The sequence below is a fragment of the Pseudoliparis swirei genome, chromosome 20 (assembly GCF_029220125.1).
Source record: "Pseudoliparis swirei isolate HS2019 ecotype Mariana Trench chromosome 20, NWPU_hadal_v1, whole genome shotgun sequence".
Lineage (NCBI taxonomy): Eukaryota > Metazoa > Chordata > Actinopteri > Perciformes > Liparidae > Pseudoliparis > Pseudoliparis swirei.
Genome location: NC_079407.1, coordinates 2,786,289 through 2,857,259, shown reverse-complemented (window position 1 = coordinate 2,857,259; position 70,971 = coordinate 2,786,289). Strand labels below are relative to the sequence as shown.

General features: G+C 45.9%; 4 protein-coding genes and 1 long non-coding RNA gene across 13 annotated transcripts in view; 3 read left to right on the top strand and 2 right to left on the bottom strand.

Moving 5' to 3' along the window:
- sgpp2 (sphingosine-1-phosphate phosphatase 2) overlaps window positions 1–4,131 on the top strand; it is a 13,228-nt gene extending 9,097 nt beyond the window's left edge. For 2 of the 3 annotated variants that reach the window (XM_056441094.1, XM_056441093.1), the window contains exons 4-5: window positions 374–463; window positions 2,214–2,866. In XM_056441094.1, coding sequence (XP_056297069.1) covers window positions 374–463; window positions 2,214–2,777 — 654 coding nt within the window. In that variant the 3' untranslated portion in view covers window positions 2,778–2,866. Of the gene's footprint in view, window positions 1–373; window positions 464–2,213 lie in introns of all 3 variants that reach the window. The other variant, XM_056441091.1, reaches the window with a different exon arrangement.
- Window positions 4,132–4,406: 275 nt separating this feature from the next.
- On the bottom strand, window positions 4,407–17,543 carry farsb (phenylalanyl-tRNA synthetase subunit beta). Of its 2 annotated transcripts, XM_056441089.1 has the most exons (19): window positions 17,455–17,543; window positions 16,979–17,034; window positions 16,186–16,340; window positions 14,965–15,037; window positions 14,748–14,863; window positions 14,464–14,614; window positions 14,273–14,381; window positions 13,890–13,960; window positions 13,736–13,797; window positions 11,123–11,174; window positions 10,473–10,534; window positions 10,061–10,268; window positions 9,869–9,949; window positions 9,585–9,677; window positions 8,857–8,974; window positions 7,993–8,148; window positions 5,137–5,284; window positions 4,880–4,955; window positions 4,407–4,801 (listed from the first exon to the last, which is right to left on the bottom strand). In XM_056441089.1, the coding sequence occupies exons 1-19, from the start codon at window positions 17,510–17,512 to the stop codon at window positions 4,532–4,534; spliced, it is 2,115 nt and encodes a 704-aa protein (XP_056297064.1). In that variant the 5' UTR covers window positions 17,513–17,543; the 3' UTR covers window positions 4,407–4,531. The 2 variants fall into 2 exon arrangements, with proteins under 2 accessions (XP_056297064.1, XP_056297065.1); XM_056441090.1 differs by lacking the exon at window positions 4,407–4,801 and having other exon boundaries at window positions 4,869–4,955; window positions 5,059–5,284.
- A 4,492-nt stretch (window positions 17,544–22,035) lies between these two features.
- acsl3a (acyl-CoA synthetase long chain family member 3a) lies at window positions 22,036–60,688 on the top strand. Of its 6 annotated transcripts, none has more exons than XM_056440553.1 (16): window positions 22,064–22,124; window positions 23,791–23,916; window positions 25,819–26,311; window positions 27,174–27,351; window positions 29,132–29,241; window positions 30,099–30,237; window positions 32,827–32,977; window positions 44,815–44,938; window positions 45,177–45,248; window positions 50,481–50,620; window positions 50,745–50,917; window positions 53,224–53,298; window positions 53,642–53,929; window positions 54,395–54,509; window positions 54,980–55,137; window positions 59,359–60,688. In XM_056440553.1, exons 3-16 carry the CDS (start codon window positions 25,937–25,939, stop codon window positions 59,514–59,516), a joined length of 2,256 nt encoding a protein of 751 aa, XP_056296528.1. In that variant the 5' UTR covers window positions 22,064–22,124; window positions 23,791–23,916; window positions 25,819–25,936; the 3' UTR covers window positions 59,517–60,688. The 6 variants fall into 6 exon arrangements, with proteins under 6 accessions (XP_056296530.1, XP_056296532.1, XP_056296528.1 ...); XM_056440556.1 differs by having other exon boundaries at window positions 22,108–22,124; window positions 23,835–23,916; XM_056440555.1 differs by lacking the exon at window positions 23,791–23,916 and having other exon boundaries at window positions 22,036–22,124.
- LOC130210370 (uncharacterized) lies at window positions 38,848–39,492 on the bottom strand. Its single transcript, XR_008834795.1, has 2 exons — window positions 39,131–39,492; window positions 38,848–39,037 (listed from the first exon to the last, which is right to left on the bottom strand). It is a non-coding gene; the product is annotated as an uncharacterized LOC130210370 (long non-coding RNA).
- A 1,491-nt stretch (window positions 60,689–62,179) lies between the features above and the next one.
- On the top strand, window positions 62,180–64,487 carry kcne4 (potassium voltage-gated channel, Isk-related family, member 4). The gene is made up of 2 exons (XM_056441336.1): window positions 62,180–62,407; window positions 62,997–64,487. Exon 2 carries the CDS (start codon window positions 63,033–63,035, stop codon window positions 63,570–63,572), a length of 540 nt encoding a protein of 179 aa, XP_056297311.1. The 5' UTR covers window positions 62,180–62,407; window positions 62,997–63,032; the 3' UTR covers window positions 63,573–64,487.
- Window positions 64,488–70,971: the final 6,484 nt, after the last annotated feature.

Below are 70,971 nucleotides of genomic sequence, written 5' to 3'. Positions count from 1 at the left end.
CTCCTGTCCACGGCGTCCTTTGTGGCCATTCAACGGGGGGGGGGAGAAGAAAAATAAAAACCCTCTTCATGAACTACCAGTGAATAGGCCTCAGGCTGCAGGAGACAGGGAGAGACAAAAAAGAAGAGGGAGGAGGGGGGGGCGTGAGGGGAGGTGGATGAATACACAAGGCCTCTCTTCTCTCTGTTATTGAAATGTGGAAGGGGAAGGAGGGGGGGGGGGGGGGGGCGACATAACCTGTTGCTGTAGGTAACAGGGAGGGCAGAGAGGATGGAGAGACGGAGGGCTGGATCAATTAATGACCAGGTTATAAATGTGTTTATCCTTTGCTTAGTGATCTGTGTGTGTGTCTGTGTGTGTCTGTGTGTGTCAGTTCCAGTTCGAGGTGGGTCTGCTGATCGCTCTGACGCTGTCGTCTCTGGTGTGTCTGAGCCGCCTCTACACCGGCATGCACTCAGTTCTGGTAAGCTGCCCCCCCCCCCCCCCCCACACACACACACACATTTATTTATATATATAAATATTAGTGCTGTGAAAAATAACGCGTTAACTCAGTTAATTCAATTACAGGTTTAACTAGTTTTTTTTTTAACGCATTTAACGCATGCGCAGAATGAGCTTCCAATCCGTCTGTTGTTGGTTGTCGGGACGAAAAAAAAGTCACTTGCAAAATGAGCTTCCAATCCACCACTTCAATCTGAACTCTGTCCGCTCTCATGCAGACGGTCTGTTCATCGGTAATGATCCTTCCGCAGGTTCACCTCCGGAAACCTTGTTACGACTTTTACTTCCTGTAGATCAGGGTCTCAACACGTCGATCGCGACCTGCCAGTCGATCGCGCGTAGTGTCGGTAGATCGCATGACATTAAAGAGATTGGCCCGCCCCCTGACATGTTCTCTAGAGCACGTCTTTGTTCTTTTATTAAACTAAACGTCTGTTGTTGATCGTATCTCCACAGCAGCATGTCATTTCTGTCTCTTCGCGTTGCGTTAACACTTATCGATCTCCGTCTCGCGCGCCACAGAGCTCCGTGCGCGCGCATCGGGACCGAAGTCACTTGTCATCTGTCCACCTGTCCGGGCCGGTGAGGTTTCAGCTTTGCAGCGGTGTCCCCGCCGTCCCTTTCATCACGGCCCAGTTCATGAAGAAAACCCACACAGTCAGTTTGCCTCAGCAGCTGCTAGAGGAAGACTAGAGGCCTTTAGATTGTGTCATGGTGGAGTTAATGGTTGACAAACAAGAGAAAAATGCTCTGTTTAACCCTCCTGTTACCTTTACATTTACTAACATATTTTACCCTCGGGGTCAATTTGACCCCAGCAAGGCATTTCTTTTACCTTGAGTTAATTTATTGTCAGCTATTACATTCTGATTTTTTTTCTTTTTATGGGTTGCTTTAACTATGTTTTAATCGGTTTTATTTGTTTTTACTATATGTGTGGCACTCTGAGATTCTTTGAAGGAAGAGTGCGATAAAAATGAAATGCATTATTATTATTATTATTAATTAAAACCTCCAGAAAATTATTAGAATTAATATTGCTTCCCAAGTTTAAGTGTGAGGTACTTTATGTTTGTTTGTTGACTACCTAAATAGCCCTTTAAATAAATAAAAAAGTTGATATTTCTTATATGTTTGACACAGTGAAAAACAGCCTGGGGTCAAATTGACCCCAAAGAACACCGACATTAAACATTGAATGGGGTCAAATTGACCCGAAAGGTAACAGGAGGGTTAAACATTCTGTTTAGGATGAAGATGTATTAATGTTCCATATGGAAGAAAACTGCTAAATAACTGCTGAGTTGCAGCACCATTGTATAGAAGAATGTATAAATGTATATATCCGTCTTTTGTCATAAATCTCTCTGTTCTCACAAAATATACCGAGAATATCGGTAATATGTGATTAATCATGATTAATCCACAAATACCTGTGATTAACCCGATTAAAAATTGTAATCGTTTCACAGCCCTAATAAATATATATTTAGATTTATGTATAGATATTTATATGTATTTTTATTTATTTATATAAATATATTTGTGTATCTACATATTTAATTATAGATATTTATATAAATATATGTGTATATATATAGGCTATATATATTTATCTAATATAATTTATAAATATAATTCATCAGCGTCTATTAATTAACTCGTGTCCAGCCTTCAGCCTCCAGGTGAACTCCTCCCTCTTCCTCCAGGACGTGGTGTGCGGCGCCCTGATCTCCGCCGCCATCCTCTTCCTCACCTTCCCGTACTGGGAGGCCTTCGACCGGCTGCAGCTCACCAGCGCCGCCTCCCCGCTCGCCGCCGTCTCGCTGACCCTCCTCCTCAGCTACACCTACCCGGCGCCGCCGCACCGCCGCAGCACCACCCGGGGCGACACCACCACCATCCTGGGGGCGGGGGCCGGCTCCTCCGTGGGCTACTGGGCAAACCAGCAGCTGGGCCGGACCTTCGAGCCCCGGGGCCCGCTGCCCGCGGCGCTGCCCGCGCTGACGGCGGGCGCGTTGGCGCTGGGCGGCGCCCGCTTCCTGGTGGGCGTCGCCGCGCTGCTGGGGACGCGCCAGGTGGCGAAGACGCTGAGCCTGCGGGCGCTGTACCGCTGGTACGGCGTGCCGAGGGCCGACGCCGGCGCCCGGAGGCGGCGGGAGATCGAGGTGCCGTACAAGTTCGCCACGTACGCGGCGGTCGGACTCGTCAACTCGATGCTGGTCAACCGCCTCTTCCTGCTGCTCGGAATACTGGGAACAGTCAATGTTTAGACAGCGGAGGACACGGCACGGCCAGGAAGACGGGCTCATGCGGACCACGACTTAGACACCACGATTACACAAGGATTACACCACTATTCCACAAGTATTCTACGACTATTCCACGACTATTCCACAACTATTCTACGACTATTCCATAACTATTCTACGACTATTCCACGACTATTCCATAACTATTCTACGACTATTCCACGACTATTCCATAACTATTCCACGACTATTCCATAACTATTCTTCGACTATTCCACGACTATTCCATAACTATTCTACGACTATTCCATAACTATTCCACGACTATTCCACGACTATTCCATAACTATTCTACGACTACTCCATAACTATTCTTCGACTATTCCACGACTATTCCATAACTATTCTACGACTATTCCACAACTATTCCACGACTATTCCATAACTATTCTACGACTATTCCACAACTATTCCACGACTATTCCACGACTATTCTATAACTATTCCACGACTATTCCATAACTATTCTTCGACTATTCCACGACTATTCCATAACTATTCTACGACTATTCCACAACTATTCCACGACTATTCCATAACTATTCAACGACTATTCCACAACTATTCCACGACTATTCCATAACTATTCCACGACTATTCCATAACTATTCTTCGACTATTCCACGACTATTCCATAACTATTCTACGACTATTCCATAACTATTCTTCGACTATTCCACGACTATTCCATAACTATTCCACGACTATTCCATAACTATTCTTCGACTATTCCACGACTATTCCATAACTATTCTACGACTATTCCACGACTATTCCATAACTATTCTACGACTATTCCACAACTATTCCACGACTATTCCATAACTATTCTACGACTATTCCACAACTATTCCACGTCTATTCCACGACTATTCCATAACTATTCTACGACTATTCCACGACTATTCCATAACTATTCCACGACTATTCTTCGACTATTCCACGACTATTCCATAACTATTCTACGACTATTCCATAACTATTCTACGACTATTCCATAACTATTCTTCGACTATTCCATAACTATTCCACGACTATTCCATAACTATTCTTCGACTATTCCACGACTATTCCATAACTATTCCACGACTATTAACCACATTTCCATGACCAGACATTTTGCGATATCTCCGTGTCTCCACGAGTAAAAACCTTAAAAATGACCCAAATGAGACAATAGTTTGATTAAAAGAATAAACATTTATATGAATGTTTATTCTTTTAATCGAACTGGAAATGAACATGACTGTAAAACAATGTCCATGACTTCATTCATTACTTTTCCAGGTCTTGAAATAAACCATCTTGAATTCCATGACTGTAAATAATGAAAAGTTAAACGACGGGATCCCTGAACACGCTCAGCCCAAACCAGTCGAAACCAGTTCTACTGTAAGCCCCGCCTCCCCCGTCGCCGTGGGGACCAGCGCGTTGCCCTCCATTGAGCTCCGGTGGCGTCTGAAGGAACGCCGCGGCGCCTGTCGGCCCACATCAACCACGCGGCGTGTCGTCCGTGGAGGACGCCGGGCGCCGCGGACGTCCCCCTCGTGGTCGACGTGCACGCCGTTAATAAAAACACGGACTCCGAGCAGGAAGTCAGGCGTCCGGGCGGCTTTATTTGATGCGTTTCGTGCGTTGACGTAAACAACGAGGAGCCGAGAGTCCGCCGGCTGGTCCCAGATCAGATCTTACTGAAGGCGTCGGTGTCCGGCGGGTCAGTCGTCGTCCTCGAGGACGAAGCGGCCCCTCGCCGCCGGGAGGCGGGCCCTCTCCCCCTGGAAGGACTTGATGTGGTTGTACCAGCGGGCGAGGTGGCGGAGGGCGGCGGGCGCGGCGGCGGCGGGGATGGCGTCGAACACCGCCGTGTCGGCCCGGGACGCCGCGAAGCCCTCCAGGTAGCTTCTGTCCGCCAGGAAGCGGTCGAGCGCCTCGAGGCCGGCCGGCGAGCTCACGTCCCCGAAGACGGTGCGCGTGGGCGGCGCCGGGGCGGGTGGCGCTGGGCGGCGCGGGTGGCGCGGGCGGGCGGGCGGCGCGGGCGGCGCCGGGGCGGGTGGCGCCGGGGCCGGGGCGGGCGGCCTGTGCTTGGCCACTTCCTGCATGGGGACGTCGTGTGCAAGGGCGGTTTCGGCGGTGCGGCCGCTGGAAGAACCAAGACAACAGGTGATGAGTCACTGGGCGCCGTCACCGTGCACATCCACGCCCACACAGAGATGCACACACACACACACACACACACACACACGTTGTTTTTTAATCCTCGTGAACACATCACAGCTTCACTTCCTGTCGCTACACATTGAGGCGGCGTGCTGTGAGTTACAGGAAGGGCTCCAGCTCCATCTCCAGGGCCGAGCACGGCATCGTCAGCTCGAAGCGGCCGATGACGTCCGGGTGCAGGACCCCGAGGCGTCCCACGCTCTGCCCGCGCACAAAGATCTCCGCGCAGCGACCGGGGAAAAAGGTGGAATCTATGAAAGAGAGAGAGAGAGGATGGGAAAATAAATAAAAGAATAACTTCAAAGTGAATATCCTAAAAGGAACTAGAACATTTGAACATCCGGTGTGTGTGTGTCGGTCGCTCCGGTCCAGATGGAATACTTTTATTTTATATTTGTATACATGAACCCAGAACAGTTCTCTCAGGCAAGAAGATCCTTTAGTTCAAGAAACACAAACAGAGAGAAAGAAAAACCGACTTCAGAGAGTTCAGGAGGGGGTTGCCAAGACAACGGTCCCCACACACACACAGAAAGGGACGTGGCATTCTCCCATGATGCACTGCTTCTTCCCACGCTGCCTTGCTAATGGGTTCCACAGCCCACTGCATGAAGGCTTACACATCACGTGTGTGTGAGTGTGTGTGTCTGTGTGTGTGTGTGCATCTCTATGTGTTTATCTGTGTGTGTATCTGTGTGTGTATCTGTGTGTGTGTGTGTATCCGTGTGTATCTATGTGTGTGTGTATCTGTGTGTGTGTGTATCTGTGTGTGTGCATCTCTATGTGTTTATCTGTGTGTATCTATGTGTGTGTGTCTCTGCATGCGTGCGCGTCGGTTCTCCCGTCGCCCGCGCCGCCAGCCGATCGCCGTGGCAACGACGCGCATATAAATAGCTCCGCCGCGTCTTCAGTGACCAATCGGTCGATGAGGATCCTAAACTCGAGCCGGACGACTTCCAGCGACGCTCTCGGAGGAAATCGGGAGGCGGACGTTCGGATCGGATGACGAGAGACAAACCGCCGACGGAGTCGACGCCGCGCGAGACGCGCCGGGCCGAAGGGGCGCCGGTCAGAGGAACTCGGTTGCAGGTTTTGAGGCGAGTTTGCGGTCCTGAAACGTGTCGATGGCCGACGCCCCTGTTTCTGTCCGTCATCTCTGCCTCAAACTGGAGGACTTTGGGGGACTACTTCCTGCGGCGGATTGATACACATCTGTGGCTCTTGTAACTATTTACAGCAGCCGTGATGATGAAGAGAGTTTAATGCATCTCAATAGAGAGAGATCCTCCCTCCTTCCTTGTGTCCTCCTCTAGCTCACTCCTCCTCTTTTCTCTCTTTATTTGCCTTTTTTAAAATCAAATTAAAGCCGTTCTTTATATTTTTGTTAATATCTTTGTAAATAACAGTGAAGTGGAGATTTTTAAAACCTATATTTAGGAAGCAGCTGTAGTTGAGAGACTTACTGCACGTGTAAAATAAGAAGTTTTGCCATATCAACTTTGGCCGATGTTGCGCGTGCATCGCCGGCGACCTTCAAAATACGTCAATTACGGAAGAAGAAAAGTATAAAGTCATGTGACGCGTCGGCCTCCTTCCTGACGAGGGGAGACTTTACACACATGTTCAGTGAAACAAGGGCGTCTCTTGAGTGGTTTCTTCCTCCACTTTTCAATCCCCCTCTCCTCCTCTTCCTCTCCTCCCTCTGCGTCAGGTGAGCTCTCAGCCCGGGGTCACGACCTCGTAATGGGGTTAAGGACACGCTGACGTGTGTGTTTGTAGGGGAGGGGGGGCGGAGCTAATGGGGCCTACAGAGTGGAGCGATATGTAAAGTGTGTTCCTGCACTGCATTAGTGCGCTCTCCCTTTTTAAGTGTGTGTGTGTGTGTGTGTGTGTGGAGCACCCGTGGGTGGCTGCTGTGTGTGCCAGGCTCGGGCACTGCAGTGGGTGACGTGACTCCTGTGCACTCCACACACACTGCAGACTTTACTCTCTCTCTACCTCTCTCTCTCTCTCTCTACCTCTCTACCTCTACCCTCTCATCCCCCCCACTCCTCCTCCTCCTCTGATACTTGAGCCCATTGATTTGCAGTCTGAGAGGGACAGGAGACATCCTGCAGCGTGACCTTGGACTGTCCCACGGGGGGAGGGGCAGAGAGAGGGGCAGATAGGATGGAGAGAGAGGAAGGAGAGAGAGAGAGAGAGAGAGAGAGGAATACTAAACTCTAAATGATGCGTTAGAGTCTCTCTGGGAAAACCGGAGCCAGAGATAAAGACGCTCATTTATCAGACGCCATGAAGCGGCGCGGAGATGTGACAACTTATATTTTTAGAACTGCGGTTCGGAGGTGATGAAGAGCAGGTACACACACACACACACACACCCCGGTTCTCTGCTGTCGGGGATAAAACCTCTTAAGGGGACGATCAACAACCGTCATGGCCGCTTTGGAACCAAGATGTCCTAAAGTTCATCTTAATGTGTAAAAATAACTGAAATAATGTGCGTTTATGGAAAATAAACCACTATAGACGACGTTAAAGTAAATTAATGAGCTAAATAAGAAACATTCGGACTAATAATTGTATTAAAGAAGAAGAAAAGGTGACATTTCCCCTGATGACGATCGCAGTATTAAAATTTTATATCATGACATCACTTTATGCAAATAACCTCTAGAGACGACTTTAAAGTAAATAGTTGATGAAACTGCTTTAATTCATGAGCTAAATAAGAAATGTCTGTTTTTTTAAAGAAAACTGGACATTTTGGGATGTTAAAACGTGACATCATGACATCACAGTGGAAGCTGTTCTCACTCAATAAAACACGACATTCAATCCTCTGACCCTCGCGTGACCCGGATTCATTAGATCCCCTAACTTGGGGTATTTTCTCCTCCCTCGTAATCCAGGCTCAAGATCTCTGCCGCCAACCCTCTGAAGCCCCCCCCCCCCTCACCGTCCGAGGCCTGGATGTGGTACCCGGCGTCCCCGCGGCCCGGCTTCACCGCCAGCAGCTGCATGGTGCGGTCCAGCAGGCCGTGGATCACCTCGAAGCCCGGGCTCTTGTTGTAGTAGGCGGCGCAGAAACGCCGGCTGTTTCTCGCCCCGACGTCTGGAGGGGGGGAGAGAGAGACAGTGAGAACAGAGGGACGAGCACTCATCTGGTACAACGGAGAGGAAAAAATATGTTCTTTTATTTATAGAGAAATATTTTAAGATTGGGCGTCTACGATAAGCTCGTTAACTATAATTAGACACAGGGTTCACATGGTGACCGATGGGGTTCCAGGAATTTAAACGAAAATGTACATGACCAAACTTTTTTGTGAAATCTCGTTGTAAACGTGGAAAAGTGAGAACATGTCGTAATTTAAACTAACAATGAGAATAACAAAGCACAGTAAATAACCTTCAATGACTCAATGCATGAGACAATAGTTTAGATTAAAAGAATAAAACATTTATCGAAAAATGTAGACAAGACTGAGGTGCGTTCACTTGCAGCGCGGAAAAAACAACACTGCGAGTGTGAAAGAGCATCTTTTTTTAAAAAAAGCATATTAATTATTTAAAACTCCACGTAAATTAACATATGAACATAACATTTCCAGGACTTTTCCAAAACTTTTGTTATTATTATTATTATTTTTTTAAAGGACTTTTCCAGGCCTGGAATGAACCATTTTTTAATTCCCGGACTTTTCCCGGTTTTCCAACAAAGTACATCCTGGTACCTGAATGACGTTTCAACAACAACAACACCACCAACAACAACGGGTACTAGTCGTGCAACATATGTTCAGGGTGCTGAGCCGCCCACCTTTGGTCTCGTCCTTCAGCACCACGTCGGAGATCTCGAACAGTTTGAGGGGGAGGGGCATCTTCCGGTTGGCAGCGATGGTCTTCAGCAGGCCGGGCAGCAAGGTGGTGCGCGCCACCTAGCGGTGACAAGCAGAGGGAGTGAAGCTGGAGACAGGATTTCAGAGGGCAAGAGCGCCCCCTTCTGGAGAAACAACAACAACAGATGCTTCGTTTTTTGGTTTTGACTTTTCATCTTCTTCTCTTTTTAAATGTATGCTTTCCCTCATTTATAAAAACACCCTGCAGTGTTTTGATGACTTTTGTTTTTTACTGAGTCTAATGTACTTCAGTATCAAAAAGCATCGTACGCTTCTTTAAATGTGTTGAAGGAAAAGGGAAAAAAAAGAATATTGAAACCTAAAAATGATGCACAGAATGTCCTTAAAACTCTCCAGCTAAGTGCACCGAATATAATAAACATTTGGTCGAACTTTACCAAAAGAAAACCTGTCACTCGAAAGATAAACATCTTTTATGAAGACTGATAATAATTCATTGTTTTTTGTTGTTGTTTTTTTTAAACTAGGGCGTGGACAAAGTAGTCTTGAAGAGGGCTCTAAAAATGTCTACATGTATCTTATGTTCCTCCTCGTCAGCAGTAGCAGAGCCAGCTTCACATGCAACACTTTGTAGAGTTGTATTTACATTATAGAGATATTATATATATATATATATATTCTTCTCTACCTGGAACTCAGCTGTCTTGGGGTTTGCGATGTGAACCGCTCCGGTCTCTGAGATCTTCTTTCCCAGCTTGTCACTGATATCTTCTTTAGAACACTACAGGAAGAGAGAGGGGGAGGGGAGGAGGAGGAGGGGGAGGGGGGGGGGACATGTTCATTGGCTGAGTTTTTCTGCTTAGGAATTCAGATTCTTCATTGATAATAAAATGAGAAAGCCCGTTCCCCCCCCCCCCCTCCCCTCCTCCCGACAACACGCGAGTCCCCATGTCCTCCTCCTCTTCCTCTCACCAGGGCGAAGGTGAGGGCCTCCGTGAAGCCAGCGGCTGCCAGGTCTTGTCTCAGCAGCTCCGTCAGTTTATTGATCGGGAACTGAGAACACGAGAGGAGATATAAGAACACACACGAGCACACACACACAGACACACACACACACACACAGGCATTGAGGACCGGCATTGGTATTTGGTCTCACACACACACCTGGTTGGCGATGGTGTAGGTGCCCGGCGTGGTGTAGGGGATGTTGTTGAACCCGTAGGCCATGGCGGCGTCCTCCACGATGTCGCAGGCGTGGATGACGTCGGAGCGCGTGGGCGGGATCTCCACCTCGATCTCGTCGCCGACCCCCGTGACCTCGGAGCGGAGGCACATCCTGGTGAGCAGCCGGGCGATGGTGTCGGTCGACTCGCTGTCGAGAACACACACACACACACACACACACACACACACACACACACACACACACACACACACACACACACACACACACACACACACACACACACACACACACACACACACACACACACACACACACACACACACACACACACACACACACGTTGAGGTGTTAGAGTCGGTTGAGTCTCACTCAGGAAGTCTCAGGACTCACTTGATGCCGACTTTCCGGTTGATGAACCCACTGGACACTTTCTCCTTCCTGTACGCCAGCTCCTGAAGACAAGAGACAACCGGGGAAACCACCGCAGAGAATTAGGGGAAGGAGACTCTCTCTCTCTCTCTCTCTCTCTCTCTCTCTCTCTCTCCCTCTCCCTCTCTCTCTCTCTCTCTCTCTCTCTCTCTCTCCCTCCCTCTCTCTCCTCCTCCCCTGTCTCTTTCCTCCACTCTCGCTTTCCTCTCTAGCTCCCTGTCTCTCTATCTAAGCCCCTCTTGCTCTCGCTCCCTCGCCCCTCCTCCCCCGTCTCGCTCTCTCTTCTTTCCCTTTCCTCTCTAGCTCTCGCCCCCTCTCTCTCTAACCCCCTCTCGCTCTCTCCCCTCCTCCCTCTTCTTTCCCTTTCCTCTCTCTCGCTCCCTCTCTGTCTCTTTCCTCTCCTCTCGCTTTCCTCTCTAGCTCTCGCCCCCTCTCTCTCTAACCCCCTGTTGCTCTCGCATTCCCTCGCTCCCTCTCATGTCAACCATTGTATTTATCCACTTCCTGTTTCGCGTCATTATAATAACATCCATAACATCAACATTTACTTCATGATGTGAAGTTGAAGCTACAACACAGAACCAGAGGATTGAGGTAAATAAACACTTTACTGGGTATTTGCAGATCTTTCCGTCTGGGTAGACGACCTCGGCCTCCTCCACCCTGGAAGAGAAGAACTCATCAGCCTCACTGTGACACTCCTACACTCCAGCCTGTTACAAAGGGTCTTTATGGGAGATCTGGGATGGATCGTTTCCTAATTATTGATAATTAGAGTTGGTTAATGCTGAGTTGTTGAAGATGAAAAGCTCTAAACGTCTCAGTGGACCTCTAAATGTTTCTGTGACCCTCTAAATGTTTCTGTGACCCTCTAAATACCTCAGTGACCCTCTAAATGCCTCAGTGACCCTCTAAATGTCTCAGTGACCCTCTAAATGTTTCTGTGACCCTCTAAATGCCTCAGTGACCCTCTAAATGTCTCTGTGACCCTCTAAATGTCTCTGTGACCCTCTAAATGTTTCTGTGACCCTCTAAATGCCTCAGTGACCCTCTAAATGCCTCAGTGACCCTCTAAATGTTTCTGTGACCCTCTAAATGCCTCAGTGACCCTCTAAATGTCTCTGTGACCCTCTAAATGCCTCAGTGACCCTCTAAATGTCTCAGTGACCCTCTAAATGTCTCTGTGACCCTCTAAATGACTCAGTGACCCTCTAAATGCCTCTGTGACCCTCTAAATGTCTCAGTGACCCTCTAAATGCCTCAGTGGCCCTCTAAATGTCTCTGTGACCCTCTAAATGTCTCAGTGGCCCTCTAAATGTCTCAGTGACTCTCTAAATGTCTCTGTGACCCTCTAAATGTCTCAGTGGCCCTCTAAATGTCTCCGTGACTCTCTAAATGGCTCAGTGACCCTCTAAATGTCTCTGTGACCCTCTAAATGTCTCAGTGGCCCTCTAAATGTCTCAGTGACCCTCTAAATGTCTCAGTGACCCTCTAAATGTCTCAGTGGCCCTCTAAATGTCTCAGTGACTCTCTAAATGTCTCTGTGACCCTCTAAATGTCTCAGTGGCCCTCTAAATGTCTCCGTGACTCTTTAAATGTCTCAGTGGCCCTCTAAATGTCTCAGTGACCCTCTAAATGTTTCTGTGACCCTCTAAATGCCTCAGTGACCCTCTAAATGTCTCTGTGACCCTCTAAATGTCTCTGTGACCCTCTAAATGTTTCTGTGACCCTCTAAATGCCTCAGTGACCCTCTAAATGCCTCAGTGACCCTCTAAATGTTTCTGTGACCCTCTAAATGCCTCAGTGACCCTCTAAATGTCTCTGTGACCCTCTAAATGTCTCTGTGACCCTCTAAATGACTCAGTGACCCTCTAAATGCCTCTGTGACCCTCTAAATGTCTCAGTGACCCTCTAAATGCCTCAGTGGCCCTCTAAATGTCTCTGTGACCCTCTAAATGTCTCAGTGGCCCTCTAAATGTCTCAGTGACTCTCTAAATGTCTCTGTGACCCTCTAAATGTCTCAGTGGCCCTCTAAATGTCTCCGTGACTCTCTAAATGGCTCAGTGACCCTCTAAATGTCTCTGTGACCCTCTAAATGTCTCAGTGGCCCTCTAAATGTCTCAGTGACCCTCTAAATGTCTCAGTGACCCTCTAAATGTCTCAGTGGCCCTCTAAATGTCTCAGTGACTCTCTAAATGTCTCTGTGACCCTCTAAATGTCTCAGTGGCCCTCTAAATGTCTCCGTGACTCTCTAAATGTCTCAGTGGCCCTCTAAATGTCTCAGTGGCCCTCTAAATGTCTCCGTGACCCTCTAAATGTCTCAGTGGCCCTCTAAATGTCTCCGTGACTCTCTAAATGTCTCTGTGACCCTCTAAATGTCTCATTGACCCTCTAAATGTCTCTGACTCTCTAAATGTCTCTGTGACCCTCTAAATGTCTCAGTGACCCTCTAAATGCCTCAGTGACCCTCTAAATGCCTCAGTGACCCTCTAAATGTCTCTGTGACCCTCTAAATGTCTCCATGACCCTCTAAATGTCTCAGTGACCCTCTAAATGTCTCAGTGGCCCTCTAAATGTCTCCGTGGCCCTCTAAATGCCTCAGTGACCCTCTAAATGTCTCAGTGACCCTCTAAATGTCTCCATGACCCTCTAAATGTCTCAGTGACCCTCTAAATGTCTCAGTGGCCCTCTAAATGTCTCCGTGACCCTCTAAATGTCTCAGTGGCCCTCTAAATGTCTCCGTGGCCCTCTAAATGCCTCAGTGACCCTCTAAATGTCTCTGTGACCCTCTAAATGTCTCTGTGACCCTCTAAATGTCTCCATGACCCTCTAAATGTCTCAGTGGCCCTCTAAATGCCTCAGTGACCCTCTAAATGTCTCTGTGACCCTCTAAATGTCTCTGTGACCCTCTAAATGTCTCCGTGACCCTCTAAATGTCTCAGTGACCCTCTAAATGCCTCAGTGACCCTCTAAATGTCTCAGTGACCCTCTAAATGTCTCTGTGACCATCTAAATGTCTCCGTGACTCTCTAAATGCCTCAGTGACCCTCTAAATGTCTCAGTGACCCTCTAAATGTCTCTGTGACCATCTAAATGTCTCCGTGACTCTCTAAATGCCTCAGTGACCCTCTAAATGTCTCTGTGACCTTCTAAATGTCTCCGTGACTCTCTAAATGTCTCATTGACCCTCTAAATGCCTCCGTGGAGCTCGACGCGGGACTTACGTGAACGGCTCCGCGCAGTACTCGCTGAACATGGTCACTATCACGTCCAGCACGATCTTGGCCTGCAGGGAACGAGCGAAGAAGAAGAGGAAGAGGAAGAAGAGTTAGAGTGGAGGGTGCTGGCCGACGGGCTCCCGGCGGGCTCCTCCGGTACCTTGGTGAGGTCGGTGGCCGTGCACTCCACAAAGACGTTCTTCGTATTCATGGAGATCTTTGAATGGTCACCTGGAAAAACAAGCAAACAAATATATATTATATAACACGTGAATCATATATTATGAGTTTTATCTTCTTTTTCATCTAAATGCATCTTAGTGCTTTAAATTAATTTTTTTATTATCAATATTAATTATTATTTAAATTAATTACTTTATTTGTATTATTTGTGTTTCGAAAAAGAGAGAGGGAGCGAGAGTGAGCAAAAGAGCGAGAGGAGAGAGCGAGAGGGAGGGAGGGAGCGAGAGAGAGAAGAGAGGACAGAGAGAGAGGAGAGGACAGAGAGAGGTACTGCTCCTCTCTCTCCGTGGCGGTCCTCACCGTTGATGATGGGCGGCATGGACAGCACCACGCCGCGGCTGTCGTAGATGACGGGGTACGCGGGCGCGTCCTCGATGATGTGCAGGAAGTGCTTCAGGTGGCTGTCGGCCTGCGAGGACAGAGGACAGTTAGCCAGCGGAGGACAGAGGGCGGTTAGCGGCGCTCCGACACACGTCTCCCCCGGCCGTCACCTTGTAGAGGCTCATGAGCTGCACGGCGCTGTACTCCTGGGCCTGGTTGAGGGGCTTGAAGCGGATGTCGGCCGGCGGTTTGGCCGTGTACGTGAACGGACCGCAGACGGTGTCCAGGTCGTGAGTGCCGATGGCCACCAGGCTCCTCTTCCTGAAGATATGAATATAACAACATTTCAAAGACTTTTCCAGGCCTGGAAAGAACCATTAAAAAAAGTCCATGACTTTCCCAGGTTTTCCATGACCGTTTGAACCCTGGTGAAACTAAGCTGGACTCTTCTGACCTGCAGACGTTCTGGTGCAGTTTATCCTGCAGCTCGATGAAGCTGTCGTAGCGCTCCTGTGTGAAGGTGATGTTCCTCAACACCGCTGCCACGGCGTGGGGTCGCACTGCCGCCGTCTGCACACATCAAATCATTTATACGGTTCATGAAACTAACGAACGCCTCGGGCCGCGTGCTGCTCGTTTTGGCGTTGGTGATTGAGAATGCCTCCGCTCACCTCCGTGGTGATGATCAGCCTCTGGGGCTCCCCGCTGACTGGGCCGACGCGTCTGTAGCGCGGCGCCTCCAACCTGCAACGCAAGCACAATCTCTAAGTATGCACTTCACCCATAATGCAACAGCAGCTTGGAGTAAAAGTCATATTTATTGTCACTTCTTCCATTTGTGCAAACATACAGAAGATCTGAAAGTACGTTTCTCTCTTGTCCAAAGTGACTGTAGTAATAATAATAATAATAATAAAGTGCAAAACAGCTTAAAACAACAACAAAGAACATTTGGACAACTTATACATTATAAAAATGATAAATACATTTCAAGAATCAAGAGTTACTGGAAGGAACTTCCATGTTGTGGTGTTTATGGCGCCCCCTGGCAGACATAAGCGGTAGTGTTTCTGAGGACATGCGTCCCTTTAGAATAACTTTCATTTTACCACAGCAGGGTCCACAGTCTGCTACCTACAGTCCTGGTTCTGGTTGTCCCCCTTCCCTCCTGTCTGTCGGAGGCCCCGCTGAAGGAGTTTCTGCATGATTTCATCCTGTTCTGCGTGGCATCCGACCCCCCAGCGGCACCAACAACAAACTTAGAACTAGAACGGGCACTCGTTAGAGCGCATACCTTCGCACATCACAAGATTGGGCATTGAATTATGAACATTTTGGCATTCGTTGCATGCCAATTGGATACAAATTGACCGCGCTATGGTAAAAAGAAGATTTTGACCTTTTCATGACCTTGACCTTTGACCCGATCGATCCCAAAATCTAATCAAATGGTCCGCGGGTAATAACCAATCATCCCCCCTAAATTTCATGCGATTCGGTTTAATACTCTTTGAGTTATGCGAGTAACACGCAAATAAATAAATACACGGCGATCAAAACATTACCTTCAGCATTTTCAATGCGAAGGTAACAACTAAATAGAAACAGCCAATCACGCTTACTGATGTATGTCATGATAGACAACGTCACTATTAAATCGAGACTGCTTCACAACAAGTTAAAAGCTCCTCACAGTAACTTTAAGCGAGCTTCACACAACCTCAAACACAGTCGACCACAAGACGGTTTTAAAACCCCATCAGCCGGTTACATATCCATCCTTTTAACTCTGGGATGAATGAATCTGGTCCACCGCTGAAAGCACTTAGCGGTCATCCTTCGCTTCAGGTTTTCTGGCGAGCCGGTTTCGAGCGTCACGGGGCGGCGCTCACTTGTTCTTGAAGACCTGCAGTCCTCGGACCAGCCCCTCCAGACACAGCAGGTCGTAGCGGTTCGCCGGGACATCGATCTTGTAGAGGATGATGTCGGACGCCCCCGACGCCTTGCAGTCGCCCTGCTCCCGGCTGATTATCTCCTTCTCCGAGGTCTGCAGGCAGAACACGGCTCACCGGTTACACGCGATGGATCAGTGGATGGTTTAAACATGTTTTCAGGGTTCTTACACATTTTGACCGATGGATTTCCAAGACTTTTCCATGACTTTAAACCAAATTTCCATGACCAAAATGAAATCTCGGTATAAACATGAAAACTGTAGAAAATGTTGCGTATTGAGAGCGTACACCCGGTTATATTTTGAGCGTCTTTCTTTAAAAAACATATTAATTATTTCAAACTCGGTGTAAATGAACGTCTGATTACAACAAATTTCCATGACTTTTCCAAAACTTTTATGATTTAAGTTTTTTCCATGACTTTTCCAGACCTGGAAATGACCATTTTAATACTCCATGACTTTTCCAGGTTTTCCATGACTGTACGAACCCTGTGTTTTAAACATTGGGCAATGTGCAGGTGTGTGTGTGTGTGTGTGTGTGTGCAGTTGAATTACATTTTTATTATCTATATATATATATTTGTGTTGCTTTTCCTTAAATGACACGCTGTGGTTTGGTTCAAGGTTTTTATTTGCCATTTGCCACAGTTTAGGAAATAAAAACACAATATAGTAAGTAATGAATATATCAATATTAAATATCTAAAAAAACGGTATAGTTTACTTACAATTTCATCCAACTCCAGCCCAAATTCAAAGCACAGCTCGTCAAACTCCACGTCGGCTAAAAGAAGAAACGCACATGTATTACTACTAAAAACAACAACAACAACAACAATGGCTTCCTACATAAGCTGACAGGGAGAATGATGCAATCACGTTGACGTCAAACACAGAGACGTCAGACGGCTAACGAACACACCTTTCTCATTGGTACAATAACCAGCAAGAATATGTTAGAAATATGTCACATTTGGTTATAATGCTCTAAAAAACAAAGTTTAATTCAAGCCAAATAACTTTAACTTCACTAAAAACACTAAAACCAGGCGCTCGCGCGCAGCCGCTGGCTCTTTGCTAACCATCCGGCTCGTGATTTCCAGACAGTATTCTGACTTTCTCGCTCTTTTAGCGCCACGTTTACGTTTTTAAACCCGGGCAGAAGTGAAGTTCACTCGTTGAATATGTTGTAAACACGACTCACTGTATGTTCTGCCCAAAGCTTTGAAGAGAAGATCCCTTTTCACTCCGACTGTCGGCATGTTGGCTGCTAATCCTCCTCAGAAGCAGCGCGAAAGGACCCCAACAGCCGGCTGCGGCTGCCCTGGCGATGCCTGAGCGAAATGCAGTTAAACTAGAGACTAATCATTTGTGGATGTACAACGTTTACATTTGTGATAGTTGTAATTAATTGCATCCAAAATGAGGTATATTGTCTTCCATGATTTATTAGGAGGTGTAGGCTACATAATTGTATAAAGGAGTTCTGAATGCAGACATTATTAAGAATAATTAAATTGAACTAATGTAATCTTTATTTATCTATTTATTTGTTGTTGCATTGTTATCTAAATATATATACTTAATATTGATAACTTGAATGCAAACTCAAATAGAATAAATAATATCCTTTTAGTTAAAATAATAATTATAAAGATAATAATAATATACTACTACTACTACTAATAATAATAATAATAATAATAATAATAATAATAATAATAATAATAATAATAATAATAACAATAATAATAATAACAATAATAATAATAATTAAATAATTAAATAATACAGACAAAATTATGCATTCCCATTAAATCGTCCCGAAACAGTCCCGAACTGTAAGGAATGTTTCACTGCATGGTGAAAAATGTAATTGTTTGTTTGAAAAAAGTTGCCTGAGGAATATATATATATATATATATATATATATATTAGTGCTGTGAAAAATAACGCGTTAACTCAGTTAATTAAATTACAGGATTAACTAGTTATTTATTTTTAACGCATTTAACGCATGCGCAGAATGAGCTTCCAATCCGTCTGTTGTTGGTCGTCTCTAAAGCAGCATGTCATTCTGTCTCTAGTGTCGCGTTAACACGACTCCGATCTCCGTCTCGCGCGCCGCAGAGCTCGGATGCCGGCGTGTGCGCGCACATCGGGACGAAAAAAAGTCACTTGCACTATATGTAATTAATCATGATTAATCCACAGAAACCTGTGATTAACCTGATAAAAAATTGTAATCGTTTCACAGCCCTAATATATATATATATATATTGTACTTTTTGCCTGGTGGCCGCTTTAGTTATACGTTACTCCAGATATGTACATTATTTATGTTTGTGATGAACTGAAGGATGAAGTGTTCCTCCTCCTTTAACCCTCTTTGATTAGCACCATCACAAGGCAGAAAAAGGCATACAAAAACATCATGATCTTATCGAATATGATGCATAGCTGTAGATTAAACTGTCCCACAGCACATTTACAACATAAACAGCTGTGAAATGCCATATTGACATTAATGCATCAGAATCAAGGTGCATTTAAATACTATGTGAGTCGGATGAGAGAAATGTTAAGGTTAATAAGGACGGGGTGGAAATTAAAAACTATATTATCATTTACATTTAAATATATATATTGTGAATATTTTGTGCGTCACATTTGGAAGAGTGATGAGAAAAGAAGCCACGAATGAAAACAGGGGGTGTTCGAATTATGAATTTGAAAGAATTTGCAAGATTTTTTTCTGGTTTTTCATCATGAAATTCAATTCAATTCAATTCAGTTTATTTGTATAGCCCAATTTCACAAATTACAAATTTGTCTCGGAGTGCTTTACAATCTGTACACATAGACATCCCTGCCCCAAAACCTCACATCGGACCAGGAAAAACTCCCAAATAACCCTTCAGGGGGAAAAAAAGGGAAGAAACCTGGAGGAGAGCAGAGGAGGATCCCTCTCCTAGGATGGACAGATGCAATAGATGTAATGTGTACAGAAGGACAGATTTAGAGTTAAAATACATTCAATGAATATGACAGAGTGTATGAATAGTTCATAGTAGGCATATTCCACGATGGAGACCTCCACGATCCATCAGGCAGATGGCGGTGGGAGGAGGAGTGGCGGAGTCTCAACAGGACAGTGGCGTAGTCATGAGCAGGAATTCCACGACCCAGACGATCCATCAGGCAGATGGGATCTATGCCGTCTCATAGGGTCCGATGACCCCATGAGGCGTAAAGTCAAAAGGACTTCGGGAGAAAGCAGAGTTAGTAACGTGTGATTGAGAGATGAAAATTCATCCTTAAGGAGAGAAAAAGAGGAGATAGGTACTCAGTGCATCCTAAAACGTCCCCGGCAGCTATAAGCCTATAGCAGCATATCAAGGGCTGGACCAGGGCAAACCTGATTCAGCCCTAACTATAAACTCTGTCAAAGAGGAAGGTCTTAAGTCTACTCTTAACGAGGTGACTGTGTCTGCCTCCCGGACTGAAATTGGAAGCTGGTTCCATAAAGAGGAGCTTGATAACTAAAGGCTCTGGCTCCCATTCTACTTTTAAGACTCTAGGAACTACAAGTAGTCCCGCATTTAGTGAGCGAGCTCTAGTGGGGCAATATGGTACGACAAGCTCCCTAAGATATGATGGAGCATCACCAATCAAGGCTTTGTAGGTTAAGAGAAGAATTTTAAAAGTGATTCTTGATTTTACTGGGAGCCAGTGCAGAGCAGCTAGTGCAGGAGTGATGTGATCTCTTTTCTTAGTTTTAGTGAGAACACGAGCTGCAGCATTCTGGATCAACTGGAGGGACCTAAGAGATTTATTAGAGCAGCCTGATAATAAGGAGTTGCAGTAATCCAGTCTCAAGTAACGAACGTGAACCAATTTTTCTGCATCTTTTTGAGACAAGATGTGCCTGATTTTTGAAATATTACGTAGATGAAAGAATGCAGTCCTTGAGATTTGCCTTACGTGGGAGTTAAAGGACAAGTCCCGATCAAAGATAACGCCAAGATTCTTTACAGTGGTGTTGGATGCCAGGGCAATGCCGTCTACAGAATCCACATCACCAGATAATTGGTCTCTGAGGTGCTCAGGGCCGATTAAAATTACTTCGGTTTTGTCTGAGTTTAACATCAAGAAGTTGCAGGTCATCCATGTTTTTATGTCTTTAAGACATGCTTGAATTTTACAGAGTTGGTTGCTCTCCTCTGGTTTTATCGATAAATATAGTTGAGTGTCATCTGCATAACAATGAAAGTTTATGGAGTGTTTCCTGATAATATTGCCCAAAGGAAGCATGTATAAGGTAAATAAAATTGGTCCAAGCACAGAACCTTGTGGAACTCCGTGATTAACGTTGGTGGTTATCGAGGCGTCATCGTTTACAAATACAAACTGAGATCGATCTGATAAATAGGATTTAAACCAAATTAGTGCCGTGCCTGAAATGCCAATCGACTGCTCCAGTCTCTGTAACAGGATGTCATGGTCAATGGTGTCGAATGCAGCACTAAGGTCTAACAAGACCAGGACAGAGAGGAGTCCTTTATCTGCTGCCATTAAGAGGTCATTTGTAATTTTCACCAGTGCCGTCTCAAGTATATCCTCAGACGATGAAGTGGTGGGAACGAAGGATCGTTACGACAACGCCGATGACAAGGTGGAGGCAGCGGGCTCAAAGCCACATTTCGCAACACATCACACTGCCTCCGCATGACCCTGCACAGTGAGTCACAGCTACATTATGTTCTTAGATTTATAACAATAGATGAAAAAGATATATATCTTTCACAATGCATGACAATGAAGATTAGATATACTGCATTCCCTCCACTTTAGGTCACCATTATCATCAGCATTGTGTGCCGAGGGCTCCACTCACAGCCCTAAATAAACATACATGTGGAGGAGGCCTCTTGGTAACTTCATGCATGTGTGTGCTTTGGGCTCGGTGGGGGCTTTTATGGATTATTACACCATCTGTGTCAGAGGAGAAAATTCTCAGTAGGACTGTGTGTAGTTCTGCATGACCGGGGCAATGGCGCTGATGTATTCTGTGAGATTTTAAAGGGTCACGATGAACCTGCAGCCCCTCCCTCCTATACTGGTTTAAATTTAGACCGTGTGTCACACCACTGTGCTATAACCATGACTTAACTAAAAAAGGTAAATGCTGAAGTTAATATCCAGAATGGAAGACATTAAAATATATATAATAATAATAATAATAATAAAAATAACATAATAATAATATAATTTATATAATAAAATAATTATAATTGTATAATATATTTAATATTAATATAATATATATAATAATAATAATATTATATATATAAAATAATAATATAATATGTACAATGTATAATAATGATACTTATAATATACTATATAATGTAATGTAATAATATAATATAATTAAATAATATTGATAATATAATATATATAATATGATAATAATAATAATAATATATATAATATAATAATAATATAATATGTATAATAATAATATATAAATTGACTTTCACATTAGCTGTAAATGCTGAAGAGCAACATAATCACCTAGGCATGCTTCAACATCAATTATTTCCTGAGTGTGTGCGCGTGCGACTGTACGTGCGCGTGGCCTCTCCAGCTCCCCACGTGTAACGCAGTCACCCCGAGCCCTCCTTTTGCACTCTGGTCTCCGCCTCATTGCACGCGCCACCTCCACTCGTCCAATCAGCGCTCCCCTCCCTCCCAACCGAACGCTCAGCCGCACGACGTGCGTGTCACTTCCGGTCTGGTTTTGATGCGAGCCGGTGGATGTTGGGAGTCGTCTTTCTCCGCCGATGCCGCCCAGATCAACTGACAGCCGCGGTGAGTATATTTTTTTAATGGTCGTTTCTTTTTATTTCCTGATATTAAAAAAAGAAATATAGAAGATTACACTTCCTGTGTGCTACTAATGTGTCATTTAAAGATGCATTTATGTTGCTGTTGCATCGCCTTCTTTAGACACGATATACAGCGTATGAACAATATTTTATATATTTATACTAAATGCGGTAATCACCTCGTGCGGCCAACGCCTAAACATCGTTTTTGTCACATAAATGAAAATGAAAGTAATCATTCACAGCATCGTTAAAAAAAAAAACATTTGTTTTGAAATTCTAAACCGGAAGTGGATTTGGATGCTGCAGCCTGAACATCTGCGGCTCATTGTTGACAGCGCCGTTATAACGACATCTAAATCCACCATATGTTTCTATTGTTATCTTCTTATTTAGGAATGATTCATAATGTGTAGTTAGCATTTCAGGAGCTCATTATACGTGTTATTTAATTTCATAGATACGCCTTTTGGTAGACATATTTATACAATTATAATTATGAAATGCAAAGACAAAGACAAAAAAGGACACTTTTTATTTAACATTTTTTTATTAAAAAGGCCAGAACTTAAAATCCGTGTCACCTCACTGCAGGACTTCGTGCACTCACGTGTACGACCTCGACGTGCATGCGTTTACCTTCCTGGATCACATCTGCGATGCGCATGCGTAGAGAGTGAGCCGACCTGTCTGGCCACATGTGCGCACAGTATACCGAAAGGTGCAGGTCCGGTGGAGAGCTCCGGTGAACGACGCGGACAGAGGCGCTATTGTGTCTCGCAAGGAATGGTCCGATGCGATTAGAAACACACACACACACACACACACACACACACACACACACACACACACACACACATTATCTCAGACGTGCAGCATTATTGATGTTCTAAAACTTTAAAAAAGACACCTTTTAATACTTTTTTAATGTATTTTTAAAAATGTATCTGTTGTATCACAGTATTTAAGGAGTGTGTTGTCATGGCTGCCGGTATAGTTTATGTTTACACATAGAAAAGCTGAGAAAAGCTGCAGTCTGATCCTCATAATCCAAACAGATTGTGTTAAATCTTAAACTCAGTTGCCCTTTTTGCAACCATTCGATTACAGCCTGCATTAGAGGTAACGTGTGCAAAGCTGTACTGCACCTCTCACACACACACAGACACACACACACACACACACACACACACACACACACACACACACACAAACACACTCGAGACCCGAGTCGTGCGTCGCCGCAGTCGTTGCGCCACAATGGCCACGCTGAACTCGTTTTGGGATGCTGCTATAGGCCGAGTGGGCCGGAAGATACGATGACGTCAGCGCACAAAAGAGCCCATTCACACAATCTCACACACACACACACACACGCACACGCACACATACATCCGCTCACCCCACCACCACGCCAGACCGTGTCACACTATTACCCAATTAATCCAGCCTTTCAAAGCGCCTTCCTGTTGCGCAAAACCACTTTAAAGGTATAAAAGAGATTAGAGTCGAGCTGTGTGGCGCAAAGATTATAATCTGCGGGTAAACCGCAAGTCATCAAATACAGGTGCGCTGTGGTTGTCGCTTAGGTGCATCTCTTATCTTCATTGGTGCATTCAGGCTCTCTCTCACGCTCCAACACGTTGCAGCTTCCTGTGTGACGTTATCTGACAAGTGGGACCTGTCGCCCGAGGCGCTGACGTCAGGCGGTGCTAAAACGATTAGTGGATCGATGAGCAGAGGATTAATCAAAATTCACTGGCAGCTTCGCGGATGTGAGTTCAATTCATTTTAATACTCTTCCGGCTTGAGTCAAGAAGTGCACGTTGCAAATGTTCTGACATTTTATTATTGGGGATCGACATTATTAGAATGGTTTAATTCAAGTTCATTGTCGTTGTACTTGCATTCAACCAAATACAATCCAGACTTCCAACGCTCACTCAAAAAAAACCCTGATCTGTTGAAATATTAATACCCCAACATGCATCAAACTGCATTATCTCTCCTGACCACCAGGGGGCAACTCCTCTGGTTGTATAGAAGTATATGCTTCATGTGTTATAGCTGCATTCTCTCTAATGACCACCAGGGGGCGACTCCTCTGGTTGTATAGAAGTATATGCTTCATTTGTTAAAGCTGCATTCTCTCTCCTGACCACCAGGGGGCGACTCCTCTGGTTGTATAGAAGTCTATGCTTCATTTGTTAAAGCTGCATTCTCTCTCCTGACCACCAGGGGGCGACTCCTCTGGTTGTATAGAAGTCTATGCTTCATGTGTTAAAGCTGCATTCTCTCTCCTGACCACCAGGGGGCTCCTCTGGTTGTATAGAAGTCTATGCTTCATGTGTTAAAGCTGCATTCTCCCTCCTGACCATCAGGGGGCAGCTCATCTGGTTGTATAGAAGTCTATGCTTCATGTGTTAAAGCTGCATTCTCTCTCCTGACCACCAGGGGGCTCCTCTGGTTGTATAGAAGTATATGATTCATGTGTTAAAGCTGCATTCTCTCGACTGACCACCAGGGGGCGACTCCTCTGGTTGTATAGAAGTCTATGCTTCAGACCTCATTTTTAAAACAGCAGAAGAAGAAGTGGAGCACCTGTTGGCGTCCGGGCCGGGTCACTAGACCCCGAGCAGAACAACAGCGCCGCAGAGTCCACGTCCCACAGGGACCAGATGGCCGTCCATGGAGAAGCCCGCTGAGGAAAAACAAAAACAAACCTTTATTTATTTATGAGTCTCAAAGGGACACTTGAGGGAGACGAGTAGTGAACAGACAGTTTAGTGAAGGAAGGAAGCGGCAAGATGAGCCTCTCCATATGAATAATGTATTACTGCTGCCTTCAGTGTGTGTGTGTGTGTGTGTTCTCACACCATGTTGACATAGTTCTTCTTTTTCACGAGGCATTACGGTTATTTCTCTCACGGGTTCTCACTCATGCCCCTTTTTCACAACATCGCTCCAAAACCTGAGCATTTATTATTAGCTTTAATATCATTATTATTTTTATTGTAATTATTATTAGAATTAATATCATTATTCATTACTGTTGTTATTAATATTATTATTATTATAGATATTACTATCATAGCGTTTAGTGCTACACGGGGAGGAGATAACCTGCGTTCAGAACTCTGGACAGCTCCATCACCTCCCTATACCATATTATATATATATATATATATATATATATATATATATATATTATATATTATATATATATATTATTTATTATATATTATATATTATGTATATATATGTGTATATATTATATAATATATATATATATATATAATATATATATGTATATATGTATATATATATTATAGTATATATATGTATATATATTATATAATATATATATATGTTTTCTCTCTTTCTTACTTTCATTCTTTCTTCCTTTCTTTCTTTCTTCCTTCCTTTTTTACTTCCTTCTTTCCTTTGTTTGTTTTTTTGTTTCTTCCTTCCATTCTGCCTTTCTTTCTTTTACATGTTTTCTTTCATTCTTTCTTACCTTTCTTCCTTTCTTATGTTCTTTTTCTTTCTTCCTTTCTTCCTTCCTTTCTGCCTTTCTTTCTACCTTTGACGTGTGTTCTCTTTCTTCCTTTCCTTGTTCTTTCGGGGATGAGCACATGTAGGTCAGGCTCATCAGGTTAATGTCGTGTGTTTTCCAGCAGCGGGCGTTTCATCAATAAAGCAAAAGGAAGGACGAGGAGACAAGGACACGAGGAGACAGAAGGATACGAGGACAGAGGGACCCACAGTAGGACCCTTGTCTCCTCAGCACTAGCCATGAAGCAGAAGGAGACCCTGAACCCGGCGCTGCTGCTCCTCTTCCGCCTGGTGGTGTGGCTCTACACCTCCGTCACCTTCCTCCCCTCCTACGTCCTCAGCCGGATCTGCGGGCCCGGCGGCGCCCGCCGCGGCTCCGAAGAGGAGCGGGCGGCGAGGCCGAAGGCCCGCTCGGCGCCGGGGAGGCCCGAGGGCCCCTACCGGGCGGTGAGCGCCGCCAACGGGCTGGCGACGGCGCTGCACCCCGGGGTGGACACGCTGGACAAGGTGTTCGAGTACGCGGCCACGAGGTTCCCTCACCGGGACTGCCTGGGCACCAGGGAGCTGGTCAGTGAGGAAGACGAGCACCAGGGCAACGGGAAGGTCTTCAAGAAGGTAGAGACACCGGGACCCCCCCCCCCCCCCCCCAATACATAACCGCCATGTCCCATATGGGACAGGTCATGGGTTCCTAAAACAGCTGGTCCATGTAGTTCCTAAAGGAGGTTCATCAGATCACAGGAAAAGACAACATTAAAAAAAGTTGGGACTATTTTATGTGTTTTTAACAGCTTTAAAATACACTGCAGTGTCTGCGCAAACATATATGTAAATATAAATATATATACATAATATATTAATTTATATTAATTTATATATATATAAAAATATAAATACATATCAATAAATATATCAATTATATATCAATAAATATATAAATTATATATAAATACATATATATATATAATATATATATATATTTATATGAAATATATACATATATTTATATATTTATATGTATACAAATATATACATATATATATATAAATATGTATATTTATATATATAAATATATATATAAATATATTTACATAAAACATATACATATAAATGAATATATTTATATATATACTTATATATTTGTTTTGGAGTTTGCTCATCAACGTGCGCCTCCACCTTTGACCACACGTCTGGATTACTCACTAATCCCAACAGCCTGATCCTTCTAACCCAGTTAAACTCTGTTGAAACATGTAATCTTAGTGTTTGGCTTCCAGCTATTGTTCCTCGTTACAAGTGGAGATAAATGTATAGTCATCGTTACAGTGTGTGTGTGTGTGTGTGTGTGTGTGTGTGTGCACTGACATGGATTAACCCCTAGGAGCCAATCTAACCTCACTGGTTTTGTGGCCTCTTGCTGCCACCAATGGAGATGGAGAGTAGCTCCAGAACCACTGAGTGTGTTCATCTCCCTCAGGTGGTTCTGGGTGAGTACCGCTGGCTCTCCTACCAGGAAGTCCTGGCGGCGGCGTCCCGGCTGGGCAGCGGTCTGGCGGCGCTGGGTCAGCGGCCCAAACACAACGTGGCCATCTTCTGTGAGACGAGGGCCGAGTGGATCGTCGCTGCCCAGGCCTGCTTCATGCACAACTTCCCCTGTAAGACACACACACACACACACACACACAGACACACTCAGTCTGTCATAGGCCCAGCTGAGACAGAAGGTCACATTCTGTTATATAAGTGTCCCACTTCCTTTCCTCCTTTTCTTTTTTCTCCATATGTTTTTATTTTCTTGTGACAGAAACATTCTCGAATGCTGAAAACGGGCAATTTGCTATTTTATTTTATTACAAAAACATTCCCGTCAGCTCGTCGTTGTTGTTTTTTGTTGTTGTTTTTTTAAATAGTTTTTTATTGAAATGGTTTTCATCCTCAAATATGTGTTTACTTCTCCAGCTTAACCATTTAACATCAGCACAATAACAATGGATACAGGGGATATTATAAGCACTATATATATATATTTTACAAATAAAATGCATTATTATTATTACTATTATTATTATTATGATTACTATTATTATTATTATTACTATTATTATTATTATTACTATTATTATTATATGAACCTCTAATGTGAAGAAGTAAAGTCCTTTAAAATCAACAGCTTTTTAAAAAATGTAACAAAATAAAAGTCTGTGAAAGAAGAAACTATTATAAGTGATAAAGCTCACGCACGTGGCTTCTGTTCCACCTTTGACCCACAGAGGGCGCTGCAGCTTTGAGCGCATTAAATGTTCCGATTGACCTCGAACGACCTTTATTTCTTTACCTTTATGCTCCGTTGAGCGGACTTGCCCTTAAAAAATAAACACTGCACATGAAGCGTCTTTCTCTCCCGCAGACACTGGGGGGGGGGGGTCAGAAGAGGGGTGAGAGAGTCTACGTGAGCATCTGATGTTGACAGAGGCATCAAGGAGTCAGCCAAAGGCCCCGGGTGAACTTCAACACTCGCTGTGTGTGTGTCTGTGTTTGTGTGTGTAGGTGCGTGTGTGTGTGTGTGTGTGTAAAAATGAGGATTAACTTTTAAGATATTGTGTGTGTGTGTGTGTGGCTGTTTGTGTGTGTGTGTGTGTGTGTGTGGGGGGTCTGTGTGTTTGTGTGTGTGTGTCTGTGTATATGTGCGTGCATGCATGTCAAGCCCGACCTAGTGTTTAGATCTCACGGCTAGACGCGTCACGGCCCTCATCTCCACACTCACTCACACACACACACACACACACACACACACACACACACAGCAGCAGCAGAGCAGGAAGTGTCGGTGCTCCGTGACGCAGGAATGTGATGTCACTGGAGCTCCGGTCCCATAAACCCATGCGCCTGTGTCAGTGTCGGGAGGCGGGGCTTCAGGAGGCGGGGCTTCAGACGTCTGTCACGCCCACTTCAACGACCAATACAATCTGTGTGATGAATTATCTGCTTTTCATGTGTTTTTCATCTCTAACCTTTCATCCTAAATGTGTTATGAGTAAATGTTAAAGTAAAAATGTTGTATTCCACTGGTGACCCCCGTGTTTAATGTCACATTGCTATGAATTGTGGGTAATTCCACAGTGGGACAGAAGTATGTGGGTCTGTGTGTGTGTGTGTGAGTAAGTGTGTGTGTGGGGGGGGGCATTCGGCCTTCGTATCCCCAAAAGAGAGCTGGCCAGGAAGCCAGAGCTTGCGTCCCATTGGCTCCGGGGCTGTGCTGAGGCCAGATGATGTCATCGATGTGGGAGGGGCCAAATCAGAAGGCTGTTCAAAGACATTAATATGATGTCATACATTCACAAAGGCAGATTTAGTCCTCTTTCTTTCCGGTGTGTTTCATCTGTGTGTTCAGTAATTAGGGATAAGAGTTTTAGTTTTTTCCCGTGTGTGTTCTAGTGGTCACCCTCTACTCCACGCTGGGCGGCCCGGCCATCGCTCACGGGCTGAACGAGACGCAGGTCACCCACATCTTCACCAGCAGAGAGCTCCTGGAGACCAGACTCAAGGTCGGCACACACACACACACACACACACACACACAGAGCATCACTAGCATTAGTTTTAGGATCTTGCCTTAAAGGGGGAGGAGCCACACTGGGTCATCTACAGACTCATCATGAGAAATAGTGCATTGTTTAGTCATGGCTCAGATAAGCAGAGATGTATGGAGATCTTATCTCTTGTCTCTGCAGCCCAGAACCACATATATAATCGAGCTGCATAGGCCAATAACAACAACAACAACAACAACAGGTTCTAGTACAAATGAGTCTTGACCCAAGAAGATTAGGACATAATGGATATAGGCGACCTTTGTGGATACAAGATTAAGAAATCACTTCCTTTTGTAGCCCTTATTTTATGTGAATTTGCAAAGTCAAGAAATATCATTTTTAAAAAGTTCAAAACTGGCACAAGAAGTCAAACATAATTCAAAACACAGCTGCAAACACAAATATTATATTTTGAGATGCATTTCCCTTCATCTTAGTCTTCAAACTCTGCTGCTGATGATTAAAAAAAAGCAATATAAGGGTCCAGAGTCCGTCGGTGGTTCTTTTGGCACCTCGTGTCTCTGGTTTGTGTAACTGGAACAATAATAATAATAATATCGAGGCAGCTGTCTGGAGAAGTGCCCGCGCTGGATGTTAAGGACCCTTTCTAGACAGGTACAATTCCCAAAGACGAATGCATCTCCCCCTTTTATCGAGGCGGCATAAACACAGATCCTCACATCACCCTCTGAGCCCAAATATTGATGAAGAGGATGTGGACACGATTGTCATATTTATGTGTGTGTGTGTGTGTGTGTGTGTGTGTGTGTGTGTGTGTGTGTGTGTGTGTGTGTGTGTGTGTGAGTCAGGCTATCCTGTATGAAGTTCCGAGGCTGCAGCACATCATCGTAGTGGACGACACGCCGACCTCGTGGCCCGGTTATCCTCGTGGCATCAGCGTCCACAACATGGCGGCGGTTCAGAAGCTGGGAGCCCGGCCTGAGAATGGTAAGCTTCAAATTAAGGAATATACTGAAGCACTTTCAAGAATTTTAAATGTTTGAATATACCGAATAAAATATAATCATAATCAATCGCTTTGATTCAGCTAAAGAAAAAACTGCCTTTGTTTCTGTAGTAGAAACTCTCAGTTTTATTTGTAACGCACTCAATATGACGTTTTAAAAGTATTTCTAAGGTGTGAGTCACATTGTTATTTACAGATTACAAAGCAGATCGCTAATCATGAGGCAGAACTCTACATAATGGTGCCATTCACATCCAAATGTAATTTATTTGAATAACATTGCAACAAAGATTCTGGATATCGATTGTAAATGAAAGAGGACCCAATATGGACCCCTGTGGGACCCCGTTTTGCATATTTGAGAAGCTTAAAGATATAAAACGAACCTGAAAATTGCATGAATGAAAGAAATGTCATTATCACACGTTATCTGAGGCTAGAGGGCGAAGATAGAAAGGCAGTTCTGGTAATATAGCTGTCTATGGTTGTATAAAGGAAATAAAACAACAAAAAACCGCAATCGTTTGTGCATAAAAAAACTAATCGGAGACAAACTGTAACTCAGCGTGAGGATAAACTTTCCTGGATATATAAAATATAATCATAATCGATCGCTGACACAGGAGCCGCTTTAATTCAGCGAAATAAATAAACAGAAACCTAATTTCACTATCAGTTTTATTTGTAAGGAGTTTTAAAAAGTTTTTATACAGTTTGACTCACATTATTATCTACAGATTACTCTGAAAAACATAAAAAGCAGATCTCTAGGCATGAGGCAGAACTCTACATAATGGTGTCATTCATTTTAATAACATTGCAACAAAAGATTCTGGATATCAATTGTAAATACTAGAGGACCCAATATGGAACCCTGTGGGACGCCATTTGCATATTTACAAGATGGGCCTTTGTTAGCCTTCATATACAGTAGCTTAGAGTTTAATAAATGATGGTCCCTCTCTCTTTATGGGATGGTCATGGTGGGTTTTCTCTTGGGGCCGGATTGGTATCAGTCCCATTAGGTCATGTGAATGAGGAGGCGCTCACATCTGTGTCAGATTAAGGTCGATACGATGAGTGGATTGGGCGGATGAGGAGAGGTCATCGCCCACTCTTCGCCCTTCTTCTTCTTCTTCATTGAGGCCCCTTGAAACCGAGCGACCTCAAAACAAGAGAAGCTGGTAGTGTCATGTGTGCAGATAGAGAGGGAAGGAAGTAGGTTTGAAGGAAGGGAGGATGGAGCTCTGGGATATAGAGGAGGGTCATGTTTATACACGGCCCTGTTAACTTCACATGACATCCACTCTCAGAGCGCACACTCCTACATACCTCGTATCCGAGCAAGAGGAAGAAGAGAGGCCCTCCCCTTGTGACTGAGACGTGATTAACTGCCGCCCTTCATCCTCTGTTTAGGTTTTCATTTTTTGGGGGGGGGGGGCTACAGGCGTCCTAGTTCTGTTCTTTGTTAATGCAGAGCACAGAGGGATGAAGATTTGATCTTTACTTATTTATTACGAGAGATATCATCACTCATCCCAAAATAAAAATTAAGATCCTGACTGTAAATCTCGCCCACTTTGCAGGCCATGATGGAAACAGTCCATCAACTGTGTGACTCCATGCAACACAAATCATGGGGTGGGGGGGGAGAGAATAGTTACTACTGGGATAACATTCCAGAGTAGAAAGATTCACAGAACTGCGACTTCAGAGTAAAATATTTGGGTTGTGTTATTCCATTATGGAACCAAGGTGAGAAAACAGACAGAAAAATGAAGGTGCCATCTGGAAATGAAAATGTTTCTTCAGAGGGATGCCATAGATAGAACAAAGAACCTTTCAAACCAGGGTTCTTTAAAGAACCATTTCCTTAAATAGTTCCCCATACAACCTATACAGGTGTCTCAAAGAACCTTCAATAAATGGTTCTTTAAGGCACCATTTCTGGTTTCTCAAAGAACCTTTCAACCCAGGGTTCTTTAAAGAACCATTTCCTGAAAGACTTTTTCAAAGAACCTATACAGATGTCTCAAAGAACCTTCAAAAAAATGTTTCTCTAAGGCACCATTTCTAGTTCCACAAAGAACCTTTCAAACCAGGGTTCTTTAAAGAACCATTTCCTTGGTTTTTAATATCAACTGAGGAATCACGCGTGTCCTATCAGGGTACTTGAAGATGCTCGGATGCCGTATCTAAACGCTATGCCGGCCTCCGACATGAGAGAGGAAGTCCAGAGTAAACAAACCGATCAGACGGCCAGAGCTGGATCAACACATAATATAATGTACACAGTTCAGAGTCCTGATATGATGAAGGGAGTTGGAGGAAGACGAGGGGAGAAGAGAGGAGAGAGGGAAAGAGGAGAGAGCTGGTCGGACACAGACTCTGCAGCGTGGCAAGCGGTGCCTGGTTGTTTCAGATCACAGCTGACGGTTTTCCATCCAGGCCCCAGAGATTTCCATTTCTCTCATATTTATTTCCTACTCCAGATCTTCCTGGTTTCCAGTGTTTTTAGCTACTAAGTGTTTTGATTGTAAAAATAAATCGGTGTGTTTCCGTCGTCGCAGCATCTCGTGGGCGTAAGCCGCCGCTGCCGTCGGACATCGCCGTCATCATGTACACCAGCGGCTCCACGGGCGTGCCGAAGGGCGTCGTCATCTCCCACAGCAACATCATCGCGGGCATCACAGGGATGGCCGAGAGGATCCCCAACCTGAGGTAGGCGGCACACACTTGTACCACACACACCCCGACACCACGGCACCCCGACAACCCGACAACCCGACACCACGGCACCCCGACACCCCGACAACCCGACACCCCGACACCACGACAACCCGACACCACGGCACCCCGACACCCCGGCACCCCGACAACCCGACACCCCGGCACCCCGACAACCCGACACCACGGCACCCCGACAACCCGACACCACGGCACCCCAACACCCCGACACCACGGCACCCCGGCACCCCGACAACCCGACACCCCGGCACCCCGGCACCCTGACAACCCGGCACCCCGACACCACTGCACCCCGACACCCCGGCACCCTGACAACCCGGCACCCCGACACCACTGCACCCCGACACCCCGACAACCCGACACCCCGACACCCCGACAACCCGGCACCCCGACACCACGGCACCCCGACACCCAGACAACCCGACACCCCGACACCACGGCACCCCGACACCCCAACACCACGGCACCCCGACACCCCGACACCCCGACACCACGGCACCCCGACACCCCGACAACCCGACACCCCAACACCACGGCACCCCGACAACCCGACACCACGGCACCACGGCACCCCGACAACCCGACACCCCGACAACCCGGCACCCCGACACCATGGCACCCCAACACCCCGACACCCCGACAACCCGACACCCCGACACCCCGGCACCCCGACACCCGACAACCCGACACCACGGCACCCCGACAACCCGGCACCCCAACACCACGGCACCCCGACATCCCGACACCCCGACAACCCGGCACCCCAACACCACGGCACCCCGACACCCCAACACCCCGGCACCCCGACACCCGACAACCCGACACCACGACACCCCGACACACCGACACACCGACACCCCGACACCCGACACCCCGACACACCGACACCCGACACCCCGACACCCGACACACCGTACACCCCGACACACCGCACACCCCGACACCCCGACACACCGTGCTCGATGGTGTTTTGAGCCCTCACCGGAGCCTTCCAGGCAGCCGCTGCCTGGAAGGCGCCGGAAGGTGGTCCCGCCCCCCAAAACTCTGATCCAATCAATGCGCTACCCCCACTTGCTGCCTGGAAGGCGCCGGAAGGTGGTCCCGCCCCCCAAAACTCTGATCCAATCAATGCGCTACCCCCACTTGGAGCGGAGCGCATATTCAAATCCACTTTTTGAGCGCATTGCATATTCAAACCGCGCATTTGGAGCCAAACCCACTTGGGCGCATTTGGGCGCATTTAACCCACTTGGTTCAACAATTTCAAAGGCGTAGCTATTTTTGGGCGGCTAATGTTGTGGTAATGTTATTTCAACCTGCTAGCTAGCAGATAGATTATGCTAATCTTAGCTGTGGTAATGTCATTTCTACCTGCTAGCGAGCTAAATCTGGTTAAAATATTAGGTAACAAAGTAAGATTAATTACTGCAGATTAATCACTGTATTTGAGTGATTGTTAATGGTTAGTGGTTATCTTTCAAATGATGCCTGTGAGGCACTTGACGTTGAGACTGGTTGACTTCCAGGCTGCTTTGGAATAAGGATACCTCTGAGGCAGCCACCAGTTTTGGATAACTCTGAGGCATCATAGGTAGTGTTGACTGCCAGGCTGCCTAGTCGTTGGTATACAGGTTAACTCACAGGCATCCAGTTGGTTTTAGATACCTGTAAGGCATCTAGACGGACATTAAGAGGGATTACTAATAGTTTACTCAAGGGCAGATGGTGATTATAAGGACTTTTGTTGAAAATAACTTGATTTCTTACAGGCTAATAGGCTTTATAATAGACTACAGGTGACTTTGTGACAGCCAGTGGAGAGGAATCTAGGCATGGTGGATTAACGTTGTGCTCAGACTGCTTAACACTGACCATGTAGCCTATAGTTCAGGTCATCACAAGATAAAATAGTTTAGTATGTGTGTCTCAGGAGTCATAGGCTTATGTTTTCATACTTTTTCCCGTTCAGGCAATGGAGAAGCATTGCCTGAAGTCAATTGCAGATGGCTTAAAGAAGGAAAGGACCGAAGAATCAAGCAATCCTTTGAAAATCTTGAAGAGAATATTCCTGAGGAAGTTTTCATGAGGAATCGCCTTGATAGGATAAATGAAATGGAAAAGGAAGATTCCTTTATAAAAAAAAAAGACCAAATGTCATTCAGTGGAGGTGTGAGCGATCCCACCATGCAACCGGATCGTCAACAGGAGATCCAATGAAGACAAGGGCAAATTCTTGTCCAGCGTATGTGTCCTTTCAGTTCGTAAGCTCAGGCAGTTTTCGAGGTTGTATTGTCAGAGAAATGTGCGAACACAGTGGCCATGACATCACTAATATGGAAGAAAATGCAACCAATCGCATCAATGAGGATTTGGTTGAATTCATTCACGACTGTATTTCCAAAGGGGTCTCTAATAGTGCCATTCTATTGAAAGCCACAGACTGGTCACAGAGGCTTGGAAAGACCAACCTTGTGGACAGAACATACTTTGTCACTCCAGAGGACATTGTCGGAATCAGAAGAAGCTTCAACAAATACATACATTTGGATGGCAATGACTGCATATCAGTGGAAAAACTCATGAAGGCTGACCTGAAAGACAGTGTTTTACTGTATCAACCACTGTCACATAGTGAAGAACAACCCCTCATCATTGTCTACAGTTCAGCATGGCAGCTTGAGCAGCTGAAAAAATTTGGAGGGAAGATGATTTTTTTGGATGCAACCTATAAAAGTGTCACCCAGTATGGCTTTGCTTTTTATGCTGTCATGGTAAAAAATGATGAGGGCAAAGGAATACCTGTGTCATTTTTTATTTTGAGTCAAGAGACATCCTCAATCTTAGAGATGTGTCTTACAAAGCTTAAAGAGGCAGCAGATCTCACACCAAGGTAAGCAATTAAAAAAAGTCCTGTAAAAGACTTCCCTTTCTTGTTGAAAACATACTTCAATTGTTATTTACACTCTGCAAAGCCACATCACTATCGTCTTACATTTTATTATGATTTCATTGAGCTTACTGTCCTGTTTCCATTCCCAGGTGTGTTATGGTTGACCGGGATCAGAAAGAAATCAAGGCAATCAAGACTGTCTTTCCACATGCATCTGTGTTGCTTTGCTGGTTTCATGTACTTCAGGTATGTCTAATAAACCAAATAAGTTCACAGGGCCAATACTGTTATCAAACCATGAAAAAGAATATTCTTTTACACAGGGTTTAAATGCACTTTATAAAAGGCTGATAGGACTTTTAAAAAGATCTGACCATTCATCAGTACTTCCTTAAATGTTAATGTTGTTGTCATGTAGGCAATCCACCGTTGGGTTGTTAAACAAGATGGAGGCCATGTCCAAGATCCAGCTGTGAGAAACATCATCGTTCAAGGAATATTTTCTCTCAAGCAATGTCGCACAGTTGAGTGCTCTTTTCTGTCTTTTCACACCTTTTCGAAAACGTTTGACACAGCTGTCATTGCAAATTTCAAATTCCATTTGGATTACTATCTTGAACAAATGGAAAGCTTCTATTCACAAACCAAAGATATTTTCAACATACAGTTATATATGAATGTTCAAAGTCTGTCTGGAAATCTCCCCCTCCATAATTCTTCAATCCACAACAACTCATTATGCATATAAAATGCCCTTTGCTATTTACAGGCGTGGGTCAAAGAGGCAAACAACATATAGAGTAAATGTGAAAATATCCATGATTTGATGAAAAAGGGTTGTTAAAAAAATTGGGATGTTACTGGGCTGTGTCATTAGTCTGAAATCCCATTGGTCCGACATGCCATTAGTCCGACCATACACAAGACTAGTAACTACACTACACCATTTCCAGACCCTAGCCACTCTAATCACAGGTCTAGTGTATGGTTGGACTAATGGAATGTCAGATTAATGAGGAGCTCTCAACTATATTCTTTCCAATTGCATAATTGCAATTGCATTTCACTTGACTTTTTACTTAATTTCACTTTTTTGTAGGAGAGTATTCCATGAAACTGCTAAGAGAGTCCTTGAACAAATCAAGACAGCAACAGGGGCGACCAGAGTGTCAAAATACCTCAGAGAGACCTGGCTGCAGTGTGGGGCTATGTGGGCCAACTTTGGCCGAATGTTTTTCCACCACCAAAGTGAGACCAACAATGTTGTGGAGAGGTGAGGAAACTTCACTTTTGAATAGTTATAGATTCATGAGTGAAATTATTACTTATGGATATATGTTTTTTTCTGACATTTAATTGCATAATTCAAAGGTTTTCAACGGATTGAAATACAATTTCCTTGGAGGATATTGCAACAAAAGATTGGATGACCTACTACTAATCCTCCATAACCATGTGGTGAAGTACTACAGGTAAGTCTGTGTATTTTCATATTTAGGAAGTTAAACGCAATATGATTCATGGTTAATCCTAAATGTTAATCTTTAAATTTAATTTAAATTATGCTGACAATGATTACCCTTGCCCTTGTGTTTTGTTCAGCCAACTTGATGAGCTCGTTAATGCTGGTCGAGCCCCCACAAAAGGATCCCAAGAAAGTGTCATATCAGCTGAAAGGATGCGGTCTCATGGGCTCGACCAAAACATCCAGTATTTGTCTGAGGCCCGCTTCAGTGTACCCTCAGAAAGCAAGCCTGATGTGTTTTATGAAGTTGACTTACTGTACAGTGTTTGCCAGTGTCCAGTCAATGGACAAGGTCAGAAATGTAAACACATAGTGTTAGCTCAGATGGTGTCTGATGGTCTGATTGACACAGCTGCACTCAGAGAAGACACAGCAAATATGCTATGTGCAACCAACAGTTTTGTGAGTGATGAGACAACAGTGATGGTGCAAAATGGAGAAAATGTGGGTATTGTGAATCTTGCAAAACAGCAGTGTTCTTGCTTGGCAAGCAGTTATGGGGAAGTATGTGTGTGTCTGTTGGTGGCCAACAAAATTAGTGAATCAACACTGTCAACCACTGCCTCACAGCCAACCACAACTGTGGACCAGGAAAATATAGAAACAGAGAGTGAGCCACCAGTTCACCAGGCAAAATACTGCATAAAGGACATGATTTATGATTTGAGGAATTGGTGTGAGTCAGAGGAGTATCAGCCATCACTTGACCTTTATACAGCAGTGAAACATACACACCAGCTCGCCTTTGGCCGCTTCAAAACGGTCTTTAACAAAAGAAAGACTGAGCGACTGCACAAATACAGGAAACACATTGAACTTAGCAAAAGACGAATTGCAAACTATTCAAAGACAGACCACAACAAGCGGCAGATACAAACTGTCCATCACGACGGGGCATTTAAGCGCAGGCGAAGACAGCGAACCCGTAACTAGTCTTTCCCCAGTTTTCCGACCTGTCCCACACTGCCCCAATAAAATATTTAGATAATATTTATCGTGTATTAAATTCTGCCATCCTTAGTGCTTAGTAAACTAAGCTGTTTGCGTGTGAAATTTAGTTTTTACCATTTTACTGTGTGTATGAGGGTTGTACTTGGCCTTTATTTTCAATAAAGAATATGTCACACCCCATCAGTCATGTCTCTCCTCCATCATGTGTGTGTCCTCTGACGATAATTTTTTTTAAAATAATTAATGTAAGTTGGGGTAACTTGTAACACTCTACTGGAATAAACCCTTATGTGAAGCTGTAGAAATTAGTGTTGACATATTGTGTTACCATGACTATTTGCCTTAATCCATATGCCTAACATGTCGGATCTGTAATTTACACCATGCGATTTCAGGCCCAGCTAGCTAAATTATCAGACTAGTTAAATCAAGATGCCAAGTTCAATACACTTCCAATTCACGACACATACACAGTGATGTAGAACATGAAGATATTTAATTAATGAACACAACAAATTGTTAATTGTTAATATTGTCAATGTATGTATCAACACACTTTTTAAAAACATCCACCACCACCTCTACCATTCCTGGCCCCAAGGTGTGCGTGAGGAGGTCAAATTGCTCATTTGACCTCACCTGGTTGGCGAGGTGCTGGAGCTGTTGTCTGGAGGAAAAGATAAAAACATAAATTCAGGATAAATAATGTCTATTAAACCTGTCAGAGCCCAGATATAGGATGTGGAATATTGCAAATTACTTGAACTCCGTGGCTCTCCCTGTGGCCACAGTGGGGTCTGATGCCGGCAGCATGGCCACTTCTTTAAACTCGATGGTCCTGGCAGCCAGAGCACCGACGGAGGAGCACAGGTCCTTGGCTTCGCCTTAACAAAAATGGGAAAGACATATCATGACACGAACACAGTATTAAATTCAGATTTGATGCACATACCAATGTGACAATGAAACACTTATTGACACTGGGGTGTAATAGTTTGGAGCTGGCTTTCTGAAGTTCTTTCTTGATATAAATGTATGTAAAAAGTGCCGTTACAAGAATAGTGAGTAGAATTGAACTGTACCCTCTGACAGCTTTGAGCACAGTGAGGTGACTTTGGTCACTGTGCCCGAGTCACCCGACCTCCTGCAGCTGCTCCTGAGGTCCCTCTTCAAATTTTTGTCGGTTCTCAGGAGCGCAGTGAGGGTGTTTATGGACATGCTCTCAGGTGGAGCAGTCCTCCTCCTGATCTCCTCCACCGTTATCTGGTATCTTTGTAAAATAATTTCTGAGTCACACTCAAAGAAGGTTTCAATGTTTCAACAATATTATTCGTAACAATATTAGGATTTCATCTTCTTTACATACAGTACAGTACAGTACACATGTAATGTCTGTACATAGCCCTTCTGTCTTTACTGCCATCCCAACAGATGTTCCTATAACCCAAAACTGTGATAGGCTCTGGAAACCAGTCACATGGTGAAAAGGACATTTTGAGATTAGAGTGAAATCGAAACTCAGTATTTTGGTGAAATTGGGTTTGATTCAATTATTATTCTATAACATGTTGTCTATCATCCCTAAACATATGTACTTGTTTTTCATTAATTGAATGTGTTAAAATGTGCTTTATTCAACCAGCCAGTCTATTTAGAACCCTCTCTTTAAAGTTGTTTTTGTCAAAATTCTATTCCATGAAATCTAACTGATCAGCTGACTTTGGGCAATCATAACATTTGAAACAGACAAATAAGGAAAATATATTTGAAACATGGTCTCAGCACTGTTACTACCACACTACCACTAAAAATATAAACCTGTCTTGAAGAAACCTATGCCTAGCTGTGCACTTCACCTTTTGCTCCGATGCCCCGAGCATGTCCTCAACAGGCTGTGGACATTCTGAAATGCCGGCTGGGATGGGGCAGTAGGGCTTGGTGGAGCAGGAGGGGTGGATGGAGCAGCAGGGCCGGATGGGGCAGGAAGGGTGGATGGAGCAGCAGGGCCGGATGGGGCAGGAGGGGTGGATGGAGCAGCAGGGCCGGATGGGGCAGGAGGGGTGGATGGAGCAGCAGGGCCGGATGGGGCAGGAGGGGTGGATGGAGCAGCAGGGCCGGATGGGGCAGGAGGGGTGGATGGAGCAGCAGGGCCGGATGGGGCAGGAGGGGTGGATGGAGCAGCAGGGCCGGATGGGGCAGGAGGGGTGGATGGAGCAGCAGGGCGGATGGGGCAGGAGGGTGGATGGAGCAGCAGGGCGGATGGGGCAGGAGGGTGGATGGAGCAGCAGGGCTAGATGGGGTTGGGGCTGGGGCGGAGGCTCCACCAACCAGTGGTGACTGGTGGAAAATTGGGATCTTTGCAGATGGTCCTATAAAGTAACAAGAGGTAACCAAATTTGCTATATGAGGAGATGAACTAGTGTTGTAGTTTCGAGTCCAGATGGCAAGATAAAGAATAACTTACCACCTTTGACACCTGCAGGGCCTTCCGCTTCCGTCCTACTGTATAAAGACATTGCAAGGAACTAATAAGTATTTTTGGGGGAATTATTGAAGTCATTGTTAAATGTCAGTGTGTGAAAGAGACTTTTTTTAGTCATTAAAGTAGGTCTAGGTTGAACCTTACCCTGGGCGCCATTTCTTCATAAACTGAAAGAGAAAGGCAATATGAGTGTGATTAGTATTATCACATAATAGGCATATGCAATGTTAAAAATAATCTGTCAGATTTATTCAATAGGCCTATCTGTATGAGGAGGCATGAGGACAATTTAACTAAGGGATATCAGTCTACAGTCAACCAGTCTCAACATCAAGTGCCTCACAGGCATCCAAAGCTAATTGGCTGCCTGAGAGCTAACCAGTGTTAGTAAGCCTGGGAGTCAGCCCTCTTAATGTCCGCTCAGATGCCTTACAGGTATCTAAAACCAACTGGATGCCTGTGAGTTAACCAATTACCAGGCAGCCTGGCAGTCAACACTACCTATGATGCCTCAGAGTTATCCAAAACTGGTGGCTGCCTCAGAGGTATCCTTATTCCAAAGCAGCCTGGAAGTCAACCAGTCTCAACGTCAAGTGCCTCACAGGCATCATTTGAAAGATAACCACTAACCATTAACAATCACTCAAATACAGTGATTAATCTGCAGTAATTAATCTTACTTTGTTACCTAATATTTTAACCAGATTTAGCTCGCTAGCAGGTAGAAATGACATTACCACAGCTAAGATTAGCATAATCTATCTGCTAGCTAGCAGGTTGAAATAACATTACCACAACATTAGCCGGCCCAAAAATAGCTACGTACCTTTGAAATTGTTGAACCAAGTGGGTTAAATGCGCCCAAATGCGCTCCAAGTGGGTTTGGCTCCAAATGCTGGGTTTGAATATGCAATGCGCCCAAAAAGTGGATTTGAATATGCGCTCCGCTCAAAGGGGGGGTAGCGCATTGATTGGATCAGAGTTTTGGGGGGCGGGACCACCTTCCGGCGCCTTCCAGGCAGCAAGTGGGGGTAGCGCATTGATTGGATCAGAGTTTTGGGGGGCGGGACCACCTTCCGGCGCCTTCCTACTATGATGCCTCAGAGTTATCCAAAAACTGGTGGCTGCCTCAGAGGTATCCTTATTCCAAAGCAGCCTGGAAGTCAACCAGTCTCAACGTCAAGTGCCTCACAGGCATCATTTGAAAGATAACCACTAACCATTAACAATCACTCAAATACAGTGATTAATCTGCAGTAATTAATCTTACTTTGTTACCTAATATTTTAACCAGATTTAGCTCGCTAGCAGGTAGAAATGACATTACCACAGCTAAGATTAGCATAATCTATCTGCTAGCTAGCAGGTTGAAATAACATTACCACAACATTAGCCGGCCCAAAAATAGCTACGTACCTTTGAAATTGTTGAACCAAGTGGGTTAAATGCGCTCCAAATGCTCCAAGTGGGTTTGGCTCCAAATGCGGGTTTGAATAAGCAATCGCCAAAAAGTGGATTTGAATATGCGCTCCGCTCCAAGTGGGGGTAGCGCATTGATTGGATCAGAGTTTTGGGGGGCGGGACCACCTTCCGGCGCCTTCCAGGCAGCAAGTGGGGGTAGCGCATTGATTGGATCAGAGTTTTGGGGGGCGGGACCACCTTCCGGCGCCTTCCTACTATGATGCCTCAGAGTTATCCAAAAACTGGTGGCTGCCTCAGAGGTATCCTTATTCCAAAGCAGCCTGGAAGTCAACCAGTCTCAACGTCAAGTGCCTCACAGGCATCATTTGAAAGATAACCACTAACCATTAACAATCACTCAAATACAGTGATTAATCTGCAGTAATTAATCTTACTTTGTTACCTAATATTTTAACCAGATTTAGCTCGCTAGCAGGTAGAAATGACATTACCACAGCTAAGATTAGCATAATCTATCTGCTAGCTAGCAGGTTGAAATAACATTACCACAACATTAGCCGCCCAAAATAGCTACGCATCTTTGAAATTGTTGAACCAAGTGGGTTAAATGCGCCCAAATGCGCCCAAGTGGGTTTGGCTCCAAATGCGCGGTTTGAATATGCAATGCGCCCAAAAGTGGATTTGAATATGCGCCCGCCCAAGTGGGGTAGCGCATTGATTGGATCAGAGTTTTGGGGCGGGACCACCTTCCGCGCCTTCCAGGCAGCAAAGCATTGATTGATGATTGGATCAGAGTTTTGGGGGACCACCTTCCGGCGCCTTCCAGGCAGCGGCTGCCTGGAAGGCTCCGGTGAGGGCTCAAAACACCATCGAGCACACACCGTACACCCCGACACACCGTTCACCCCGACACCCTGTCACCCTGACCAGCGTCGTACAGATATTTTAATCATATATACAAGACCGTTTAGAAGTTTGGGGTCACCCAGATAATTTGGTGTTTTCCATGTAAACTCTCACTTTAATTGATCAAATTCTTGCAAAATGAATATAAAATCTAGTCAACAAGTTGATGAGGTTATAAATAATGATTTTTATTGTAAATATTAATGTTGTTCTTCTTGTGGCTCAAAGGAAGGCCAGTTTTAGAGCTTCTCTCACCAGCATAACTGTTTTCAGCTGCACTCACATAAAAAGGGTTCTCAAGGGTTTTCTACCCCTCCGCTAGTCTTCTAAGGCGATAACACAATGTACCATTAGAACACTGGAGATGGGCCTCAACACACCTCTGGAGAGACTTCACTAAACACCAGAGAATAGTCATTTAACACATTAACTATGTAGAGAGTATTTATGATTAATTTAACATTATCTCAGTGTGTGTGAGGAAGCGGTTTAAAAGTCACGATGAGGACAGGAACCTCCTCCTCCTCCTCTCTCCCCGCTCTCTGATTAATGTCCGCCATCTCCGGCTCTTTGCCGAGGTCGAGGTGATGATGCAGCGTTTTTTTTTGTTGCAAGGAGAAGAAGCGCCAAAAATGCTCTTCCGGGGCTAACGTCTCGGTCTGAAGGCTGCGAGGCATGTGCCCAAGTACGACTACGATCACGCAAATGTTGACGTTAAAACAAAAGGGGGGAGGGGAGGGGGTAATGACCCTTTTCTCCTCGGGGGAACGAGTGGAGTGCGTGCAGGAAGAATCACGGGAGGAGGATGGGAGTTAGGGGGAGACAGATGGAGGTTAGAGGAGGTTATGGACTGTGTGTAATGCATCAAGGATTATGACGGGATATAAGATCCTTCGCTACGCGTTGGAGGGGGCGGGGCTTAGCGGACACGTGTACCGTGGCTCTGGACAATTTTTAAGTTTTAGGGATTTAGGGTTTATTTATTTGCACAATTCAAGCAATAAAAATAGAGAAAATTTAAATCACTGTGCAGGAAGAGGTAAGAAAGCCTGCACCTATGTAATATTCAAATATTTACAAAATTAAATAAAACATAATATGAAAGATGCATGAAATAGAAAAACTATAGAAAAATAATAAAATTGCGTCTCCAGAAATACTTTTTTTAAAAGTCCAAGCAAATAGAAAGATGGCCGCTTCCCTTCTAACGATGTCAACACAGGGTTCACACGGTCATGGAAAACCTGGAAAAGTCATGGAATTTTTGTATGTTTTTTTCCAGTCATGAAAACGTTTTGGAAAAGTCCTGGAAATGTGTTTTATTCATATATGTTCATTTACGCAGAGTTTTAAATAATCAATATGTTTTTAAAAGAAAGTCGCTCAAAATATAAGCTTTTTCTTTTCTTTATTTTAATCAAACTATTGTCTCTCATTAATTTGTGTGATTTTAGGTTTTATACTGTATGCTTTGGAATTCTCATTGTTAGTTTAAATATGACATTTGATAATTTTTTCATGTTTACACCGAGATTTAAAAAAAATGTTGGTCATTGAAATTTGGTAAAACGTCCTGGGCTCCCATTGGTCCCCATGTGACCTGTGTAATGACTGATGAGTGGGTGTGGCCTCAGCGAGGAGGACACGTACATCGGATACCTGCCGCTCGCCCATGTGCTGGAGCTCAGCGCCGAGCTGGTGAGCGTCGCCCACGGCTGCCGGATCGGATACTCGTCACCGCAGACGCTCGCCGACCAGGTGACGAGGGGTGTAACCAGATTCTTCTTCTTCTTCCTCCTCCCTCTCCTCCTTCTTCTTCTTGTTCTTCTTCTCCTTCTTGTTCTTCCTCTTCCTCCTCCTCCTCCTCCTTCTTCTTCTCCTTTTTCTTCTTCCTTCTTCTTCTTCTTCCTTCTTCTTCTTCTTCCTCTTCTTCTTCCTCTTTCTCCTTCCTCCTCCTCCTCCACCTTCTTCTTATTCTTCTTCTTCTTCCTCAAAGTCAACCAAGATCAAGAAAGGAAGCAAAGGAGACACCAGCGCCCTGCGGCCCACTCTGATGGCGGCGGTCCCGGTACGTGAAGAACATCAACGTGTGGCGTGCGCCGTGCGCCGTGCGCCGTTAAAACCTTCACATCGCTCGCCCCTTTTCTTACAGAGATCATTTGATTATTTTATGGGTTTTTTTCCTCACTTTTGATTGAGTCTCACAGCTCTCATGTCTAGCCCCAGTTGACAGAGTTTACGATCTTTGCCGTCGTCTTGTCGGACGATTTTTTAATGTTTTTTAAATGCATTAACTTAAAGTCGAGAGTGAGAGATGCAACTCTTTAAATACGGAGGTATGACGCAACTTTAACTTTAACTAAAACATTTAAAAAGCCGATTAAACCCCCGACAATATATCATAATCCCGTTGTTGCTCTCGTTGGTTTGAATGTAGGCCGACTAGTTCTCCCCCTTCTCTCTCACATCATGCCCGCCCCCCCCCCCCCCTCCTCTCATCTCCCAGTGGTCGTAGTGTAAAGGCCAGAGGGCCCCAGTGTCTGGAACCATTCACAGCTGTAAACAGAACGTGAGAAAGCCCCATGTGGTTATCCCCCACGACACACTCACACACACACACTCACACACACACACACACACTCACACACACACACACACGTACAAGTTATTTGCTGTGATATGACAACGGGCTGCTGCGTGAATCCTGTGTCGACTTCCTCTCTCACTGCTTTACCCACAATACACACACAAACACACACAACACAGACACACACACAAGGACCAGCTGTTTTTTGTGTTTTAGTTGTGTGTTTTTTAACGACGAGTCCTGCTTTTGAATGTATTTTCGCATCTCGAGTCCGCTTTGCATCACATGAAACAGCGTGCGCACAAACACACGACTTTCACCCAGGAGACCGCTGTTCAGGTCCCGGAAGAAACTGAAGATAACCGAGTAAATTTGTCGTCTTTTCTTCAGTTTCGTGTCAATTTTACGACTTAAATCTTGTGTACGACTTTTCTCCCCGGCAAAAATCTGTGACCCCCTAATGGCATAATTGAGATTACCGTTTTAGTTATTAATGTCGTAGAAGTCAAGACGTCCAAGCCAAACACACAAAACACTTAATTCACTCTCATAAACCCACTTTATTCTAAAGTAGACATACGTATGTCCCCTTTAAGGAATGTGTGGGTTATTTTTCTTCCTTGCAAAAGGCGAATAATGCAATGTCAACCTTTTTTTATTGTATTAGTAGTCAAGCTCTAGATTCAAGATTCAAGATTCAAGATGTTTTATTTGTCACATACACACACAGGGTGTGCAGTGAAATGAAAGTGGCAATGCTCAGCAGGAATGTGCAAGGGCAACAAGTACACACTATTTACAAATAAAAAACAACACAATATTTACAGTAAGTGTGTGTGTGTGTGTGTGTGTGTGTGCCTAAGAGGGGCAGTTGTGTGGGTCTATGTGGGGGTCCTGGTGAGGTCGGAGTTCACAATCCTGATGGCCTGAGGAAAGAAACTCCGTCTCAGTCTCTCTGTTCTGCAGCGTGACTACGGAGGCGCCTGCCTGACCGCAGCAGCTGAAACAGTCTGTTGTTGGGGTGGTGAGGATCCTTCATGATCCTGCCGGCTCTGGTTCTGCACCTCCTGGTGTACAAGTCCTGCAGGGTGGGAGTGTAGTTCCAATAGTGCGCTCAGCCAACGCACTACTCTCTGCAGAGCCTTCCTGTCCTGAGCGGAGCAGTTGCCAAACCAGGCTGTGATGCTTCCTGTCAGGACGCCTCTACAGCTCCAGAGTAGAAGGACTGAAGGATCCTCTGGGAAACTTTAAATTTCCTCAGCTGCCTGAGGTGGTAGAGGCGCTGCCTTGCCTTTCTCACCAGAGTGTCTGTGTTTGTTGACCATGTCAGATCCTCCGTGATGTGGACTCCCAGGTATTTATACCGCTCACCCTCTCCACAGTAGTCCCGTTAATCCCCAGTGGTGAGTACGCCTCTGTTGTTGTACCTTCCTAAAGTCCACAATCAGCTCCTTAGTTTTGGTGACATTCATGATGAGGCTGTTGTCCCGCACCAGAGTGACAGATCAGCAACTTCCTCCAGGTAGGCCTTCTCGCCGTTGTCGGAGATCAGGCCCACCACCACTGTGTCATCCGCAAACTTGATGATGGTGTTGAGCTGAACCTGGCCACACAGTCATGTGTGTACAGGGAGTACAGTAGGGGCTGAGGACGCAACCCTGGGGATCCTGTGTTCAGGGTGAGGGATTTGAGGTGTGTCTGCCCACCCTGACCACCTGTGGCCTGGCGGTCAGGAAGTCCAGGATCCAAGCACACAGGGGGTGTTCAGTCCCAGCTCAATCAGCTTGCCGCCAGTCTGGAGGGACTATGGTGTTGAAAGCTGAACTATAATCAATGAACAGTAGTCTCACATAGCCCCCTCTGGCTGTCCAGATGAGAGAGTGTGGTGTGCAGTACCTGGGAGACAGCATCATCCGTGGATCTGTTTGGGCGATAAGCAAACTGCAGCGGGTCCATGGAGGAAGGGAGGAAGGCGCAGATGTAGTCCTTTATCAGCCTCTCAAGCATTTCATGACCACCGAGGTGAGGGCCACCGGTCGGTAGTCATTCATACATGCTGGAGAAGCATTCTTGGGCACAGGGACAATAGTGGATCTCTTGAAGCAGGCGGGACCACGGACTCAGCCAGGAGAGGTTGAATATTGTGGTGAACACTGAGCTAGCTGGTTAGCACAGGTCTTCAGTACTCGCCCAGATATGCCATCTGGACCTGCAGCTTTCCTGGTGTTCACCTCAACAGAGCCCTCCTCACACTGTGCTCGGTCACAGAGAGTGTGTGTTCATCCCCAGCGGTAGAACTCACCGCTACGCTAACGGTGTTGTTGTTAGTCATGAGCTAGCGCTGTTGTTGCTAGCCTCAAACCGTGCATAAAATGAGTTCAGGTCGTCCGCTAGGGATGCGCCGGCACTCACCATAGCGCCGGGTCTGCTCCGGTAGTTTGTGATAGTCCGTAGCCCCTGCCATAGGCGCCTGGTGTCGCGCTGCTCCATCTGTGATTCCACTCTGTCTCGGTACCTTCTTTTGGCGCCTTCACCGCCTCCTCAGTCCATAGACCGCTGCCTTGTACTCGCCCATGTTGCCGGATACAAGACCGGAGTTATAGGCAGCAGTACGGGCGCTCACAGCTTCACGGATGGATCTATCAACCCACGGCTTTTGATTAGGAAAGACCCTAACTTTACCGTGGGGACGATGGTGTCCGTTAAGCGTTGCTATGAGGCTCATTGCTACTTCCAAAACTCGCTGACGCCACTGGAACTGGATTGGATCATGTCCCAGTCGACAATACTCAGAGCGCCCTGTAGCTCAGCCTCTGATTGGTCAGACCACCGCATTACGTTCCTCGTCACTACCGCTTCCCGCGATCCTTTGTTTATACTCGAAGCAGAAAATGGCGGCATGGTCTGATTTCCTAACGGAGGGAGAGAGACAGCCTTATAGCCTCTCTTGAATGGCGATAGCAGTGGTCCAACGTTCTTTCCTCTGGTAGCACACGTAATGTGCTGGTGAAAGTTCGCATGACTTTTTAGGTTTGCCTTGTTAAAGTCCCCAGCCACCACCACAGCCGCTCGGGATACTTGTTCTGATGCCGACATAACACATCATGTAGGTCCGATAGTGCTACGCCGGTGTCCGCTTGTGGTGGAATGTAGACGGCTGTGGTGATGACCGAGCTGAACTCCCGGGAAGGTAGAATGGACGGCATGAGATCGTCAGATGTTCCAGGTTCGGCGAGCAGGAACGAGAAAGAGTCTTAATGTTCTTGGGATCGCACCACATGTTGTTCGTCATGAAGCAGACCCCTCCACCCTTAGATTTACCAGACTCTTCCGTTCTGTCTGCACGGAAAACAGAGAAGGACTCGGTTGGGCATATGACTCGATCCGCACCAGCGGGTCAGCTAAGTTTCCGCCAGACAAAGATGTTACAATCCCGCATGTCCCGTTGGAATCTGATCTGCCCTAAAATCATCCATCTTATTTTCCAGAGACTGGACGTTAGCAAGAAGGATGCTGGGCAGAGGTGGACGGTGGGCTTGAACTCTCAGTCTGTTCAATTCCGCCCGCTTCCTCGATGTTTTCGCCGTCTTCCCGTAGCGGCTCCACTGCTGTTGTTGTGGGTTCGCCTGCGACGATCTCTGCCGCCACGCTGGATCGATGGAAAAGTGGACAAAACCCTTGTTTTGGCAAAAGTTTATGTCCAAAAGTGTGCTGCGGTCGATGTTGTTAGTGCCGATGTTTGTGGCGGCAAAAAGAAAATATTAAAAATAAACACAAAAACTAAAAGAGCGCACAATCTCCGCGGAGCTGCCGCGACGGCGACTGGACACTGCCGCGCCATCTCACGTTCTGGTTCCAGCCTCTCAGCCTCTCAGCCTCTCAGCCTCATTATTCCATTAACACAGCGTCGCCGTGTTGACCTCTGTGCTCCTCTGGTTTTATGGGTCACTTGTGAGTAATCCGTGATGCAACCATAGGACATCATGCAGGTCACACATCGGGCTCCAGCGTTCCTCTTCTTCCGTCCTCTAACTGTTCGGTTTTTTTCTGTGTTTTTTTCTCGAGCTCTGGCCTCTCGAGCTTAAACATTTTGGCGATTGTGATCGTACCGTCAGGGGGAGAGAGATGGAGGTGAGAGGGGGTCACGGACTGTGTGTGTGTGTAATGCGTCAAGAAATATGACGGGATGGATCCTTCGCTTCGCGTTGGAGGGGGCGGGACTTAGCGAACAGGGGGCGGGACTTAGCGGACGGTCAATTTGCACACACGTCTATACTGTGACTCTTGGGAATTTGGAGGATTTAGGTTTATTTATTTGCTGAATTCAAGCAATGCAATTACAAAGTAAAGACACATAATGGAGATAGGAGACAAGAGGAGGCAGGAAGCCAACTGGGCTTCATATGTGGAGTTTATAGTTGGTCTACAGATATTTGTGATATTTCAGTTTTTCTTTTTTAATAAATTGGCAAACATTTCTAAATTTCTGTTATTTTCTGTCAAGATGAGGTTCTGAGTGGACATCAAGGAGAAATAAAATGAACTTTTTTCATTTTAGCAAATGGCTGCAATGAAACAAAGAGTGAAACATTTTAAAGGGGTCTGAATACTTTCTGTACCCACTGTATATCTGGTTTGTATGTCTTCATCAGCTCCTCTCAGTCTTTATAATATTGCATTGAGTCTCCTATATCTCCCCCCCCCCCCCTACAGGAGATCATGGATCGCATCTACAAGAACGTGATGACCAAGGTGGAGGAGATGAACTGTGTCCAGCGGACGCTCTTCACGCTGGCGTACAACTACAAACTGGAGCAGCTCGCCAAAGGAAACAGCACGCCTCTCTGCGACAGGTGTGTGTGTGCGCGTGTGTGTGTGTGTGTGTGTGTGTGTGTGCGTGCGTGTGTGTGTGTGTTCTCGGTGTTGCTCTCCGGGTGACTCTCTCTCCGCTTCCTTTCTCCCTGTCCGTCCGTGCAGGCTGGTGTTCGGGAAGGTGCGCTCCCTGCTGGGCGGCCGGATGCGGGTGCTGCTGTCGGGCGGAGCGCCGCTGTCCGCCGCCACGCAGCGCTTCATGAACGTGTGTCTGTGCTGCCCGGTGGGTCAGGGCTACGGCCTCACGGAGACCTGCGGCGCCGGCACCATCAGCGAGAGTAAGTCAGCCTCCGAGTTCAGAGAGAGAAAAAAGAAATGGGGGGAGTGCGTATTCCGTTTGTCCGAAGCGCGTCGGGGTCACCGGAGACATTTGGGAAGCCCGGGATCGGGGATCCACTCCACCGCCATGCAGCCCCTAGGAATGTGAATAATGAATAAGCATTAGAGTAGTCAAGTCACATTACAGTTTTTCTCCATTGCTTTGGCTCAATTCTTGAAACATAAATTACATTCTCAAAGCTCTTAGTGCATTTGGTAAAATAGCCTATATGGTTCAGCACAACTACATAGATCCCCTTCAAAAGGTCATATCTCACCCAAAACAGTTAGCTCAAGCTTCAAACCCAAATCATTTTCTCATAAAAATAGTCAGTGCCCCCAAAATGAAAACTTCCTTCTCGATTGCTGTGGCTCATCTCTCTTGAAAAAAAGGACATCCTCAAAGCTTTAAATACATTTGCCAAAATAACGTAGATGGTTTAGCAAAACACTATGGCACACCTGCAAAAGGTCATATCTCTCCCAAAACAGACAACTCATCAGTCAAAACTAATTCCTTTTCTCATACAAATAGTCAGTGCCCCCAAAATGAAAAGTCCCTTCGTCATTGTTTAAACACTGCAGGTCAAAATGTTTCGATGTTTTGTCAGTATGGCAGTGGACCATAGAAATATCCCTCATGTGCACATTTCAATCTTGGCTTAGTCCTTTGACACTGAATGGTTACTGTAGGAGATGTTGTCTTTCCAGAATACTATGTGTATCAAACAGCACAAAGATTCATTCAAGAGGAGCCAACAAGGTTTCACATCACATACTGTATTGCACTTATACTGCCATGGAAATTGTTACAGTAATTGCAAAATAGAAACAGAAAATGTGCACAGCAAAAAATAGTGTCAAACAAAAAGCACATCAAAAATAAAATTAAGTATAGCCTACACTACTGTAACAAAACATACAGTAGGAAAGTAAAGCAAAGCTGGAGCTCAAAGCTGGAGTTCATCCTCACTCTCCTGCTCATCCTCTCGCTCACGTCTGTCTGGACACAGATTTTCGTCAACATCGCATCTGATGTTCTCCCTTGCTATGCAACGGGGGAAGAATCGCCGTGCATGACCCAACCATCCCCTGCACTGATCTGCTGTGACATCGGCACAAGCAGCATCCATTGCCTGGAGAATGGACCCCTGGTTTAGAGTCCGATGCTCATGTACTCCTTGATTAGTAAAGTTCTAGTTGCACCTGAAAATGAAGCCGATGATCCAAGAGATCTATATTACAGTATATACCATGATGTTTTTCATGGTATTATGTGCCTGAACGATTTTGACAGTGGAGTGAACTATTGTGCAGGTGATGATGTACACAAGGAAATTATGCCAAGATGTTTTGCAGAGAACAACCACTTGACTGAGAAGCAACCGTCGGTTTAGACCAGCAAGATGTATTCAATTGGTAATTGGGCTAACTGAAGGCAATTGTACCTAACCGTTTGCACAGATGTGCTAAATCATTTGAAATGTGTGCAAGCTGTAGGCAACTGTACTTGTCATTTGCAAGGAGTTTCTAAAACAATTGCAATTTGATTAAAGGAATGAGAAATTCAAATCTGTTATGAACAAGTTCCCAGTGGTTTGGAGGTTTGCACAAGTTGTTTTGAGAATGTAATTTCTGTTTCAAGAATTGAGCCAAAGCAATGGAGAAAAACTGTAATGCAGGCTAAAGTAGTCATGGTGACTGTGGTTAGCAGGTCGGTCTTTCAGTCAGAGGGTTCGGGGTTCAATCCCTGCCCTAGTTGTTGTGTCCTTGAGCAAGACACTGAACCTGTATCGGTATCTGTGTCTTTGGCGTATAATTGTAAGTCAAAAAACACAATAAACACATATTTACCAAAATAAAACCATAATAAAATAAGTTACAAAAAAACCATAATAAACACATGTATACAAATGTAAAATACATGATAAAGACATAGTTACAAATAAAAATATATAATAAAATCATAGTTACAAACAAAAATATATAATAAAATCATAGTTACAAACAAAAAACATAATAAACACAGTTATAAAAAAACACATAATAAACACATAGTTACAAATAAAGAAACATAATAAACACATAGTTACAAATAAAAAAACATAATAAACACATCGTTACAAATAAAGAAACATAATAAACACATAGTTACAAATAAAAAACATGCACATAGTTACAAATAAAACGTGAGTTTTTGTGTTTTTGTCCTAGAATAAGTGAATAATAATTATATTAAATTAACGTGGTCATCTGTCTGTTGCAGTGTGGGATTACAGCACTGGGAGGGTGGGGGGGCCGCTGGTCTGCTGTGAGATCAAGCTCAAGGACTGGCTGGAGGGTGAGTGACACACACACACACACATGGGTTCTCAAGGACACGCATCGGCCTTTTGTTTTTCCTTGTCTTTCTTGAAGTATTCATCAGTTCATCAACTTCTCCACCGTTCCTCTTGCAGAGACCTTGTAAGGAGAAGCTTCCCTTCCTCCACTCCCCAAAACAACCTCCATCTTTTTATTGACTCATAACTCTTTTTTATTACGCCTGATACTTATCGAGTCGAGTTTATCTCCCTCCTGCAGAGCAGAAATATAATTTTTAATGAACAATAAGCACGTCTGGGTTTCTCTTCTTCTCTTTTCATTTTTGCATTTTTCATTTTCGCAACCCGCCGGTTTTACAGGCGGTTACCGTAAAACCGACAAGCCGCACCCGAGGGGAGAGATCCTGATCGGAGGCCCCAACGTCACCATGGGGTACTACAATAACCAGGAGAGGAACCAGGAGAGGAACCAGGAGAAGAACCAGGAGAAGAACCAGGAGAGGAACCAGGAGAGGAGCCAGGAGAGGAACCAGGAGAAGAACCAGGAGAGGAACCAGGAGGACTTCTTCACCGACGAGGACGGCCAGAGGTGGTTCTGCACCGGAGACGTCGGAGAGTTCCACGGAGACGGCTGCCTCAAGATCATTGGTGAGGGGGGGAAGGAGGGAGGGATGGAGGGAAGGAAGGAAGGAGGGGGAGGGAGGGAGGGGGGAGGGAGGGAAGGAAGAAAGAAAGAAAGGAGGGAGGGATGGAAAGAAGGAGGGAAGGAGGAAGGGAAGGAGGGAAGGAAGGAGGGATGCAGAGAGATATGGATGGAGGGAAGGAAGGAGGTAGGGAGGGAGGAGGGAGGGAAGGAAGGAGAGAGGGAGAGAAGGAATGAAGGAAGGAGGGAGGGAAGGGGGAGGGAGGGAAGGAAGGAAGGGAGGGAGGGAGGGAGGGAAGGACCTATTGACCTGATGACCTGTTGACTTGATGACCTGTTGACCTGATGACCTGTTGACCTAATGACTTGATGACCTGTTGACCTGATGACCTGTTGACCTAATGACCTGATGACCTGTTGACCTGATGACCTGTTGACCTGTTGACCTGTTGACCGTTGGGTGTTTACAGATCGTAAGAAGGACTTGGTGAAGCTGCAGGCGGGCGAGTACGTGTCCCTGGGGAAGGTGGAGTCCATGTTGAAGAACTGCCCTCTGGTCGACAACATCTGTGCCTACGCCAACAGGTGTGTGTGTGTGTGTGTGTGTGTGTGTGTGTGTGTACTTCAGTATCATCAACTCCCTGAGCATGAGGTCATGTCTCAGTCTCTAGTTTCAAGTCTTCTTCTAGACAGCATGATGTCATCATTTATACTTTATGGTCATCTAGAGTCACACAGACCATAAAGCAGGGGACGCTTTAGGGGCGGGGCTTAAAAGGTGATTGAAAGGTCTCTACGTCACTCCTCCTCAGTCCAGATATGGTCACTTCCTGTTCATCGGTTGCAAAAAAGCCAAGATGGCGGCAGCAAAGTTGCCTTAATCGAGGCTTCGTGAACGTCTACTTCCTGTAAACGGCCCTCTAGGAGCCAGCCTCCAGTGGCCATTCGAGGAACTGCAGTTTCTGGCTACGTAGAACAAAAGAAGCAGATTTAAAGATGTCCGATGAAGGTCAGCGTGGCGCTGACCGCGGCGCCGCCCTCTTGTCGCTCCGCAGCGACGAGGCGTACGTGATTGGCTTCGTGGTGCCCAATCAGAAGCAGCTGCTGGCGCTGGCCGAGCAGTACGGCATCAGAGGGCCGTGCGAGGAGCTGTGTGGCAGCGCCGCCATGGAGGAGCTGGTCCTCAAGGTGCTCACCGAGACCGCCACGGCAGGTAGGGGGGGTCAGAGGTCAGAGGGGAGGGGGTGTGTGTGTGTGTGTGTATGTGTGGGTGTATGTGTGTGTGTTTGTGTGTGTACGTGTGTGTGTGTGTGTGTTTGTGTGTGTTTGTGTACGTGTGTGTGTTTCAATCAAGTTTCAAGTTTCAAGTTTTTATTGTCACATCCCCTTTTATACAAGTATAATCGGTTTGTGAAATTCTTATGTGCAAAACACCCGACAGCAGTAGCAGACTAAAAAAAAGAATAAGAATGAGAATAAACTATACAATATCCACACAAAAAAAAGAAGAAAGTATTAACAATATATATATATAAAACAATGTAATAGAATATACATCATGACAATATATACAGGACTGTCTCAGAAAATTAGAATATTGTGATAAAGTTCTTTATTTTCTGTAATGCAATTAAAAAAACAAAAATGTCATGCATTCTGGATTCATTACAAATAAACTGAAATATTGCAAGCCTTTTATTCTTTTAATATTGCTGATTATGGCTTACAGCTTAAGAAAACTCTAAAATCCTATCTCATAAAATTTTATTATTTCCTCAGACCAAGTTAAAAAAAAGATTTATAACAGCTGAGTGTTTGTCAAGGCTCAGGAAACCCTTGCAGGTGTTTCGAGTTAATTAGACAATTCAAGTGATTTGTTTAATACCCTACTAGTATACTTTTTCATGATATTCTAATATTTAGAGATAGGATATTTGAGTTTTCTTAAGCTGTAAGCCATAATCAGCAATATTAAAAGAATAAAAGGCTTGCAATATTTCAGTTGATTTGTAATGAATCCAGAATGCATGACATTTTTGTTTTTTTAATTGCATTACAGAAAATAAAGAACTTCATCACAATATTCTAATTTTCTGAGACAGTCCTGTATATATAAAACAATGTAATAAAATATACACTTTTTTGAGACAATATATATATATATATGTATATATATACAATATATATATACAATATATATATATATAAAACAATGTAATAAAATATACACCATGGCCATATATATTCACAGAATATGTTCTGGTGTATAGTGTTAATGAGGGTATCAGTCCTTGTTCAGCAGCCTGATGGCCTGACTGAAGAAGCTGTCCCTCAGTCTGTTTGTGCGGCACTTGATACTGCGGTATCGCCTGCCTGACGGTAGAAGGGTGAACAGTTTGTGGCCGGGGTGGTTATTGTCTTTCATCATCCGTTTGGCCCTGGCCACGCACCGCCTGGTGTATATGTCCAGGATGGAGGGAAGCTCACCTCCAACGATGTACTGTGCCGACCGCACCACCCTCTGTAGTGCCCTACGCTCCAGGGCGGTGCAGTTCCCGTACCAGACGGTGATGCAACCTGTCAGAACACTCTCGATGGTACTGGTGTAGAATGTTCTGAGGATGCGGGGGGCCATGTTGAATTTCCTCAGTCGCCTAAGGAAATACAGGCGTTGTTGGGCCCTTTTCACCACGTGAGTGGTGTGCGTGGTCCATGTGAGGTCCTCGGAGATGTGCACGCCGAGGAACTTGAAGCTGCTGACCTCTCTACTGCAACTCCGTCTATGGAGATGGGGGTGTGCTCTCCTCTCCGCTTCCTGTAGTCCACGATCAGCTCCTTGGTCTTCTTGACGTTGAGGACGAGGCTGTTCTCCTGGCACCACTGTACCAGTGATCCAACCTCCTCCCTGTAGGCTGTCTCGTTGTCCGCGGTGATCAGCCCCAACACTGTTGTGTCGCCAGCAAACTTGATGATGACGTTGGAGCTGTGCATGGCCGTGCAGTCGTGGGTGTACAGGAGTAGAGGAGAGGGCTCAACACGCATCCCTGAGGGGCTCCCGTGTTGAGGGTCAGCGGCTCTGAGGTGGTACTGCCCATCCTCACCACCTGGCGGCGGCCCGACAGGAAGTCCAGTATCCAGCTGCACATGGTAGAGTGCAGGCCTAGACCTCTGAGCTTGGTGTCGAGCTTGGCGGGAACAATAGTGTTGAACGCTGAGCTGTAGTCCACAACCAGCATTCGCACACAACAGTTCCTCCCTCCAGGTGGGAAAGGTCGGTGTGAAGTGCCATGGCAATTGCGCTGCGGTGGATCTGTTTTGACGATATGCAAATTGCCATGGCTCCAGCGTGGCAGGCAGCATGAAACAAATGAAGTCCTTCACCAACCTCTCTAAGCACTTACTGACAATCGAGGTGAGGGCTACGGGTCTCCAGTCATTCAGGCAGGTTACCTTGGGGTGTTTGGGGACAGGCACAATGGTGGACATCTTGAAGCTCTCAGGAACAACAGCCTGGGACAGGGAGAGGTTGAAGATGTCTGCGAAGACTCCTGCCAACTGGTCTGCACATGCTCTGAGGGCGCGCCCCGGGATGTGGTCGGGACCTGCCGCCCGGATGTCCACCCGCTTGAAGGCTCTGTGCACGCCAGCCTCTGAGATGATCAGCAGGCTGGTCTCCTCGGCAGCGCTGCCTTCGGCGGGCTGCCGTCACGCCGAACCGAGCAAAGAATGTATTTAGCTCGCCTGGGAGGGAGGTAGAGGAGTTCTCTTCACCGCTGGTTCTCCTCTGAAGTCCGTGATTGTCTGTAGCCCTTCCACACACCTCTCACGCCATGGCTCTTGAGCTTTTCCTCCACCTTGTTCCTGAACTCCCGCTGGCAGAGCCGATGGTCTTACGGAGGTCGAGCGGGCTCTTTTGTATTCCGCCATATTCCCGAGTCAAAGGCGGTGTTACGCGGCGGAGTGCAGCGAACATCGCCATTTATCCACGGTTTCTGGTTGGGATAACCGAACCGACTTGGTAGGAACAACGTCATCTATGCATTTCTTGATGAACCCGGTGACTGAGGACGCGTACTCACTGACGTTGTTGTCCGACGCGACCCTGAACATATCCCAGTCCGCACGTTCAAAACAGTCCTGTAGCATAGACTCCGATTGGTCCGACCAGCGTTGCACTTCCTTCACAGCGATTGGTTGCTGCTTCAGCCTCTGCCTGTAGGCGGGAGTAGTTGGATGGAGCGGTGGTCCGATTTGCCGAACGGTGGGCGGAGGAGGGCTTTGTATCCATCCCGGAAGGGAGTGTAGCAGTGGTCGAGAATCCGCTCCCCCCGCGTGTTGCTTGTTATGTGTTGGTAGAACTTGGAGAACTTTCTTCAGGTTCGCTTTGTTGAAGTCCCCGCCACAATGAAAGCAGCCTCGGGTGTGCCGACTCCTGCTCGCTGATCGCCGTAGAGTTCCTTCAGCGCTATGTCCGTGTTAGCTTGAGGCGGAATGTACACAGCAGTTACGGTGACTGCTGTAAACTCCCGCCGTAGCCAGAATGGTCGACACATGAGCATTAGGTACTCCAGGTCCGGGGAACAGAACGACTTGAGAGTATGTACATGACTTTGGTTGCACCAAGATCTGTTTATCATGAGACATACCCCCCCTCCACGATCTTTACCAGAGAGAGTCTTTGTTCTGTCCGCGCGGTGGACGGAAAATCCTGCCGGCTCGATGGCTGAGTCGGTAACCTCCTCCGACATCCATGTGTGTGTGTTTGTGTGTGTACGTGTTTATGTGTGTGTGTTTGTGTGTGTTTGTGTACGTGTGTGTGTGTGTGTGTATTTGTTTGTGTGTATGTGTGTGTTTGTGTGTGTTTGTGTGTTTGTGTGTGTGTATTTGTTTGTGTGTATGTGGGTGTTTGTGTATGTGTGGGTGTATGTGTGTGTTTGTGTGTGTTTGTGTATGTGTGTATGTGTGTGTATGTGTATATTGTGTATGTGTGTATGTGTGTATGTGTATTGTGTATGTGTGTGTTGTGTTATGTGTGTGTATTTGTATGTGTGTATTTGTGTATATATGTGTATAAGTGTGTATTTGTGTGTATTTGTGTATATATGTGTGTATTTGTGTATATGTGTATATAAGTGTGTATTTGTGTATATATGTATATATATATATATGTATATATATGTGTATGTATGTGTGTGTATGTGTGTGTGTTTGTGTGTATGTGTGTGTTTGTGTGTGTGTGTGTGTGTATGTGTGTGTTTGTGTGTATGTGTGTGTGTGTTTGTGTGTATGTGTGTGTGTTTGTGTGTATGTATGTGTGTGTCAAAGGTCAAAGGAGAGGTTTTTTTTTTCTTTTCCCGAGATGCCTTTTCTTATTCTTCTAATGACCTTGAGTTAAACCTCTTCATCCTCTTCGTCCTCTTCATCCTCGTCTCAGCCCAGCTCGAGCGCTTCGAGACGCCCCGCAAGATCTGCCTGAGCCCGGACCCCTGGACCCCCGAGACGGGCTTAGTGACGGACGCCTTCAAGCTGAAGCGCAAGGAGCTGAAGACGCGCTACCAGGACGACATCGAGAGGATGTACGGCGGGAAGTGACCGGGCGGCGGCGGCATCGATGACCCCCCCGAACACCCCCCCTCCCCCCCATGAACACAAGAGACCCGAATCTGTAAAGGCAGACCCCCCCCCCCCCCTCTGTATGTGTCCTCCTCTCCTCCGGGTGTTTGACCTCTTTATTGTGCCAGATGTGAGTTATGAAACGGCTGATGTCTGTTGAACTCTCCGGTCGGGATGGGGGGGGGGGGGGACATGTTTGTTTCCTCGTCGTGTTGAACTCGTTCCTTTATCTCGCCGTAAAGCTCTCGGCACGCCGTCCTCCTGCAGGCCGGGAGGCGGCGAAGTCTTTCTGGTTCTTTTTTTCCTGTGTTTTCGAGTTCTGGTTTATTTGGCCTCCCCCCCCCCCCCCAGCAGGCGGGACTGTGACTCACACGGTGGCGGGACGTCTCCCCCCCCCCCCCGTCGGCACATCTCGATCCCAAAAGCACAAAGTCATGAGAAAAAACTAGTCGGTTAAAAAACAATAACAGCGATGCCGAAGTCATTTCACGGCGTAACAACTTGTATCTTTATATCGACGATGAGGTCGTGGTCCCTTTTTTTGTTTTATGACAGATTTCATCTAATATTCTTATTTAAAAAGAGAAACGAAGAAGCTCTGTTGTGCGGTCCAGTGGAGAAGAGACTTTATCTTTCACGTGCTCGTCTTACAGATGTAATCGTCGTGGATTAATGGCCGCCGCGACGCGAGGACGGCTCAAAATATCCAAATAAGGCCGTTCGATCGCAGACGGCGTCGTAAATGAAGCGCTCCCGATGTGGAAAGAAACGAGCGCGCTTTGACGGCTCGAGGCCGTGGGGTTTTGTTTTCTGTGTGTGTGTGTGTGTGTGTGTGTGTGTGTGTGTGTGTGTGTGTGTGTGTGTGTGTGTGTGTGTGTGACTCGTCCCAAGTTGTGTCCGCGGCGGCCATCATCCCTCACCACGTGACACCTGTTGCCTTCTCCTGTGATCCTGAGTCACTGTGATTCTGTGAGTGTGTGTACATGTGTATGTGTGTGTGTGTGTGTGTGTGTATGTGTGTGTGGTCGGCAACCTCTTCCTCGGAGCTCCGCTCCCTCTCGGCACCGAGAGCGTCCGACTATTTATTTGTGATTTGCCTTTTGGAAAAAATTACCCGAAACAAAGCGAATAAAGATGAGACGTGTTCGGTCGACGTGTGTTTTATTGTGTATTTTATTGTGTGTTTTATTGTGTGTTTCATTGTCTTATTCATTGAATTGAAGGTTTGAAAAGCGATGTCACTCTTTTGTACTCAGTGTTTCAGTGAAATGATGACGTGTATTTATGTCTGCAGAGTTAAAGACACAATAATAGAGACGAGTCTTCAAGCCAGCTCCCCAGTCACACAGGTTCTTACCAGTGACGTTCAAATTAAATCCGTCCTAAACGAAAAGAAGCCCCTCTTTGAATTACAAACACTTTAAAATAAAATAAAACCGCTGTAAACAACAATAAAGCAGCAAAACCACCGCCTTTGAAATGATTCCGCTCACGTGAGCTTTGGACTCTGTTTGAGCTTTTACTTTGAAAGGGTACTTTACAGGTAAATGAGCGTCACAGAGTTCTTTGCAGGATTCGATTATGTTCATGTTACTAAACCTGCTCTTTTCCATAATCACAAAGCTTTGACATAGTTATCCACTGATTTAAAATATATATATAGATATAATATATATATTATATATATATTTATATATATATATTTATATATATTGCATAAATTTATATATTATATATATCATATATATTTATATATGATATATATTTATATTATATATTATATATTATATATATATACATACATATATATATATATATACATACATATAATTTGTTATTATTTTTCAGCACCATTTTAGATACATAAAAGTTTTTGGGGAAAAAGCTAAATAAATAAAAGAAGGAATCCACATGTGTTCAGATGCAGATGTGACAATGACGGAACATCTGGGAACTGATAATAAACCATTTAAATAAAAGAAACCATAGTTTCTCGAGACGCCCTCTTTCACTCCAGGACTTTTATTTGACAGTTACAAATAATAATGTGTTCATGTAACTCTGTAACGCTTCCATCTGGTCACATGACATCTGTCCATCCTCGAGAGGGATCCTCCTCTGATGCTCTCCTGAAGGTTTCTTCACTTCCCACCCCCCTGAAAGGGTTTTCTCTATATTTCTTGGGGAGTTGTTCCTGATCCAATGTGAAAGGTCAAAGGTCACGGATGTCGTATACAGACAGTCGTAATTTGTGATTTTGGGCTATATAAAATAAACTGAATTGAATTAAAAAAGACTTTACTACTATACTACTTACTTTATTTATAAAAAAGAGTTTTGTGAGAGACGTCGCTGCAGACGGAGGACGAGGACGCCAAATAGAAGTTCCTCATCGTAGCTCCGGGTCCATTCTGCCCATAACACGTGTGCACGTTTACCAAAGTGTGATCCAGACTCAGGACTCTGAGGTGTTTGGTGATGAATGATGTCACGGAGCGACGGCGCCTGTCCCTCTCTGCACCGATCACATCGCTGCTGACGGAGAGAGCGACGGCGTCTCTGTTCGTCACCACTTTCTAAACAGTTCTCCTCAGATGTCTTTTTCCATCTCCTGCCCTCGGGTCTCTTTCTGTCCGGCATCCTCACGGGCTTTTGAGGATTTCATTAGCTTCTTCTTCTTCCTCCCCCTCCTCCTCTTCTTCTTTAAGTCCCTCTGGGACTTCCATCGTCTCATCTTTCCACTCAGTCCCCGTCATCTGACTCGTGACACTCGGAGCTCTCTGTATAAATAACGTCTCGCATCAAGAGGCGCTGCCAAAAAGACCCCAGAAGAGACGAAGGTTCACGTGAGACTCGTCTTCGTCAGCTCGGTGAGTCCACAGTTTATGATCTGTTTTTTGTTCGTACACAATGTTTGTTTGTTTGGTTTTTATGTAAATACTCAAACTTTTTCGTGTTGACTTTTGGCAAAATGTACAAATCAAAATGTAGGTACACAACTTTTTCTTTTTAAATTATTTGATTTTGAAGTGTCCAGCTGGAAACATCAGACTTATAAACTTTAAAGTTACTTTTTATAAATGTATTAACCAGGAAGCTGGATGCACTGAATGTCCTTTGCAAGTGAAGCATTGATTTCTTTTCTTTTTTAAATCATGCCTTAAATGAAGCTCAACTTTTCTTTCTTTTTTTAACTTTTTGCCTCAACCCAAACGACCCCTGGGGTAAAACGTCATCATCAGTTCCAAATTAAGAGGTTTTAAACATTTGTTTCCCTATTTTAATAGTTGTGGGTGTCCAATAAAAAAGTTTTTCATCACTTGGCCCGCGAACCTCTTTCACCGGGAGCCTTATCCTCGTGCGTAACGCGCGCGTAATTCGTGCGTAATGCGTGCGTAACGGTAAACACATATATAAATCCACATATTTATGGATGTACTTCTGTATCTTTTTCTCCAGAGCACTTTCTAGATCCTCCCCTCAAGAAGAAGAACAATGGAGCACCTGGAGAACTCCACCGCGTCCCCCGAGCGGCTCTTCGTGCACACGCAGAGCACCGCGCGCTCCCAGGCGGGCAAAGGCGACGGGAACGCGTACCTGTACATCCTGATCGTCATGTCCTTCTACGGAATCTTCCTCTGCGGTATCATGCTGGGCTACGTGCGCTCCAAACGGCGGGAGAAGAGGAGGACCAACGTGTTCACGCGCCTCGTGCACGAGGAGGAGCAGCGGGAGTGGGGCGCGCGACCCAAGAAACACAGCCTCGCGTTTCCCGCCGCCGTCTCGGAGCTGCGCGCGGTGCAGCTGTCCATCCCCTTCTGCGGTAGTAGTAGCCACGGCAACCAATTCGGGCACCTGCACTGCGCGAGCGCGCCGCCGTCCCCGCTGGCGTGCACGCTGTGCGCAGAGCAGAACAGCGTCAGCTCGCTGTGCTCGTCCGCGGACACGCGCTGCGCCATCGAGGAGGAGGAATCAGACGTCGGCGCGGAGGCCGCGAAGGGAGGGGCCAGAAACGGCGTGGATGATTCGTGCTGAACCTCCTCTAGAAAATACCCGAAAGAGGAGAACCCCACCTGCAGAGGAGACCACGTGACGCAGGCGGTCCAATCAGAACACCAGCAGTTTGCCATCAATAAGAAGAAGAAAAAACTCCATCAATCATCCACGATATGATATCCATGAAAGGGGCGGGACCAGTCAGGCCACATAGGAGGTCTATGTGACGTGTGTTAGATTACTGATAGGTGGAGGGGCGGGGAGGGGTCGTGGCGATTTATTTTAAAGTGTCTTAACTGATTCTTAATGTGTGTTTTCATAAATGATGAGATCTAGTGAGAGTGAAAGCTCACCATAGGCCAGCACAGTCACACACACACACACACACACTCACGCACACACACAGTCACACAGTCACACACACTCTCACACTCACTCACACATACACGTACACACACTCACACACACACACACACATACACACACATACATGTACATACACACACTCACACACTCACACACGCACGTACTCACACACACACTCACACACATACACACTCAGATACACACACACACTGATAGCTGCTGGAACATCTAAATATGTCTTTAAAAAACACCTAAATAATACAATATGATATTAAAATGCAACATTGTCTCCTCTTCTTCTTTAACTGATGACTCACCCTGCAGGGCGGATGGAGAGACTTTTCGGGGGGGGGGGGGGTATTCGGACTGAACTTGACTTGCTCTTGGCCCCCAGTCTCTGGAACGTACCTGGAACCCACTTGAAGGATTTGTCGAGCCTCTATATAGAGATGTGTGTGTGTGTTTGTGTGCGTGTGTGTGTGGCTCCGTGATGCATTTATAGGTTTGCATATTGTTTCTATGCCTTTTGGCTTCATTTGAATCTTTTGCAGTGTTTCAGAAAACCAAAATAAAATGAATTGAATATGATCCTTATTTATTTTGTAATCCGTTCACTACGACGCTCCACCACTAGAGGGCGCTCCTGCAGTGCCTTCCTTGTTTCAGTGCACTTAAAAAAAGAAAAGATGAGGCTGGTGAAAGGGAGATGAAGGTGTGTCCTTTATCATCCTGTTATTTCCTCAGCTGTATAACCTTCATTAGAATAACGCAGATCATAACTCAATCGGTACATCGCGACAGCAACGGAGCCTCTTCCTGCTCGCTCGTATCCAAAGATAAACGTGTCTCTGAGCTTTTATTTTGTAGCATTTCCACTGCTCCAACAAGTAGCCTGAAACAGAACAATTCATTAGCATTCATTCATAGGCGTAGGGGGAGTTATGCGTATGCCAGAGACCCCCAAGGGGGCCGGGGACTCCATTTAAAGACCTTCAGACTATATTAGCTCATGTTTATTACCATAGAAGACCATCACTGAGGCTCCTCTCCCTCTTTTCTAGACACGACACAAAACAGGGAGAAGATGCTAAAGGATTCAGCTGCAGCTGTGTGTCCTCTCTGGTGTGTCGCTCAATACACACACACACACACACACAGGCTATCAGCGGCGCCGCAGGCTCGTATGTCATTATACTGCAATGAAGCTCGACACGCCGACAACAATAGCCGCCGGAGGGAATACACGCATCGGATTCTGTGACGTATTGACAGGGTAATAGCCTTTATAGACCCAAAGGCGACAACAGCGGCCCCGGGGTCGGTTGTGTGTGCGTGTGTGTGTGTGTGTGTGTGTGTGTGTGTGTGTGTGTGTGTGTGTGTGTGTGTGTGTGTGTGTGTGTAGGTGTGTATGCGTGTGTGTGTGTGAATGGATGAAGGCATGTTTAATGTTGCACACCTGTGTCACCTGGAAGGACTCTGAGCAACAACAGCTGGCAGGAAATCAGCTTCACAAGACGCAGCCCCATTTATCCCGACAAGTGTCCAACGCGATGTGTTAAGGTCAAGCGACAAAACGTAGCAATTATGGGCTGTGGTGGTGGCTGGGACTTTAACAACCAGAGGGAAAAAAACTTTCACCAACACCTACTTTCACCAGCAGAGGTGTAGAGGCTGAAAGAACGCCAGCACGTTGGACCACTGCCAGAGGGGAAAGAGGCACAGCTGCTTGGCGATCATAAGGGCCGGCTAAGGCAAGCGCTGTCTTCGCCATTTAATGAAATCGTTGGAAGCAAAGAGTCTGAGGAACGAGTACGTTGAGTATCGCCATAATGGGCATCCATGCCAGTTCCAGTGCTGAGCTACAGGATCTGGGAAGTAGCATCTGGCTGGATAGCAACGCTTAACGTGAGGACGCCGTCCAACTGGAAAAAGCAGAGCTTATGTAAAACCATCAAGTCCCCATGAAAAATCAGGGTCTTTCCTAAACGTGCCCCATCGTGATAGATCCATCCCTGCCCCTTCAACGCCTGTGCACCGGTACTTGAACCGGTATATGGACTTGGAGGGCGGCGCAGGACGCCTAGTGCAAAAGGGGTGTGAAGAGGAGTGGGAGGCGGCATCAGAGCGCGCTAGCACACAGCGAGAGCACTCTGGACATCACGCGCCACCAGAGCAGGGAATCACAGCACCTACAGCGTCTAGTCCCCGCCATGGCAAGCTACGGAGCAATGGACCACAATGAGCAGAGCCCGCGCGGACGCTAGCAACAATAGCGCTTAGCTCGACATGAACAACAAGCACTGAAGGCGAGGAGAACAACAACAACTGAGCATGACCAACAACACTTCTAAGACCTTCGAGGGTGTGAGGAGGGCTCGAGGGAGGTGAACACAGGTGTGGATGAGCACACACAGTGAGGAGGGCGAGTACTGAAGACCAACTGAGCAGGTATAGTCCCAGCAACCACCTAGTACCAGGAAGCCCCAAAATAATGTCCCTCTCTGCCCCGTCTGCTCCATATGATCCTCCAGGCTTCCCCGTGCCCTTCCAAGAATGCTTCAAGAGTCCGACTCCAGCCCTGTGCCCAAGAATGCTTCAGCATGGTCGATGAACCGGCTGAGGAGGATCACTCAAATGGTGCTTCCTCCATGCTCCTCCTGCCATGCTACCGTCGCAGAGATTCCAAACCTTCCTGTTTGGACACGCTTGTCCTCCCTCCACACTGCACCATTTCTCATCTGGACAGCCAGTCAGGGGGGGGCGACAGCTCTACTGGGTTCATTAGATAGTTCAGTTTGGTACATAAGTCTATTCCAGACTACATAGTCCTCCAGATGCTTCCGGGCTGAACACCCCCTGTGTGCTTGAACACCCCTGTGTGCTTCCAGCCCCTGTGTGTGGTCAGGGTGGGCAGACACATTTCCAGCAGACATGTCCCACACAGCCACCCTGAACACTGCACACTCAGACCCCCCCTCTGTCCCTCCCCCCCCCTGTGTACTGTCCTGTACACATGACTGTGTGGGTCATCATCAAGTCCAAGTGCCAGTGTCAGTATGGATGACACGGCAGTGGTGGACCACCTCGACCCTGACTAAGCCTGATGAAAGGCTCAGTTGTTGATCTGTCACCTCTGCCAGGATCAGCCAGCTCATCATGAATCTCCCAAATACTCAGAGGAATTGTGGACTTAGGAAGGCACAAAGGTACAGGACAAGACAGGGGGACTATTAATGGACTACTGTGGAGGACCACTGTGTATAAATTACCTGGGAGTCCATCACCGAGGATCTGACATGGTCAACAAAACAGACACTTGGTGAGACAAAGGCAGGCAGTGCAGGCTACCAGCAGAACCAGCTGAGGAAATTTAAATCTCCCAGAGGATCCTTCAGTCCTTCTGGAGGAGCTGTAGAGAGTCCTGCACAGAAGCATCACAGCCTCTATTGGGCACTGACAGCTCAGACAGGAAGGTTGCAGAGGTAGTAGTGTGGGCACTGAACGCCTGCACCCCACTACACCCCCAGGAGGCAGGACTTGTACACTTGTGAGGTGCAGAACCAGAGCCAATCTCCACAAGGACAACTCACCACCAACAACAGACTGTTTCAGCTGCTGCGGTCAGGCAGGCACGCTGTCACAGAGAGGCTTGCTAGAACAGAGAGATCAGACAGGAGTAGCCATCAGGATTGTGAACCCCACCAGGACGACCCCCCCCAGACCCCCACACGACACAACTCCTCACACACACACACACACACACACACACACACACACACACACACACACACACATTGTTTTTATTTTGTAATTAGTGTGTGTTGTGTGTGCCTTTTTTGCACATTCCCGCTTCTGCATTACACTACCACTTCACTCACACTGTGTGTGTGTGTGTGTGATAACAAAAACATTGAAATCTTGAATCTTGAATTGTCTCAAAGTATCTTTGTCTCAAAGTATCTTGTTGATGAGTTTTTTACTTTGAAAGTCGTCATCATTCATCTTCACGACCTTCTGGATCCTTCCACCAGGACTCCATTTGTCTCAGGGACTAAAGAGATCTCCTTTCATTGTGTTAAAATTCTTCTCTCTGACCCACCCAGGGCGACTCCTCTGGTTGTATAGGGACTAAAGACTAGATCTGCTTCATGTGTTAAAGCTGCATTCTCTCTCCTGACCACCAGGGGGCGACTCCTCTGGTTGTATAGAAGTCTATGCTTCATGTGTTAAAGCTGCATTCTCTCTCCTGACCACCAGGGGGCTCCTCTGGTTGTATAGAAGTCTATATAGTGACTCTTCTTCTCTTGATGTATTCCCTCAGTAAACATTGTAAACATGAGGTCATGTCTCAGTCTCTAGTTTCAAGTCTTCTTCTATACAGCATGATGTCATCATTTATACTTTATGGTCCTTTAGAGTCTGTCATGATCTGGAGTTTGTCTAGTTTTGTGTCTTGTTTAGAAGTCCTTGTGTCGTCTGTCTCCCTGTGATTGTCTGCCCTGGTCCTGATTGTTTCCTTCTGTGTGATTGCTGGCCCCGCCCTCATTGTGTCCACCTGTGTCTCGTTCCCCGTTGTCCAATCCTCTCACCTTGCCTGTGTATGTAAACCCTGTTCGTCTCATTCTCTGTGTGGCTTCGTACTGTTTGGTCTGCGTTTTTCTCGTTCCTGTCTGGTCTGGTCTGGTCTGGTCTGTGTTTTTCGGAATTAAATAGTTTGTGGAGTAATGTTGGCGTTTGGGTCCTCTCTTGCTGCGACAACCGTGACCACACATGACAGAACGAAGCCACCAATAATGGACCCAGCCTTCAAACCCCAGATTATGGACTCTGCAAGATCCAGTTTCTGCAGTTTCCGCTGCACGGTTCCTGCCTGGCCAGTTTATGCTGATGTTCTTCTTGAGGAGATGTGGGAGTCCCTCCGGGCCCTGCAGTCAGTGTTGGCGGTTCCAGTCCCCGGTGTTCCGTCACCGGCTCCAGCCCCGAGGTTCCAGTCCCGGTGTTCCGCCACCGTTCCAGTCCACGATGTTCCGCCCGGTTCCAGTCCACGATGTTCCGTTCCGTTCCGCCGCCTCCAGCCCCGATGTTCTGGTTCTAGTCCGTGTTCCGCCGCTGTTCCGTCTCCATATCCCGCCTCCGTCCCGTCAGTCACAGTTCCCGTGCCGTCCTGTCCATCCCGGTTCCCGTGACCCGTCCTGCCCAGCCCGGTTCCCCATGTCTCGCCGCCTGGTCCTGGTCACACAGGGACCCCATCCCCAGACCCCGTACCCTGGGACTTCTCTCCTGAGCCCGGTCCCTAGCTCCCGCTCATGTCCTCCGGCCCGCCTCCGGAGCACGCCCCTTGGCCTGTTTATCGTCCTGCGGCCCGCCCCCCGGACTGCTTCTGCAGCCTTGGACCCTCCTCTGGCTCCCCTCCACCCACCCTTGTGGAACGCTTGGCCGTCTGGAATTCGTCCCTTGAGGGGGGGGGTACTGTCATGATCTGGAGTTTGTGTCTAGTTTTGTGTCTTGTTTAGAAGTCCTTGTGTCGTCTGTCTCCCTGTGATTGTCTGCCCTGGTCCTGATTGTTTCCTTCTGTGTGATTGCTGGTCCCGCCCTCATTGTGTCCACCTGTGTCTCGTTGTCCAATCCTCTCACCTTGCCTGTGTATGTAAACCCTGTTCGTCTCATTCCCAGTGTGGCTTCGTACTGTTTGGTCTGCGTTTTTCTCGTTCCTGTCTGGTCTGTGATTTTCGTAATTAAATAGTTTGTGGAGTAATGTCGGCGTTTGGGTCCTCTCTTGCTGCGACAACCGTGACCACACATGACAGTCACACAGACCATGAAGCAGGGGATGCTTTAGGGGCGGAGCTACAGGGTGATTGACAGGTTGCTACCACGACTATCTTATATAGTCTGTGTACTGACTCCTCAGACCTTCAGATACTGGTGTATTCATAATATATTATAACTCATTTTGTGACTTCTAAACAATCTGTCTGCTCCTGCAGGGATTCAGTCCAAAAAGGAGGAGAAATGTATTATGAGTTGCATATATTTAAATTAATTTCAACATTGTCTGTCGATCAGGGTAAAATAAATTCATCCTCTTATCTTCCGGCACAGAGCAACAGACTCGTTGGAGCGCTCGAGTCGTATAAAACAAACACCCCACTGTATAATTCATGCACAGCAAACACACAGTGAACCCTTCCTTCATCATCGAGGAGGAAGTTGCACCGCAAAGAGACAGAAAACAAAGTGCAAGAGAGAGAGTGAAAGTGAAGCAGGGTGAGAATAAACAAGCAACACGACGCATTGGAGTGTCTCCTGCATCGTGAAGCAGGATGTTTGTCATCAGCCCCCCCTCAACACAATCCAGAAGAGGAAGCCAATGGGCTGAACTGTTTGCTCGTCCGCATATTTAAACGTGTCTCTTGTCAGAGTGTGTTGTTATTGTTGTTTCCGGTACAACAAACACCAGTCAACCTTTTTACCTAACGAGCGTTACCATGGAAACGGAAGCCAAAGGCTGATTTGCATAGGCTGGTTCCGTCGGGATCGTCGCTGCGAGTCGCGAAGGCGGACGCGTTCAATAAATGAACAAAAAGAGGATTAATGTGCAGAGAGACAGTTTGAGGACTTTTACATTACTGCAGCCGCTTTATCAATGTTTCTATATTTAGGTGCATATTTTCCATCACAACTGATTAAATGGCGTCGCTTAGTGACACGTATAACTTAGCAACCGACTCCTTAGAGACGTTCTCCTTCAGCGCTATGTAAATAAAATTGAGTTAAAAATGTAAAAGAAGAAGATTGATACAGCTTTAATTCTCTCTACATCTACCGTACAACAGTAGCTTAGCTTAGCATCGAGACTGAAAACGGAGGGAAGAGGCTAGCTCTCTCCAGAGGTAACAGCACATGTTCACTTCACTTTATATCTTTCCATCAACAAAAATAAATAAAAGCGTTACTATTCTTCACTATTTTTTGAAGTGATGAGCATTATTTCCGATGGAGGAGACCAAAAAAGAGCTAAAAGTTGTCTTTTTATTGTCCTCAATATGAATCCTCATTGTAGTCTGCAACA

Coding starts and splice junctions, on each gene's coding strand:
- farsb (XM_056441089.1), bottom strand. CDS start 17,512: ATGCCGACAGTCGGAGTGAAAAGGGATCTTCTCTTCAAAGCTTTGGGC. Junction 14,615..14,747: donor CTGCACCAGAACGTCTGCAG/GTCAGAAGAGTC, acceptor TCATATCTTCAG/GAAGAGGAGCCTGGTGGCCA. Junction 10,269..10,472: donor AACCGGAAAGTCGGCATCAA/GTGAGTCCTGAG, acceptor TGTTCTCGACAG/CGAGTCGACCGACACCATCG.
- acsl3a (XM_056440555.1), top strand. CDS start 25,937: ATGAAGCAGAAGGAGACCCTGAACCCGGCGCTGCTGCTCCTCTTCCGC. Junction 29,242..30,098: donor TCCTGGAGACCAGACTCAAG/GTCGGCACACAC, acceptor TGTGTGAGTCAG/GCTATCCTGTATGAAGTTCC. Junction 44,939..45,176: donor CGCAGACGCTCGCCGACCAG/GTGACGAGGGGT, acceptor TCTTCCTCAAAG/TCAACCAAGATCAAGAAAGG.
- kcne4 (XM_056441336.1), top strand. CDS start 63,033: ATGGAGCACCTGGAGAACTCCACCGCGTCCCCCGAGCGGCTCTTCGTG.